We start from the raw sequence: 72,089 nt of genomic DNA, 5'->3' as shown, positions 1-72,089 counted from the left end.
CTCAAGTGGCTACTATACTTCCCAACCATATATTACACAGGAAGAGGACAAGAACAAAAGGAATATTCTACACACAACAAACAATCAATAGTGCAATAAGGCAAAGAAATCAAAGTTCTCCGGCTTTTCCAGAGACAATGTACACGTTCCCCACATTATGGTATTTTAATGAATTTTCATTAGATTTTCGATGTTATATCTGTCTCCCAGTTTCATCTATTTCCTGGATGAGTATCTGTTTTCATTGTCTACTTCCTACAAAGTGCTTACCGGTTCCTGTTGGATCACCGAAGTTAAGCGCTGTCAGGCTGGGCTAGCACTTGGATGGGTGACCATCCGGTCTGCCTAGCGCTGTTGGCAAGCGGGGTGCACTCAGCCCTTGTGAGGCAAACTGAGGAGCTACTTGATTGAGAAGAAGCGGCTCCAGTCCCGTAAACTGACATACGGCCGGGAGGACTGTTTGCTGACCGTATGCCTCCATATCCGCATACAGTGACTCTTGTGGGTTGAGGATGATACGGCGGCCGGTCGATACCGTGTGGCCTTCCAAGGTCTGAGTTTAGTTTAGTTTAGTTTTACACACTGCTTAAGTCAACGCAAAAAATCATTTGTCTGCATTGGTAGCCATTCCCATTAGTGTCAAATACTTTGTGGCAGCTTCTTCAAAAGTGGTGTCGAATTTGGTAGACTTTGTTGATAGGTCTGCATGCTTCTTTGACAAACCTGAGGATAGGAAATAACAAATTTGACAAACAAGTCTGAAGTGCTGCATGTGGCTGCAGTGACCACAGAGTTAATAACCATGGCTCATAGGGTATGTGCCACCAGCAGTTGAAATGATACCTGTGTTTGTCGACTGTTGATGTATAGAAGAACTGTGATTCTTCATATTCTCCCGGGGTATTTGTTGCTCGAACAGTCCACGAGTATACTGCCGGTTCATAGTGTCCAACGGGCACAATATTTCGGCGATCAGACATGTCGCCATCGTCAGGTGCGCTGACGAACTGAGCTACTGAGGGCGGGCGGCCGATTTAAATCCCTCCCCCCGCCGGCCGCTCTCTTCGCCGTCCGCGCCCGCGCGCCGGCGGTCGCGGAGACGTGGGCGTCGGAATCTGTCGTAGCGTCGGTGTGCTTGCTACGTCCGGCCTGGTCGCCAGTTCGTACTTCTTGCTGAGAGTCTACTTAATTACATTCAATGCCGGGTCCGAAGCCTTGCTGAGATTGTAGCCGCAATCTCGGTTGATAAGATCTTCCCTGGTGCGAATTTCGATAGCCTCCCTTCTAACGCTGTCCCAATATTTTGAGGTCTGAGCCAGGATCTTGGTACGCTCATAATCCATCTCGTGTTTCTCGGACAAACAGTGCTCTGCTACCGCCGACTTATTTGGATATTTCAGTCGAGTGTACCTTTGATGTTCTCGGCAACGATCTTCGATGGTGCGTACTGTTTGTCCGATATAAGTCTTCCCACTCTCACAGGGAATTTGGTATATGCCGGCCTTCCTCAAACCGAGGTCATCTTTCACACTTCCCAGTAATGCCCGTGTTTTATTGGGCGGGCAAAAGACGGTTTTAACTCGGTGTTTCTTTAATATACGGCTGATTTTCCCAAATAGTGCGCCATTGTACGGAATAAAGGCAGTGGCTACCTCTTCTTCCGTGACTTCATCCGTCTCCACAGTTTATGCTGTCTAATCTGCCATTCCGAGTACCCGTGTTTTCGGAACACGGTTTTGAGGTGTTCCAATTCCTGGGGCATGCTGTGTTTTTAGTACTCCATTCCTCTGAGAAGGGTGATGGCAACTGTCTGCATGCAGGCACAGGTCAGTGTGCGTTTTCTTCCTGTACACACCATGGCTCAGGGTACCATCAGCTCTTCTCTTGACCATGACGTCCAGCAATAGTAATCTTCCTTTTGCTTCGGTCTCCATAGTGAATTTGATGTTTGGATGTATGGAGTTTAGGTATGTAAGGAAATCCAGGAGCTTCTCCCTACCATGGGGCCAGATGACGAACGTGTCATCGACATAACGGAAGAAACAAGTAGGTTTCCAATTGGATGACGCCAAGGCTTCCTCCTCGAAGTACTCCATGTACAAATTCGCGAACACCGGCGAGAGTGGGCTGCCCATTGCGACTCCATCCGTTTTCTCATAGTATTCCCCATTAAACTTGAAGTCAAGACATGCCTAAAGAGTTCGGTGGTCTTCGCGTCAAATTTCTGCCCAATAAGCTCGACTGACTCTCGTAGAGGCACCCTGGTGAATAGTGAAACTATGTCGAAGCTCACTGGGACATCAGTGTCTTTCAGTCTGAAGTTGTCGAGACGTTTCACGAAATCCACGGAATTACGGATATGGTGAGGGCATTTACCTACATAGGGGCTAAGTAATTCAGCCAGATATTTTGCCAGCAAGTAAGTAGGTGCCCTAATGTTGCTGACAATCGAGCACATAGGTACCCCTTCTTTGTGGACCTTAGGGAGTCCATAACGTCTTGGTGGTACAGGTCCTTGAGGTGACAATTTCTTGGCGTCCCCCTCTGGTAGATCCACGTCCCTGAGTAGAGCTCTGGTCTTGTTCTCCACCTTCTTCGTGGGGTCAGCGTTGATCTACCTATAGGAGTCGTCATCTAGCAGGCGCTGCATCTTCTCAATGTAGTCCTTATGGGAAAGAACAACAGTGGCATTGCCTTGGTCAGCAAGTAAGATAAGAATCTCAGAGCACTCTCTTAGGTCCCGAATGTCCACTCTCTCTCTGCTGGTAATGTTAGTCTTCGTAGGTTTAGTTCTGGTCAGAGCCTGGCAGGTTTCCTGGCCCACTTCTTCTGCTGCTTCAGGTGGTAATCGCACTGCAACCTGTTCCACTGCACTAACGATGTCCACGACCGGCGTGTACCTAGGAGTGGGAGAAAAGTTGAGCCCCTTCTCCAGAACCGAAACCACCTCATGAGACAGCTCCATGTCAGTGAAATTGATGATCGTCTTGCATGGTGCCTCCAGCGATGGTTTGTCCGAGAGACGTAAGAATTTCGAAATCTGACGTCCAGTGGCCTTTTTATGTGCAGAATCGGCTGTCGTCCAGGTAACACCATCCACCCAGTCCCAGATCCACGACTTAAACTGATTGGCCAGTTTAAGATGAAGTTTAAATTCCTGGGAGTTGTATTCAAGGCTGCAGCGAGTAAAGTGCACCCTCTCACGTACCAAGGCAAGGCTGGCCCGTCTCTTAATTCTCTTGGCTGCTGCAAAATCGATGTGCTGCGTGCCCTTAGCAAAGTTCGGCACAATCTGCTCGGTACATCTCTTCAGGAATGCAAGAGCACTCAGCAAACGGCATCTTCGGTGGCGCAGCTTGTCGAGTTTCTTCATGCTGCGATACATCTCCTCCCTGTAAAGGTATATGATGTGATACTTCAGTTTCTCCCGGTGTATTTGTTGCTCGAACAATCCACGGGTATACTGCCGGTTCATAGTGTCCAACGGGCACAATATTTCGGCGATCAGACATGTCGCCATCGTCAGGTGCGCTGACGAACTGAGCTCCTGAGGGCGGCCGGCCGATTTAAATCGACGCCCACGCCTTCGCGACCGCCGGCGCGCGGGCGCGGACGGCGGAGAGAGCGGCCCGTGGGGGGAGGGGTTGGCCACTGCCTTTATTCCGTACAATGGCGCACTATCGGGGAAAATCGGCCGTATATTAAAGAAACACCGAGTTAAAACCGTCTTTTGCCCGCCCAATAAAACACGGGCATTACTGGGAAGTGTGAAAGATGACCTCGGTTTGAGGAAGGCCGGCATATACCAAATTCCCTGTGAGTGTGGGAAGACTTATATCGGTCAAACAGTACGCACCATCGAAGATCGTTGCCGAGAACATCAAAGGCACACTCGACTGAATTAACCAAATAAGTCGGCGGTAGCAGAGCACTGTGTGTCCGAGAAACACGAGATGCATTATGAGCGTACCAAGATCCTGGCTCAGACCTCTAAATATTAGGACAGCGTTATAAGGGAGGCTATCGAAATTCGCAACTGGGAAGATCTTATCAACCGAGATTGCAGCTAGTGCGAACTGGCGACCAGGGCAGACGTAGCAATCACATCGACGCTACGACAGATTCCGACGCCCACGCTTCGTGACCGCCGGCGTCGGGTGCAGACGGCGAAGAGAGCTGCCCGTGGGGGGAGGGGATTTAAATCGGCTGCCTGCCCTCAGGAGCTCAGTTCGTCAGTGCACCTGACGATGGGGACATATCTGATCGCTGAAATATTGTGCGCGGGTAAACACTATGAACCGGCAGTATACCCGTGGACTGTTCAAGCTATAGAAGAACTGTTTGACTGTGACCATAATCATAAAGCATTCGTGGGCACTGTCAAGTTCTACCATCTCAGAGACTATTTAAATTGAATATATCATACATGACCAATCATGACACAGCTGTGTAAATGCAGTCACTCTTCTCACAATGTGAGGCATAAACTTTAGTGCATTAGCATCGTGTGAGCAGCAAAATCAGAAATAGCACAGTAGTGGAACTAAGATTGCATGCAATGAGTTCTTGGGTTAGTGTCATATTACTGGAAGTATAAACAAAAATTAATGAATATGGGTAGGGACTGCACTTGTGTACAGAACCCGGTAGAATTGGCTGCTGTCCATAAAGAGCTGGATGCGCATTGACCATGGTCAACAGGCTTCAGGCCACTGTCCTAGATTGTGGTGGCACAGGAGCCCATAGACAATTGCTTTGGCGCCACAGGAGCCTGTAGTGTTTCACCGGATCCCTGATGCCCCAGTGTTTCCCAATTCACACATCCCGGCTGGTCGACACTTACCTGATGGTGACTGGCAAACAGTGGAGGGTTGCAAATCACTGGGCCAATAGCAAAAGTATGTATTACGCATAATATGACAAAGAAAACTGGAGGAACAACATAGCTTGCAACAATTTACAGATTATCAACAATAATTTCTACAATATCTTCATTTATAACAGGAAGATTGGTGATGGCTTGAATGGTGTTGTGCCAATACGTTTTCTAGCAGACTTCACTGTCCACGGACAGATGAGCCAGCCTGCTGTCTGCTAAATTTTGGTGTGTGGACTAGAAAAGTGCTGAGGGAGCATGATGCAAGCCACTAGCCTGGTGCAGTGCAGTGCTGGTTACCTAGGTCATGCTCCCTGGGGCACTCTATACGACTGGAGGCGGTACCTTGTCAAAACAGGAGTGGGGCAAGGATAGATGATGGTGATTCCAGCCTAACAGTGTCTGTCGTCGACTACAGCCCACATCACAAATGCCTTCACACCAGCTGTCGACCCGATGTGTGTCATTCAGTCTCATCTACAACTGTCCGCTGCCTCTGCTAGCCACTGGTCTATGGGCCACAATGAGAACCATTGCTGCTGTGGTCTGAACTGACACTACGCGGCTGGGTCCTCCTGCAGGCTGATACCAAGGGAGTGTCTACCAACGGTCTCTGATTAGAGGGACCCTTGGTTCACAGTCCATGCCTAGGTGCCTCCTGCACATGATGCACTGCTGCACACTGACACTGCACTCTTCACCAAGTTTCCGGGTTTGGGACACTGTGTACCACATCCTTACATTGCCAAATCATGCTATGGGCCATGCCTGCCAGCATTATAAACTGCATGACTGCTGGTTGGTGTGTGCAGTGCCAGACCGGCCATGTTGTATCAGCACCAGATGTAGCATCATTGGGACACAGTTACAGCCCAAGGCTACCTCACCATTGTGCTTTGTTGAGTGGAGCACCTACACCACTGCCACATGCTGCTGCTTGTTTCCTGGGGCAGGTATTGCCCCCCAGGTTCAACGAGAACATCCGTAGGAGATGTATGATTCCTACTTTGTAAATATGTTGTTGATAACCTGCTCTTATAATTCCATGACGGCCAAGAAACTGGTGCTTCACATCTGCCACTCTGATAACCATCATGAGATGACTTCTTGATGTTTTATGGTGTCAATAATGCTTGGACCAACCCGACTTCATAATAACTGGTCAGAAGTGACCAGTGACATCGAACAATGACGTAGATCCACATTCCACTCCATCAGTCCAGAATGGTTAGTGGAAATAAATTGTCATTTCTGGCTGTGCTTCCTTCAAGTATTGCACAATGTCAGGTCAACCAGAAGTGTGAACTGTTTTTACACTGAAATTCATAAAGGTTGATGCAGCAGCAGACTTGAGGGTGTTCAATGATAATACAGGAGGTACTTATACAAGTATGCACCGTGTCCAGCATATGCAGTGTATTTTACTAGGTCATTGTGCTGCCTGTTTTCAGTCATCACCTGTAATTTGTCTTAAGTGTAGATGGTGTGGCTGGCTGCATGTTGGCAGCAATGCCCCCCATCACTTCAATTTGTAAATAAAAAAATAATTTCATTTGAAGTATACGAATGACCAAATTATGTTTAACATGAGATGCAATGACATATGTACTGTGAGGAACGACTTGGTACAATTGTATAGAAGGCAGAATAGTTGTAGGTATTTTGGAAGCAATTAAATGGTATGTCGCAGAAACAAGGTGAATCTATCAAAAGTTTTATGGGTAGAATAAGAAAACTCAATGTTAATACCTATGAATTAAAGGCCTATGAGAACACAAATAATGTCCATCTGCAAATAGCAGAGTTGAGTGCATTAAAACTCATTTTTACAGGGATTAACACCTGGTGTATCAAGGAAAGTATGCATGGAGCTTCCAAGGGATTTAATTGGTGCCATAGGCACAGCAACACCTTTAGAGGAGAGAGAAGAGCTAAGTCGAGTCTGTAATAGGAGAAGTCTTTCTTCTACTTAGGTCCATTGTGAATGTTTGGGCCACACATGGTGAGATTGTCTTCAGCCACAATGTAGGAAATATGAGAAAGTTGGGCGTCAATAATGGGACTGTGGACATAGTTAAGGGCATAAACGTATGGGCAGTTTGGTAATAACCAGCCATCAAATGGCAACGGGAGCACGAAGGCTGCTGAACAGTGCTCCCAGTGATTCTTAATGCAACAGAAACCTATGCAGAAGTAGAGTTCTGCTTGATTGGCATAACAGATGGAAGGGAAAATTGTAATGTGTCTGTGGCAAGTTTGGGCCTCATGGGAAAGAGATGTTTAAACACTTCACAATATAAGTTACATGAAGCTGGGGTAGATGTACATCCACAAGATTCAGTGATATTAAGTTTTCAGGTGCGGCAAAAAGTTTCTCAGAATGTGTAAAAGTTTTGCCTCATACAGGTGACAGTAACAACCTGTTCTTGGGGTTAGATTTCCTTTATCAGCATAACCCCAAAATTCACCTTGGACAACATGTAGAAGAACTTGGTGGGCTTTGTTCCATATGGGATAAAACTGTTGTCAGTGAAACACTGTCGCAAGTTTTGGCTTCCTATAAGGATGAAACAATTACACTGTGTGCAAAAACACCAAGGATCAATTACTGTGGTAAATTACCACAAGGCAGAGTGAAACTTCTATGGATGAAGATTTCTACCTGTAAACATGTTGTGTGTAACTGAGCCAGTGGGAGAAAATGATGAGTTAAGATAAAGCACGGTTTTTGTGCACATGAATATTGAACGTGTATGTGAGATGGACAGTGAGTGAATGGTGCCTGTCAGTACTGATAATTTTGGGACTGAAGACATGGATTTGTATAAAGGGTTGTTGGTTGACAATTTAGATGTTCTAAACAAAGATAATTCACTTAGGACAAATTCAAACTCTAGCCATAAGCAACCCATGAGTGTAACTGAGTTAGTTAAGAATGTGAATCATTTAAAATGAATGGAGAAAGTAGCAATGAAAGAGTTGTTGCCAGAGCTTGGGGATGTGTTTCACCCTCGTAGATCTTTACGAGTGACCCTATTGACATAACACAGAATTTGGACTGGGACTGAATCACAGGAGTATCATAAACTATATTGGGTGTCCAATCTCCTACATCCGGTGAAGAAGGAAATCGTTAACCAACAATTGCATGATGGCAATTGTACCACTAGTGGGGTGTACTGATGGTGATTTGTGCCAGGAAAGAGCTTGGAGAGAATGAAGAAAAATCAGTTTTGCTTTGACTGCAAATACTTCAATAACTATGTGCTTAAGGATGTATACACAGTCCTGAACATAATGGAAACGCTGCACTATTTGGGGCAGTGCAGGTATTTTTCCAAAACGGATCTACAGAGCAGCTATCATCAGCTAGAGGTAGCGTAGGAGGACTGGCCGAAGTCAGTATTTAAGGTTTCTTGGAGTCACTACTAGTATTGGCAAATACCATTTCGATTGAAGAACCCACTGGCCACATTTCAACAGTTGTTGGACAGTGTGTTGAGAGGATTGAAACCAAAGCAGTGTATGATGCATTTGGATGATATCACTGTGCTAGCAGAAGACATGAAACAGCATGTGAGACATTTGAGGGAGGTACTGAAGAGTTTACACACAGAATATCTAACTCTTAATTTAGAAAAGTGTCACTCTGCACTGTAGTTATTAAATTATGTGGGACATGCAGTTAGTCATAATGGGGTACAGATAGGTTCTAGATTGGTGATCAGCACACAAAGCTATCCAATGTCTTGGACAGGGACTGAATTGCTGTTGTTTTTAGAGTTAGTGAATTAGAAAATCTACCCTGGGATTTGCAGAAATAGCATGACCTCTCAGACAATTATTGACAAAAGGCGTGAATTTCTATTGGAAGTGTGAAGGCGCATTTTCGCAAGCTGAAGGAATTGCAGTCAACTAGTGCAGTATTAGTATTCATGCACTGAGCTGTGTTAGGTCAAGAAGTAAGGGAGAAGGAACATCTTGTTCATCTATGCGTCACGAAAATTGAACGAAGTGTAGAGGAACTATTCTACCACAGAGGAGATTTAGGGACTCATACGTGACATGAAATACTTCCACTGCTATTTGTATTGTAAAAAGTTTAAGGCAGTAACAGATTACACAGCATTGAAATGGTTATTGGGATTAAAGAATCCATCTAATAGGCTAATGTATTGAGTGTTGAAACTGAACAAATCTTATTTCAAAATAGTCCACCTGGTAGAAATCATGGTATTGAAGATGGCCTCAGGAGGAAAATTGGTGTATTATGGACTGCAGGTTGTACCATTATGGAGTGGTAAAAAGTGTAACCTCTCATGTGACAGTATCATGGTGCCATTTTTCAACACAACGATGATTGTCCACTTGTTGCACATATCTCTATGAACTGTCTGCATGTTAGTGAGGTACTTCCACGGCTAACAAGATCCCCACATCTGCCCCATATAGAATACCTTAGAGACCATCTCTGACATCATCTCCACCCCAGAGCCAGTATCCAGGATATCAACACTAGTCACAACGGTTGCGGGCCAGCTTGCCTCAAGTGAGGAAACAATGGCTTTATGGCACTCTTCCCAACCAAATCAATGCGTGCATCCCAGTCAGAGTGGGTGTGATGTCATACTGATAAGTGGGCTCATACTGTCAAGTTATTTGCAGATGTGACTCATTTTGTAATCACTGCAATCGCTTTGTGTTTCCTTCTGACCTGTGAAAATTAATTTTGTTCTTCTTCCCCTTCTGAGTGCATCACTTTCTTTGTCAGACAGTGTCTATTATAAGCCCCACAGAATCATATGTCAATTTTAAGATTCTTAAAAATAATGTAATTATATGGCCATTGATCAAATATTTTAGTACTAAAGTACCAGTTAATCTGTAACTACACTTACAAGCAATTTTTGACTGTAATAAAACCCAATAAGTATTTGATGAGAAATTCTTGTCATTATTAAGAATTTGTTAAATGTACACTTTGGAAAATGTACAGGATGTCCATGGAGAAACGGCCAGTATTCAGAGATATGACAAGGATGCTCATTTGAAGCAAAAACCTTTTTATTACATATGCCCTATTCTGAACAGTTTCCTAGATAGAACACAACATTTAATGTACATTTGTTTTTGGATTAGTGGTGTGCAAGTATGTGTCTTACCCATCCAAACTCCTGGACATTTTGTTCTAGCCAAACCTACCTTGTTGAGGCAGCACATCTACACTAATGAAGAGTATGCAGGTATGATATATGTTTATGGTTTATGAAATGGCAGTGCTCCTGCTGCTGTTGAACAATACTATTGATGCTTTCAGACATGTCAAATTCCTGACTGTAGAGTCTTCACCGTAGTTTTCAGCACATTGCATAAAAAAAGGTATTTTCCAAGTTCTCTTTTTTCCTTCTGAATATGTAGTTCAATAACCTGTGCAGGGAGAGCAAAATGTTGTTGGATTGGTGCAGTGTAGTCCTACTACACGCATGTCGACTTTCTGTACATATTAATGTCCCACGAACAAGCATGTGCCAAACAATGAATACTTTGTAAAACATGTTTTAATTTTTACTTTGAAGTGTAGTATGTGAGTAAACCTGACAATGTATCAAGTAATAAAGAAACCATTCGGAAAAGGACATGTGCTCATATGATGTTTTTTGCTTCAAATCATCATTGCTGTCATATCCATGAATACTGATGATAATGCAAGAGTACCTTACTAGCCACTCCTATAGTTTATAAAAATATTGGGACTCAAGGATGTCAATTCAGCTGAATTCTAAATGTCCGTATTAAACAGGTTTTGACTTTGCCAGTATATAGATGGCTGATAAGTGTTTTGTATAACATTAAGTAAATTTTTTGTCTGAAATATTAGAGGAAGACAGCAGCTAGTGCATGAAGAGCTACTGTTTTCACATATAGAATCTAGAAGTCTTTCCTACAGTTTCTAATGAGACTAGGTTAGTACATCTCATGATCTGTTACATACTTTACAGTGGTTACTTTCTACAGTTAATGCATAACTTGAATCATATCACATCACTGAATGCTCTCCTTGATGATGATATTTAAAATATGACACATGAATAAAGGACGGAATGACATGACTTGCCTTTGGGAGTCCATTGTACCTAAGCATAAAACTGTGTTGATGTGTTGTTGTTGTCTTCAGTCCTGAGACTGGTTTGATGCAGCTCTCCGTGCTATTCTATCTTGCGCAAGCTTCTTGATCTCCCAGTACCTACTGCAGCCTACATCCTTCTGAATCTGCTTAGTGTATTGATCTCTTGGTCTCCCTCTATGATTTTTACCCTCCACACTGCCCTCTAGTACTAAATTGGTGAGCCCTTGATGCCTTAGAACATGTCCTACCAACCGATCCCTTCTTCTAGTCAAGTTGTACCACAAACTCCTCTTCTCCCCAATTCTATTCAATACCTCATCATTAATTATGTGATCTACCCATCTAATCTTCAGCATTCTTCTGTAGCACCAAATTTCGAGAGCTTCTATTCTCTTCTTGTCTAAACTATTTATCGTCCATGTTTCACTTCCATACATGGCTACACTCCATACAAATACTTTCAGAAACGGCTTCCTAACACTTAAATCTATACTTGATGTTAACAAATTTCTCTTCTTCAGAAATGCTTTCCTTGCCATTGCCAGTCTACATTTTATATCCTCTCTACTTCGACCATCATCAGTTATTTTGCTCCCCAAATAGCAAAACTCCTTTACTACTTTAAGTGTCTCATTTCCTAATCTAATTCCCTCAGCATCACCCGACTTAATTCGACTACATTCCATTAGCCTTGTTTTGCTTTTGTTGATGTTCATCTTATACCCTCCTTTCAAGACACTGTCCATTCCGTTCAACTCCTCTTCCAAGTCCTTTGCTCTGTCTGACAGAACTACAATGTAATCGGCGAACCTCAACGTTTTTATTTCTTCTCCATGGATTTTAATACCTACTCCGAACTTTTCTTTTGTTTTCTTTATTGCTTGCTCAATATACAGATTGAATAACATCGGGGATAGGCTACAACCCTGTCTCACTCCCTTCCTAGCCACTGCTTCCCTTTCATACCCCTCGACTCTTATAACTGCCATCTGATTTCTGTACAAATTGTAAATAGCCTTTCGGTCCCTGTATTTTGCCCCTACCACCTTCAGAATTTGAAAGAGAGTATTCCAGTCAACATTGTCAAAAGCTTTCTCTAAGTCTACAAATGCTAGAAACGTAGGTTTGCCTTTCCTTAATCTTTCTTCTAAGATAAGTCGTGGGGTCAGTATTGCCTCACGTGTTCCAACATTTCTATGGAATCCAAACTAATCTTCCCCGAGGTCGGCTTCTACCAGTTTTTCCATTCGTCTGTAAAGAATTCGCATTAGTATTTTGCTGCTGTCACTTATTAAACTGATAGTTCGGTAATTTTCACATCTGTGTTGATGTACTACATTAAATAATTCACAGGTGATTTTCATGACATCTTCAAATTTATTTTAAATGAGTCACAGTCAGATTTTCGTGTAAAAGGCAACATTTGAGATGGACTATTTATGACAGACATTGCTAACAGACCATGGGAACAGGGTGCAGGTTGCAGGGAAGGGCAGGGAGGACAAGGAGGACAAGGAGAGGGGGGGTGGGGGGGTGGGAGGCAGTTCGCCATGGTCAGTGAGTGAGATAAATGATGAAGTCAGTCTCTCTTTCTCTCTATGCAGTATGACTAGAAATCACCAATGCCAATATTATATGACATCTGACGGCTGGATGGAATAATTGCCCCAAAGTAACACCACTGTCAAAGCAGATATATAATCCAAAATGAATTTTTCACTCTGCAGCAGAGCTTGCACTGCCTGGCAAATTAAAACTGTGTGTTGAACTCAGGACCTCTGCAAGGTAACGAGTTGAATTTTCACTGTGGCAAAAAGTTTTAATCTGCCAGGAAGTTTCAGAACTACACTGATGAGCCAAACTATTACGAACATTGCCCAACATAAGATTGCAAGCTGTGGCATTTCAGTCATGCGACACAGTAAGGGAAGTGTATAAGTAGAGTAGAGATGAATGGGGATTTATTCTAGCTGAGACACGGGTCACAAAGGGAAAAATTCACTGATATAAATGACATTGACAAAGGGCACATTGTTTTCACCTGGCACTTGGGAAGTAGCATCTCAAAATCGTTGAAGCTGGGGGCTCTTTGCGTGCTACCATTGTGAGCATCTATGGAACGTGGTTGACGGTGAAACCTGGTTCAGGCAAAAGGTGTTGGCGTTGGACATCCACATCTCATCACAGAATGTGGAGATCAGAGGCCTGTCCACTCTGTATTGCAGGACAACCAGTGATCTGACGACAGGATACAATGTTAGCACAGTCACAATTGTTTTTCAGAACAGTGGTCAGAATACTGTTGGACACAAAGCTCCACAACAGATGACCTCTGCATGTTCTCATATTGACCCAACAAGGCACTAATGGTTTCATCAATATTGGAACATGAATCAGTGGAAATATGTCACTTGGAAGGATGAATCACAGTTAGTATTGCACAAGATCCTTGGTCTTGTTTGGTTATGCTCTCATCCAGGAAGATGGATGCAGTAAACATGCACTGCATCATGGAGACAGGCTGATGGGGGCAATATTATGGTGGGAGGGCATTCAGCTTGGGCTTTCATGTGACCTGTGGTAGTAATTGAAAGCATTACGGCAGCTGTGGACTATGTGGACATTATTGTTGACCAGTTGCATCCCTTCATGCTTGGTATCTTCCAGCAGGATATCTGTCCACATATCACATTGCAAGAGTACAGCTGCAGCAGTTTGACAAGCACAATAGTGAAACTCATGTTGATGTCATGGCTACCAAATTTGCTTGATCTGATCCCAATGGAACACGTGTGTGACCAATGGGGTGCCAGCTCCACATCCACAAACCACTGGCTTGTAATTTGTGGGAATTCCGACCGGTGCTTATAAATCTGGTACCACACACACCTCAGAAATCTACCAATGAATTTTAGAATCAATGCCACACAAAATAGCTGCTACACTGTGTTCCATAGATGTTAAGTAGGTAGTGATAACATTTTGGCTCATCAGTTATGTTGTTGCTGTTGTAAGCATCAGTCTGAACACAGGTTTGATGAGCTCTCCACATCAGCCTATTCTGTGCAGTTCTCTTTATCTCTGGGTAATACTGCAACCTACGTCTATGTGGACCCGCTTTCTGTCGCAAAGACGCAGCCTTCCTCTACAATATGCACCCCACCAAAAAACCTTCATCTACTGCTCCTCGATACCTCAGAACCATCCACCTATCCCTTCCTTAAGTCAAGTAGTGCAATAAAGCTCTTTTCACTCCAAATCAATTCAGTTCTTCTTCACTAATTGCTTAATCTAGTCATCTAATTTTTGGCATTCTTCTATAGTATCACATTTCAAAAGCTTATATTCTTTTCTGATCTTTACTGTGTGTTAATATTTCACTTCCCTGCATGGTTATACACCAAAAATATACTTTCAAAAAAGGCTTCTTAGCTCTTAAATTTATATCAGAATTTAGTATACTTTTCTTTTTCATCAGTTTGCAAAACCAAAAGATTACATACAAATTTCAGTATGAATTACACAAATCTGTGCACTTGGTTGAGTTCCTAGCACATCCTTTCTTTTACCTAACACTAGATCATGTTCATATTCTTTCCTGTGCTGTCATTTTTCTTAAAATCTTTACTTGGAATGTCCTCAATGTATCACTTCATATAATTTTATCCTTTTCCACACTTTTCTTAACTTTGCTATTTTATGACTACAGACTTAAACGTCAAATCAGGATGCTTGTAACAAATGGTTTATTTTGGCCTTCATTGAGTTGGACAGTGGAAAAGATGACCTAATTCACAACCAACAAGAGAAACGAAATCTCTGCTTTGTAGTTTGTGTTGATTGTTGGCAACATTAATTAGGAGTTGCAGGTGGTTTTGCGATGTTTGCTCTCTCACGTTGCTACAATGCACACAAATGGAGAAAAACAGTAATATACACAAATGGTAATACAGTGGAATTCTGAATCACATTTTTCGAATGTTTTGGCTTACTGTGGAGTTTGACAAAAGTTCTCTTACATTACTGTAAAAACAGAAAAAAACTCCAAATTCTTTAGATAATACTTTAATATTACAGGATTTTCTTCTACAATGTGAAACTGAATTACATTTAAAAATAATCAAACTGTTAAACAAAAAAGAAACACTGAAGTTAACAGAACATTTAGTTGTGCATCCAGTACTACTATCGCAGTCAGCTTATAGTAACCATTAAAGATATACAGGTATATACATTTATCACTAATATCTCATTAGTAATTACAATAAAGTCCAGTAATAACGAAGTGTACAATGACTGTGTTAAGTAACAACTGCAACACTATATACACGTAATTACAATTAACAAAAGTCTTAACTATCTGTCTGTTTTCTTTCATTACACCATATCAGTGGTGTATAGGTACATCACAGTTGTGCTATCAAAAGGACCTCAAACACATTTTCACATATCAAAAACAAAATAAATATTCCAAAATAATGACTGCAAAATAATCTACACTCTTACACTATAAATTCAATGTATAATGAGTAACAAATAAAGTAATCATCTAAACAACGTATTCTGCAGTGTAATAAAATAGAAAACAAACATTAATATCACAGAGGTGAGATTATCATTAAGGCCGGGACTAGAGTAAAGTTTAAACTTGAAGAATCACTCGCAGAAGAAACCAGCTTTCATGTACGAAAGAGCAGCAAACAAAGTTTATATTAATATTAATGATGAAATTTTGAAGAATTTCTGAAAGGAGACAAAAAGAAGAGTTGGCAAGAGCATGCAGAAGGATAGCTACAAATTAAGATCTATGTTAAGTCAGAACCTTAAGGTAAACATCAGAGGATGTAACAATCTTCAGAATTTCTGCAAAACAGGTGGCAGTAATTGCTGTTTATTAGTATTGCTCTATTGCAAAAGTAAGTAAACTCTGTAGGATTAGTTACATGTCAACTGAACACACAGATGAGTTGACAATAAATCTCAGGTTATCTTGACAAAGGTAGAATTATCTTAGAAAAATCCTGGACTGAAATACAGTACTTTTTGAAGATATAAGGGGAAATTTTCCATGGATTTGCTGTCACTTCTGATATTCCACATGAAGACTCTAATGATAACCCTCTCTAATGATAACTCTATCAATATAATGTGTTAATTCTTTGCAGGTTGCTATGACAAGCACACATCTCTACTTTCAGTTCTGCTATAGCACCCTCTTCATACCAGCCCAGTGACAAACTTCATACATAAAAATCTTATAAGCAGAATTGTTACATCTCCTGTTGACAAACCAAAACAGAGCAATACCTCTAGTTTAAAAAAAAAGCCTCAGTGTGTACTAGAGGTGATAAAACATTGGTATCCTGTCTGTAACTTCCTGTTATTTTCTCTGTGACATACGAAATAACCCCCAAAAAGTTCTTTGCTGAACTCAGTTTATATAATAGGAGCAAATACATTTGATTGCCTCTGAATTTTCTGTAAGAGCACAAAATGAGTTGACTCTATGTTATGGCTTATGGAAATGTCTGACAACTATATGCAACAAACAGTCAATAAGTAACACCGAACCCCTGATAAAGGGTAGATACAATTCAGCAGTGTGATGCATTAAATGAGGATAATTTTGACTATACAGTAGCACATTATCATTTCACAATATGGGACAGTCCTTGTACATTTTGGCACAATATAGAGCTGTATGAAACCAGTCTTCACACTGATGACATTACTTCATGCTACTGGCCAATTGTTTTGTTAGCAAACTACCATCAGAAAAATGTGGTTTGGTGAAGTGGTGAAAGTCATTCTGTAGGGCATTAGCCACATCTGAGGGTAGAAGATGAAACACTGTGTTCACAACATATGGAGAGGAATATAAGCAAGTAAAGGGAATGAAACCAAAAACTCTGTATGTGTAAAAATTGCTAACAAAAAATGAAGGAAAGTAAGAAGGAAGTAATAAGTCTTGACTGAGCAATGATGTTTAGAAATTAGGGTAAGCCATAGATAATCTATTCTGTATCTGCAACTGGCTTACAACAATTAATGTTGGCTACCTGAAAATAAGATTACCAATGGCTCCAAAATTTCTTACCATTGGCAATGAGATTGCAATGAAAATGCATATCTTCTTGTCAGTAACTTCTGCACAAACTATTAGATGAATAATGAACAAAATGTTTGCATGACACAAACAAAATTATTTTGCGATATTCTAGGAAAATCTGAATCTTATTTGTGTAGAATCACGCACTGTTTAGAATGGCGGACTCTTATGTTAAATCCACTGGCCGAAACCCATTTACAGCAGGTGAAAAAACAGACGACATGCCACACTGTATAATAATCAGAGCATAAAAACAATAAAAGAAATCTCTGGTATATATTATAGTAAAAGTGTAACTGTTAGTACAGTCAGGGTTTCACAGCACCTGTGAATTGCCTGCAAACTAAGAATTAAAAATGGTGGCTAAAAAACCGTAGTAAAATCATGTAAGGACAGTTCTACAAATCACCAAACACTGGTGCATTATTTTCATGATTCTATTTTTTTTAAATTATATAGTTACTTTTGTAATGCTTAAAAATCATTTGCAGTTTACTCATGGTTGGGTTTAGAGAAGAAATTTTGGTATCAAAAATTTGGATACAGATGACCATGCTCTCTATAGTGGAATATTCTTGCTGGAAGATTTTTTTAAGTTAGTATTGGCAGCTTTAAATAGTACATCAAGCACAAGGGGACAAACTGAAACATGTCAACAAATCATTAATTGAGTAACTAACACTAATATGGACATTGCAATTCCTCAGCAAAATTGGGTGTGTGTTACCATAATCAGAAAATCTGTTGTTGATAACTCGAAAGGCAACATTCCTTATTAAACATGATCACTACAGATTCATCCAATACAGAGCATCCAGTCCAATAAAACTCAACATTTAAGCAAATACAAAAATTAGAATTGTTTGGAATATAAAACACAGCAAGAATCATCTTCCTTTTTTTGATACCTGTAATGGCAGAAGTATAAGCTATCGTTTTTTCACCATTTCATGCGAAGCCTGTTTCAATTAAAGAGCATAAGCTGATAATGGATCAGACTCACAGGAATCGAGGGACACTCAGGACAGTGTTCATTAACATATTCAGACCTTCTAGTTACAAAAAAATGCACACAGCCAAAGAGTGTAGTCTGGTAACACGAGGGTACATGGATGACTGTTCATGAAATCAGCTACCTGAATACCACCTGCTCTTCAGAAATTCACAAACAAATATCTGGTCTCTAGAATGTGCTAGGCTCTTGGCACTCTCCTCTTGGTTACTTACAGTAATTTGTACTACTACTCAGTCCTTCTATATTTCTTCCATCTCCCTTCATTATTCATCTGTACATGCACATTCTTTCTGTTCTTTCCATTGTCTTCTTTATTATGTTCTTCTTCAAATTTCTTGTTTGTTAACTTTATTCTAAGCATTCACATAGATTAATTGTCAATCTGAAAATAATGTGCTGATCTCCATTGTTTAATTTCTGTTGTACGGTAACTTTTTGATGCTGCATTACATTCTACCAGCTGTCATTTTTTATTTCCTCTTTTTGGTTCCAAATGTTTAAGACTGTATACAATTTCCATCTCTCTCTACACTAACACACACTGTGTCACTAATTAACATTTTTCCTTTATAAATTGGCAGTTACATTAAAAACAAAAGGGTGACTGAAGTTTGAGGTTGGTGAGAGATGATGTTATTGTAAAACAAAAATCCACCACAGGTAGTTTAAAGGTTATGGACATATATTTTTGAGAGAGAGAGAGAGAGAGAGAGAGAGAGAGAGAGAGAGAGAATGAGGGGAAAGCTGATATCTGCAAACTTCTGATTAAAGGTTCTGGTGTTATTCTATTCATTTGCAAGTATACACTAGATTGATGGAAAGTTCAAATTGTATGCTTGACGGGCATTATAACCAAATATTTTACAAACTGCACTATTCCATACACATACTCTAAGCTTCAACTCAGTACCACCATCTCTCTTTCCTTTCAGACTTTCTAGACTCTCGTATGATTTTGTGTGACTAGTGCCTCAGGGAGAAAGGATACAGAGGATACAATGAGGAGTTAGGCTCCTCCACAACCCTAGGGTTTTTACTGTTCGTGAAGTATATGCTTTGTTAACCGCCATCGCATAACAGCCCTGAGACCATGGAAAAAATTTTGAATATATCTTGGTACAAGTACTGGAATGGTACATAATTTTGACTGATCACATATAATTCAACAGTTTGGTTCTTGAAATGTCAATAGACATTAAAAAGACAAACTAAAACTCTTAAATCGGTGAAAATGATGGGTTAACACTATTTCAAACATAAAAACAACAGAACAAAATTAATGTCAATGTATTCACAGCCAAGTGCATTAATTGTTGCCTATGCATTTATGTAGTCCTACCTTTGCAACTGGTATAGGAACATATTACTCAATATAAACAAATTATGAAAAATTTTTACAGTCATTATCAGAGAAAACATTAAATTGTAATTCAATATCTGGAAAGTAGACACAGACTTCATGACCACATCTGCCATAGGTAGATATGTATTCTCTTCAGACAGAACCCTATTTTGGTCATACCAAAAGAGACTGTGATTACTCGTCTCAGGCACCCTATTCTGGGTGGTATTACTTGTTTCCTGCTTATAATGCTTGTCTGGTATAACATAGCAAAATTTCAAGTAAGTGTTTTTAAGTTCATGTTCTTATTCTTGCAGGACAAACATCTATATTATCCACTGCAATGGGAAACAATCAACAGAGTGAAGATTTCAGGGACTTCGAATTTTTCACAAACATCTCTCCATTTGAATCTACACAAAACAATGTCTCAAAGAAAAAACTAAAGTGAATCAGATGGCAGCAAGAAGTATTTTATGGTAAACAAATCAGCAGTATATGATGAAGCTGAGTGGAATTTCTCTCTTGATGATAAGAACTGAGGATGAAAGATTACATAAGAGATTCTGTCAACTTCAATTTTTGATCGAAGTTTTCACATTGAACGGAGGTTTCAGCTGATTATTGCTATAAAGCAATTTTGAAGATGACTAACTAATACATATATATTGTAAGGAAAGATTGAAAGAATGTAATTAATACATAACAATAAATAATTACATGGGTAGTGCAGAATATTTCTGTTGAAGACAAGAGGCAGTACATATGTTTGGTAACATGATGGGTTCCTCTGTCAACATGCTATTCAATAAGTAGCTTGAATCCTACAATTTCAACACCATGGAGAAAACTGTATCATTATATTCATGCTTATCTTACACACTTTGCCTTTCAGTTCTGTAATTGATGTGTACAAATGTTTAATTATTCTGTGAGGTTGGTTAATGTACAGGCACAGTAGCATTTTCCTAGTTTGCTGTCTGTTTCAGCATGGAGTAAGAGAAGATTTTTAGCCTTGTCTCTGCATTTAAGCAGTTGTTCCTTCTGCAATTCACACATGATTGGAATGGGAGGGAAGCCTTTGTGTGGTAGCATGCTAAGTATCCTTTACCTTGCACTTTACAGTCTTTGCAGAATATGTATGTATTGGCGATCTCTTAGATACCATCAGTTATGATATTTAAATTCCCCAATTTTTAATGGCATTGGGCATTAGTAAGTGTTTTCTGGGATATATGTTAGAATTTGTAATTACTGATTTTGTCCCTGGTGAGGGGTTCCAGATGTATAGAAAAGCCACACAAATATAGCTTGAAACTATGCCGTATCAATCATGCAAGTTCTACCAAATGCTCATGCTGAAGAACACATTGTCAACATTTCCTCCCTGACAGCTGTAATGAGGCTTGGTGTCAAAATAAATGTTCCATACAGAGTAGAAATTATGAAAAATTCACTGACATATCTTTGAAGGTATGGTGTTGATTGTGCAATGGAAGGATAAAAGATGTGTATTTATTGTCAAAGGGCATAAGGCAACATTCAGAGGAAACGGTTAAAGCATGATGCAATTCTACTAAAGTCATTTCAAATAACGTTGTTAATTCACACAAGGAAGAGAAGGGTGAGGTAGGAGGAGGCCTGGAACACTGGATGACACTGAAAATAGATGAAATTATCAGCAAATTAAGAAAGAGGCACAGGACAAAATCAGATGAAATACAGGGAGATGACATCTGAGGTCAACACCTGAAATATAATGTGTTTCAGTATGCAGCAGGAAAGTGGGCATGGAACCTACTTATGAGCACAACAAATTCAGTTTTTGCAGAGTTTTTAACACAAAAGTAACATGCACTTAGATAAAAAAAGAACACAAGTAATTTATATGAACTGAAAAAAAATCTCATACAACAAACAAAATTTGGTCCTCAAAGGTCCATTTCAAGACAGCAATCTCTCTTTCAAAGAGAAAGGCACTGTTCATAGAGGATGCATCTCAAAAGGGAAAATTATTTTTAGGGTATACAAACAAGTTAAATCAGCACATTTGAATTTTGTAAGCAAGGCTTTGTATCACAGAATCAGGTGACTGCTGTCCATTACACAATACTTCTTCCAGCAAAAAAGCCATTGTTGGTAACTGAATTTTGGCTCACCCCCTTTATCTCTACATTTAACTTCTGGTGACTAATGCAACTTGCGAAGTCAAAGCTGAATTTTAATGTGAAATTTTATATCTATTCTTTTTCAAGTTTTAGTTACTGAGGAAGTGGATTATACAGTAAGCAGGATGTACATACAGTAAGTAAGGATGTACATACAAACATTTAGAACTGTTTGATTAAAATGCTGATATATGAGCAAAGGAGAGGAAGATGTTGAAAATGAAGTTATTTTATTCTCCTAAACTGAAATGTGCACTTTGGAGTGGGGAAAATGAAAACCATGTGCCAGACAGACATGCCCCCAGATACTTGTCTTCCACAGGTGACACAGTCATCTGAGCAAGTAATTTGTAATTACTCAAAGTTCCAAACTTTCAGTGCCTCTATCTCATTTTTACAAACCCCAAAGTGAGTGTGTTGCATACTGGTTTCCCAAGTTGAAAAACTTGTTTGAAGTGCTATTTCTTAAGCAAAATTTTCTCTCTGCAATATATGTGCAGGAACACTTAGGTGGAGTTTGCAGAAATATCGAGAATATACTGGCTGAATGAAGCTTTCACTTGTCTATGAGCCATATTTGGATAATAGATCTGTATTTTGAGTTCTGATTTGGTGCTCAATTTTAATCTGCCACAAATGATTATTTTATTCTTATTCAGCTATTTCACACAGATACGGCAAAATACTACAAACATACTGCATGGCTTAGTATATTTGCACTGAGATAACCTTTAACCCATTTTATGTAATAAAACCAATAACATATTGACTCAGTTTGACACACTGTCAAGAAATGTAACTTAATTGAAGCAAAAAAAAAAATCTATTTATCAATTTAGATAAAAAGTTAAATGACTTCTTAATATATAACTACAACGTAAAAGAAAGAGAGAAATTGTTATTAACAGATTGTCAGGTACTCAGAACATATAAATGAGACTAATTTTGACAGAAACCATTTTACTGAATTTCTAGAAATGGAAGACAAACATACATTTTTCTAAATGTACATTGACATCAGTCTATGGCTTATCTTTAAAAATGATCACTGATAAAAATGTACTGCTTGCAAGAGGATGCACTTCCAAGAGCTGCAGAATGCCATGCAGTGCAATAAGGCAGTTCTGCTCAAATTACAGTCATTTTATTAAATTGAAATGTGTATCACTAATTAGACACAATAAATATCTCACTTTGTACACAGGTCTCCTACATACATTAATTTATCAACTGGTAACCGTATGAATTTGTTTTTAATTAATAAGTGTAAAAAACATATGCAGCACTACAATAGAATAAAGAACTAAAATAATTGTTCAGTATAACTAATATAGTAGAGGCAAGTAAATAAAAGATAGACTAAAGAGAAATTGCGAGAGAATTACTTTCGATAGTTGTAACAAACTGATTAAATAAGGATTCACCAAAAATTTTCAAATAAACAGATTCAAATAAGAAATGACTATGATTTGTTATCACTATTTCACTCATAAAAAGTCAAAGAATATGCTACAACTACTAAACAATTTGCAGAAGTAACTTAATGACTGATGGCCCACTAATCAATAGTGATATATTACAAACTTTGATATATACTTATTACAAAGATACTGATATTACATTTAACAACATTTAAAAAATTAAGGCAAGGTGTGGAAAAAAATGGAAGCTGACAAGAAATGTGATTTCATGTTCTAGAATCTGTTGACACTGAGCACAGTTAAAACTTAACTAATGCCCAGGTTTTATTATACTTCACCAACAAAACCAACTTACTGGGTCAATGAAAGGGAAAGCATGCCATATGAGTAGAATACGTGAACATCACAGAGACATAAATGGAAGAAATGCTCAGCAAGGAGGAGAGGAACAATAGTACATTACACCACAAACATCTACTGGAGGAAATAGAACAACAAATGTTGAATCATTCCGGAGAAGATAAGCAGTGATTTCTTCTCTTGCCTGAAGTAAAGAACTATTTATAACCATAATGTAAAAGAAGGCTATTCTCAATGAAGCAGTTAAGAAGTATGTCCAACTTATATCCAAACACCTTATCTTGCTTTCACATTATAATTAGTGGGCATGACACAAAAAATATGCTAGGGAATAAGATTTATTACAACTGGTTGACTGAATGTTTCCAAGAACTACTCTATTTTAGCTACAACACTGACAGAAAAGTATACAAACACAAAGAAGAACAAAAATCAGAACAAAGAAATTTTTGTAAGTTCATGGCTTACAAAAATCAAAATTAAATATTTAAGTAAAACATTCACCTTTCTCAGTTCCACTACCAGTCACACTGGTATTCAGAAAATATAATATGTTACAGATGCCCTAATTTTATCTTCTGATGAATCCCCTGGAAAAAAACTATATGTGATTACTTTTAAGCGGCATTTTTATGCCATGCTATATCATGGATGAATTGAGAATGCTCAATAATTGTATCACACTGTGACAATTCCTTTATAGCAATACCTCACACCTGATATAATGTACAGATATGGTAGGGAGAAATTCAACACAACCTAAAAAATTCCTTAGATATTGGTTCTTTTACACAGACAGACATTCCTAACGTCTAAGTCATGCTTTTTGTAGAATTTATTTCATGCTGAAACAGAACCAACAGTACTCATATCCAAACTAACAAAATTAACAACTATATTCCAGAACAGCAGGAACTCTGTGGATTACACATAAAAACTGCAAACTTTTGCAGAGATCCACTTACCCTAAAAACAATCACATTGTCTCCATCACATTCCACAAAATCCTGGAAGTGACACACAAATATCCATCATGTGGAAAACCACCAATATGTGCACCATGTTTAGCAAAATGCGTAATTTTAAATTTAAAGATCTTTTCATCAAACACCATTTATGTCTGTCATTTACCTAACAATGAACACATTCGTACACAATATCCCATTAGCTGTATAGTAAACAAATTATTTGTTGTTTTCTCCATTTTCTGAGCACTTTATGTACAACTGGTGGCAGTGGAATTAGCACACATAGCCCTTGGATGTATTTACAATAAAACAATAATTTGTGCATAGCTGCTTTTTAAGACTGTATACGGATGAAACAATGTTTCTCTGAAAGCATGTCTCGAGACAAAATAAACACAATTTTCCATTACTGGACAGCAGTCAACACATTAAATACACATTTGTAATATATTTGTACAAAAGCAAAAATCCACAAATAGCAAGCACAAAAGGACAACAGTTCACTTTCAAATGAGTTGTGTAAAATATAGCTGTAAATATCCTCCTGCAGGGGAGTGCAAGCAGTTCTAGACACACAGTCTGTAATGTACTATGTACAGAAGTTACTGTTTCCCTGTTTTTGTGAACCACTGGCTGCTGTCAGCAAGTGTCATCATCTTCACATACATCAAGGAAAACATCAAATGCTTCACGGTTGCAATTGCCATCGGAATTGAAGACATATTTATGGAACGTGCCATCCAAGCACACAGCTGAAACATTTGGTAGTGAGCATCATTAACATCACAAAACAGCAAATAAACACTAAAACTTTGATTAATACTGCACACAATTGCAAAAAAAATAATTTTGTTCTGTCTGTTTAACTTTTTACATCTACTTAACAGCCTGGACTGTGTTTAAGGAATGTGTGTCAGTTATCAAATTCTTCCCCTGAGCTTCAAATATTCTAGTATGTTCAATATTTTATGACGTTCAAAAGCAATTATTACACTTCCAGTTAAAAGGGTCATTCTTAAAACACAGTCACAGGAAAAAGACTGAGCAATACAGGGAAACTACTTAATGAGAGTGTAAGCCTAAAAAGCACACCATGGGAGGAAAAGTTACTAGCATTTGCAGTAATACATTTGTAAGAAGCCAATACCAGTCTTCTCCCACGTCACTAGTTTCGGGGCCATGGTCAGAAAAGGCATTTTCAAAGTTAAAACATATCTTGTTATGTCATTGGAGTGTGCTAGTAAAAAGAAATGTTTCTGTAAGGGGGCTGGAGTGGCAGGATGGGGGAGACATGAGAGGCTGGTTGGGTGTAGGAGGGTCCAGCCATGAAAAGGGAACTGTGGGGAGGGGGGACCAGAAACAGAGCTTTAATAGTGACCATTCTCAAGTGGGATGACAAAATATATCCTCCAATAAAACTTTTTTTTCCATTCATTCATTTATATTCAATTTATTTGTTTCAACTAAGCATGCATCACACACTTGTGCTGAGTGATGTTAAGAGAGTCTTCTATTAGTAACTCCAACATACTTAGTGCTACCAATATCACAATGTTTGCAGATGACACAAGTATAGTGACAGCCAGCAATACCTCCACTGACGTACAGTTAAATACCAACCAAGCACTTGAAAATGCTCTGAACTGGTTCATGGCAAATTCTCTAGCAATAAACCTCAGCAAAACAAATTACATGCAGTTCCAATCCAGTTACATAAGCCCAGAAGAGATTAACATTGCACACGAGAACCAACAGTTACAGAGTGTTCAGTGCACAAAGTTCCTAGGCGTTCACATAGATAACCGGCTCAACTGGGAATTCCACATACAGCAAACACTAATAAAGCTTAGCTCAGCAACATTTGCCATCCGAATAATCTCCAAAATTGGAGACATCAACGTATCAAGGTCTGCATATTTTGGCGACTTTCATTCAGTGATGTGCTATGGAATAATCTTTTGGGGCAACTCACCACTTTCAAAAACAATTTTTGTAAGCCAGAAAAAAGTAGTCCAAATTATATGTAGTGTCCCTCCAAGAACCTCATGTCGAAATCTTTTTAAACAGTTAGGTATATTAACCACTAACTCACAATATCTCCTCTCACTCATGGCTTTCACTCTTCTCAATTCCTCTGAATATGAAACAAATGAGGCATACCTTCATTATAACACCAGATGGAAAGGTGATATGCACTGTGAACGGAAAAATCTCTCTCTGGTACAAAAAGGGGTTAAGTACACAAGTACAAAAACCTTTAACGCACTCCCGAGTAATATAAAGTTTCTAAAAGAAAAGAAAATGCTATTAAAAAAAAAGCTAAAGGAATTCCTACTGGAAAAATGTTTCTACTCTTTAGATGAATTCTTCAACAGAGATAAATAATTTGAGTAGTAATTCAGATTATTTCCTTTGTCATTGCTATCTGTATTGTTTTTTTATCACTATTGTATTTTTTATATTGTATTGTGTTGTTTATTATCTTGATTATATTAGTGTATTGTACCAGCTTTGAATCATTCATCCATCATGTGTAATATACCAGTATGTATGTATTGTATGATATCTATATTGTATCTGCTTTGACTCGTTCCACATCCATGCGTAATCACGCATTACTGGATCTATGGAATATGTATCTCAAATAAAATAAAATAGTATCATAGCTTTCTACAACTGTTTCATTTAGATTAATATTAGCCACACAATGTAAGAACTTAGTAGTATGTTTAGAACATTGCTCTAAAAATATGGTAACAACTCTGTTGTAAGCACACTGGACAAAAACTTAGTCACCAACAGGTGACATCACGAAAAAATCGTGTGACTCTCAACACTGCTCCTTGATAATGGCCTCAGTTCAAAGAGGATAGTATTTCTTCAGGTACGCCTTGTCGAGCCAAGCCCATTGGTGATTAAGATCTCATAGGCCTATCAAACCGTGTGGGTACTATGTGCTGCATTTGACCTGCTTTTCTAATTAATCCCGGACATTTTCTACAGGATTTAGCAGGGTGTGATAGGATGCCAGAGTGTTCGCCAAGCTAGGGACATGTGCACACAGCTCTGTGAAGATGGCTGCTGTCATCTTGCAAGATAAGATTATTCACAGCATATTCGTCACAAAGATGTAGAATATTGAAATAAATATCCTGGTTCATGTTCACAGTAATCTGAATGAATGCGCCCAGGCCATGGTATGACAGCCATCCCAAAGTTACCATCCAGTTTCCATGCCGTTTTGCCAATTAAGAATGTGCAGCTTTATGTGCTACTGCAAGTGGCTGAATCCAGTTCCCATCACAATGTTCACTCAGAAACTGGTCAAGATGGACACGCATTCACTGAGGTATTGATTCCTGTCAGGTTTGAAACCAAGGTGTGACACTCTTCTCTGGTCCCTGTCTGTTATGATCTTTTTACGACCACTGCTGAGTGAGCAGTACACCATTCCTTACAAGAATGTTGGAAAGTACACCTTGATTCACTACTATTGCTGCTTTTGCCATGTTATCACATATCAAAATCAACCCGTCTAACTGTGCTGATCGCACACAACTGACTAGCACATTCATCTCACTTCACAGCAATTACTCACGTCTGGAGTGAACAGTCACAGACTACCTAGGACCAGTTCTAAATCATCTACAGTTCCCAGAAGACACCAGGGTGCTTTTTCTAAAGTGAGGGGGAGACTAATATTTTGTTCAGTGAGCTGACTATGAAAATGTTCCGCAAAATTAAAACACTAAAGTCGATTACAATACTTGCTAGGTGAACAGTGAACACTATGCTTGTTTTATAGCAGAAATAGGAACTAAGTACGAGGTATGTTCAGAAAGTACATGTACTCATGTACTAGATCTTCTTCTTCTTCTTCTTCTTCTTCTTCTTCTTCTAAGAAAAAGTGTGTGTAACATAAAATTACAGGATGTTGATAAACTTGTCGACTATTTCTTCACAGGATCACCATCCTCTCCTGTGCATGTCTTGAGTCCTGGCACAATCATCTTTATGCCCTCCTCAAAGTACTCTCCCACCTGCTCCTATCCCACTTCAGAGCCCCTTTCTGCACCCGCTCATTGGTTGAAAATTTAGTTCCACTTGTGTGCACCTTAAGGGAGGAGAAAAGATAATGATTTGAAGGCAGCAAGTTAGAGGAATAAGGCAGGTGGTTCAAAGCTTCAGTGCCGCGTATAAAATTGTGGTGTCACCGCCAGCCACCACACTTGCTAGGTGGTAGTTTTAAATCGGCCGCGGTCCATTAGTACATGTCGGACCCGCGTGTCGCCACTGTCAGTGATCGCAGACCGAGCGCCACCACAAGGCAGGTCTCGAGATACGGACTAGCACTCGCCCCAGTTGTACGGACGACTTTGCTAGCGACTACACGGACGAAGCATCGCTCATTAGCCGAGCAGCTAGTTAGCATAGCCTTCAGCTAAGTCAATGGCTACGACCTAGCAAGGCGCCATTAGCATTACATTGCATTTATCTAGAGAGAGTCTCACTTGTACCATCAAGAACGCTGTATACAAATGATGGATTAAAGTTAAGTATTCCAGCAGCTACGTACTTTTCCTTATAGCATTCATTACGTATCCTGTTTCAGACCTCACGCCACCCTGCGTGAGTTAGCGCGTGCATCTTGGCCGCCTCTTTCTATTAGTGTACGGAGTGTTGGCAAGTCTGCTGACACTACAAAAATTATTCCACACCTGTGATGCTGGAGCGCAACTGTACGGCACACCACAGAAATCGCAAGACACTAGCACCGCAGAGGCCTCCACTCTCGGATGTGCACGCAGCCTCTCTGTAGTGCACTCTAGCCGATGGCTTACAGAGTCAGGCACAGCCAGCCTCATGCTCAGTTGTATGTTGACATTCAGCCTATGCTCCTCAGACTAGTAATGCAGCCACTCCATGGCAAGTATTTTCCTGCACCAGTATTCTTGAAGCAATAAAGAGTTGTGTTTGTTGTTATCTGTGTGTTCTTTTAGTTAAAACACACTGGCAACGAGTAGGGTTGTTTTTCTCGCGATTTGTTGTGTGGTTGCTTTTTGCATTTTGTTGGGACATTTTTCTTGTTGCGACATGGAAGCTCAGCTTAAAATGTTGGGGCAACAACAGACCAAACACTGTATGGTCACGCAACAGGCTGTGCCGCCACTGCCCTCCCCCCCTTTGTCTCCAGCTATGTTTACTCCTCTGCTTCCATCGTATGATGAGGCAATGGAAGATTGTGCATTATTTTTGTAAGGGATTTCTCCCATCTTGTATCAGGTATTGCGGCAGTTAACCCTATTGCAGGGACCTTCTTCATTTCCTTTTGACAATTTATGCTTATTTTTATGTTCCTACGATTGCCACCACATACGCATCATGGCCACTAGTGTTGAATTCTACCAATGCAAGAAACAGGCCCATCAGTCTAATTGTGCCTGGGACACAGCTCTCCACAGCTTTAGTCACAATTGCTGTATTCTCATGTCCAAATCAAAAGAGTTGTACACGGATGTCACGGTTCGTGAAGTCATCATCAGCTCCACCACATTTAAGAAAGTCTGACGATGGGCACCCTTCCCTTGACCAGGTGTTGTCACATCCATTGCCCAGTTGTATCAGGTCTTGCATTCTGCTAGTCAACAGCTGTAAGCATGGTGCGATGTCACTGTGGTGCAGGGTGGTCTGGCTGCATTCACTGTGACTGGGGAGGACAGCATAGTGGTGCTGCAAGCTGGCGGGTCCGGCGGCTTCCACGCAGCACCTAAACGAGAGTTCCAGCTGCTGCCTCCTGTTGGCCTTTTCTAGTCTCACCACTTCCCGAATGATGATGAGGACAACACAAACACCCAGTCCTCAGGCAGAGAAAATCCCAAACTCTAGCCTTCTGCTCCCAAGTCCAGGCAAAACTGGACCGACTCACTTGTCTCTCATCTATGGTTCCCAGTCCCCTCCTCTAAAATATGGCCCACACCCCTTGCTATCATTGTGAAACCCTCTGGCAAACTGTGATTTTGTGGTGATTTTTAAAGTCACTGTGAATTCATGGTCCACGATTGACACACACCCACTGTCATGTTCGGAAGAGCTGTTCACACACTTAGCAGGGGGTTAGTTCTTCTCCAAACTCGATCTTTCCAAATCGTATCACCAGCCACCCTTGGATGAGTAGTCAAACTGTATCAACGTTCTTAATACGCCTTTCAGCTTGTATCAATACCAATGGTCAATGTTTGATATGGCAAGTGCCCCCACAATTTTTCAACACTATCTGGAACAGGTCATATCCACTATTCCACCCCGTTTCAACTTCTTGGACGACACTGTCGTTACCAGGCATGATATGAGCCACCACCTGCACAATCTCTGGGCTCTTTTCGAAAATCTTTAGGCTGTGGGTCTGCATAGCAAAGTCTAAAATGATCCAACTCTCTCCTGAGTATCTGTGCCACACCATATCACAACAGGGCACCCAACCCTTGGTGAATCTGGTCAAGGCCATTATGGATCTGTCACATCCCTTGTCATTGTACAAAACTGCCAATTACCACTGGTGTCCACTGTTGCGTACCTTCTCTATCTCCTCCTCTGCAAGGGTGCTTCCTTTGTTCGGTCTCCAGCATGCAACTAGGCCTTTTCCACGCTCAAGGAGCACCTCAGGTTGGCACCACGTTTAGCTACTTTTGATCCTAACAAACCACTGGTTTTGCGTATGGAAACCTCACAGTTCTTGTCAATCGGAATGCAAACAACTCGGAGCAGCCACTGGCTTTTGCATCGAAAACTCTCAGTCCAGCACAAGTTCACTACTCTCAGGTCGAGGAGGCGGCCCTGGCAATTGGGTATGCGGTCACAAAATTTCACACGTTCTTGTATGGCACCAAATTTGAACTCATTACAGACCACAAGCCTTTAGTTTCACTATTCAGTACATCTGTCTGGATCCCCAATAAAGTGGCCCACCGGTTGCAGCAGAGGGTCTCATTCCTCTCCAAATACTGCTACAACATCCATTTGTGCCCCACAGGGTGCCATGCCAACTTAGGCATCTTATTCAGACTGCTCCCGTCGGTCCGGACCGAGAGTTTGGTTGAGAGGAGCTTGTGTATTTTCATTTGGTTGTCGCCTCTCACCAAGTCATCACTAGTACCCAGGTCACCAAGGCCACAGCGTCTGACCCTGTCCTGAAGCAGGTCATCCACCTCACCCAGAAGGTTTGGCTGTCTTGTCCTCTGGGCCAAACATCCGATCTGCTTCATTACTACTTTGTCTTGCATCAACATCTCTCGGTCTTTGAGGGGCTCCTCCTCCTCTCCATGGATGACACAGCTCCCAAGGTGATCACTCCCAGGATATTGTGGTGGGAGGTCTTACAGCTGTGCCACGAGGGTCATTGGGGTGTTTCCCGCACCAAAGCCTTGACTCACACATATGTGTACTGGCCAGGCATTGACTGGGAACTGGAGTATTTGGTTACTGTGAGTCCCCAGTGTGCTAGTCAACAGGTGGTTCAGATGGCTTCGTTTTCCCCGCAGTCTCCATCAAAAAAGCCCTGGAAATGCGCTCATGTGGATTTTGCAAGTCTATTTCTGACTGTGTTCTGGCTGATTGTCATTGACATGTTCTCCATACACGGTTCAATGTTCTTCACCAGTACTATAGTTACTATTCTGTCTCTTTCTAATTTTTTTTTCTGTTGAAAATCTCATGGCTACTACCATTTCGATAATGGACTTCAGTTCCTGTCCCGTGCATATCATGATTTCTGCATGCAATCGGGCATTCGCCATGTTCACTACCCTCCCTTCCACCTCCAATCTAACAGGCAAGGTGACTGCATGGTTCACACCTTCAAGACCAAAAGAGGAAGTATCTGCAGGACTTTACTGCTTAGGAGGCATTACTGTTTTTTCTGATGGCCTACTGGACAACCGCTATTGGTTCCCGTACCCCTGGCAAGCATCTCCACAGGTGCCAACTGTGGACGCTGCTCCATCTCCTCCATTTGGATTCTTGCTCATCATCATTGTGTTCACCTGTGCCACACTTTCCGCCAGGTATGGCAGTCTGGGCTCGTGGTTTTGGTCGGCATACCTGCTGGTTACTGGCGACCATCACGTGTCTGAATGGCCGCCTTGTCTACACTCTCGGGAGAGGAGACCAGGAGGTACAGCACCATCAAAATCACCTCTGCGTCCAGGTGGGCACCCACCCACCCATTCCTGCCACACCACTGCCTTTGCCAGTGCATTGGTTGCTGGTTGGCGTCTATTCAATAGTGTTCTAGCCTCAATTTCTACTTGTGTCAGTTCTATTCGATGAGCCTTCAACAACACAGCCACTGTCAGCAGCTCTGGTGACCCTCCAGCTGGTAGACACGCCTCCTGCTATTTCAATGTATCCTGTCGTGGAGCTGCCTCCAACTCCCCCGTCACCACCGGATGCCACTATGAATCCTGGCTTAGAATGCCTGTTACCAGTCCTGTCAGCTCATACTCCCATCCCACAGGGGGGTATGTGGGCATTCCTCAAGTCCAGTTGCACCCATATTCCAAGTTCTCTACTGACTGGGAATTGCTGTTCCATCTCACCTGTCGGGCCTCCATGGACATGGGTACCATCTCCAATCGTGACCATCCATTCCTTGCCCAGGAATAAGCAATGCCCCACCCCCAAGGGGGGAGGAATGCAGTGACCCATGTCAGATTCACACTAGTGATTTGGTCACGCAGCTGTACAGCACGCCACAAAAATTGCAAGGTGCTAGCCCTGGCAGAGGCCTCCACTCTCGGATGTGCATGCAGCCTCTCCACAGTGCACTCTACCAGCCGACTGACAGCTTACCGTATTTACTCGAATCTAAGCTGCACTCGAATCTAAGCCGCACTCGAATCTAAGCCGCACCTGAAAAATGAGACTCGAAATCAAGGAAAAAAAATTTTCCCGAAACTAAGCCTCACCTGAAATTTGAGACTCGAAATTCAAGGGGAGAGAAAAGTTTTAGGCCGCACCTCCAAATCAAAACAAAGTTGGTCTATTGTAATATGAGACACAATTTAGGTAGAATAAATGACGATACAGCTACAGTAGTTTGGTTCGGGTCGTAAGCTTAGCAATTAAGCTTTAGCAGGTAGCCATTGCTATGCGTCAGGCGTGCTTCATCTGGTTTGAATCGGTTGCTTATTTTTCTTTGATGTGATAAGTGCCGTTCTCTTTGTTATAGGTGTTTACGTCACTCTAGGCTCAAAATGCATTATTGTACTGTGTCATGCATTGTTTGTCGCATTCTGATAATAAGTGTTTACGACCTGTCGCCGCTCGCGGCATGGCTTGCTTTTGTGTATGCTACCACCGCTTACAATAAAGAAAAGAGAGGAATTGTCTCATCAGCGAAACAATTGCAAGAGACTGCTATTTGTTGTTACTTACACTGCTGCTTTCTTTGATAATGGTCAACTAGAACCAAATGATAGACTGCGTATGATAGATGTTCTGAACGAGAGTTTAGCTAAAATTTTTCTCCGTTTGAAAATCTTTGCAGACACCTCTTTTGTACACTACATTCTGCACAGAAATTAGAGTCATCTTAGATTTAAAAATGAAGTCAATTGCCGTGCTTCATTTCTGATTGTATCACTATTAGGCATAAGAATAATACGAATATAAACATGACATGATATGTATATTCTCCTGCATTTGCTGCTGCCTCACACTAGTTTCGTAGGTTATTAGGCAGACAGGATTTAAATGAGATAGCAGCAAACACGAAAGAATACATGGCAAAATGTTTATATTCGTATTATTCTTATGTTGAAGAGAATACTGCATGTGATTCGCAATTCATAAAAGATCCTATTAGCAACCATCTCTTCTCACAGGTAGGAAAAAATTCAGAGCGCAGAGTTGGCCATATTGACAAACATCCCAAATAGTCATGCCAGTCGAATTTTCGTAGTACATTGAAATGCTGCTATATTCGAAGATGAGCAACACGGCATTTGTATTTACTTCGTTGGATAATGTATGAAAATGCAGTGGTCGAAACTCGGGGCGGAGAAAAAAAGCTCGTCTTACACCCTTTTTTTTTTAAATTTATTTACTGACGCAGAGGTTTTGGCGCCAGTATTTATCTTTGTGTCTGCAAAGCATGCCTGTGTAGCGCTACATGTATTCGATGGCAGAAGATAGTTGTGGCGGCACCTACCAACATTTTTCAGAACTGCCACTTACTTTGCACTTGATTCCAAGCCGCAGGCAGTTTTTTGGATTACAAAAAGTGCGGCTTAGATTCGAGTAAATACGGTACACTGTCTGGCCCAGCCAGCTTCACTCTCAGTCGTATGCTGAAATCCAGCCTAAGTATGTCAGACCAGTAAAGCACCCACTTCATGGCACAGTAATCACAAGGTAAAGAAACACACACTGTTACCTTGCAGTGCAAGCAAAAACACAGTGCAAGAATAAAAAATGATCATGAAAAGTGATCACGAAAAATACTTTCATGGTAAGCCACAACTTGCTGCCAACATCATTAATTTTACCTACAATGAGAACAACAAAGTTCCAACAGAGAAGTTGATAGGAAATGCAAACAAATGGTGGAAATTGAAACCTGAGTAGGTCAATGTGTGCAAATTGCGGAAGGATGGACACAATGTCAACTGGGGTGGTATTGAAGTACCTAACCCAAAGCAAAAGAAATAAAATGTGCACAACAAATATTTCACTGATGATATATTAGACAATTTTTTTGGGATTATGACTAATACAAAGTAAACTGTTCCTGCAAAAACTTCACAGTTTATGTCACACAAGACAGGACTCAAGGACAGCAAAGAAACCCAGAGAAAACTGTTGCACCTATGGGATTTGATTTTAAAAGGTGTCTGAATAAACGCGTCATGATTTATTTTTCATACACACCACACTGTGAATAAATGTTGAAAAGTACAGTGTCTGACAAGTATTGTCAAAAACCAGTGTCATGCAATTTTTGACTGCTATCAATGTAGAATTTCATTCTGTGGTCATTTTTCCTTTATGAATATAACATGAAAACTTCAGTCTATCAAACAGAAATGAACAGAAAAAATTAAAAATATACAGTGACAAGGAAAGCCAAACTTCTGGCATTAATTAAGGGACACAAACCTTCTCATCTTTACTACACTGACAATATTTTGCAAGAAAATGGTTCCCTACCTACTTCTGTTGTGTCATCTAGACTTGAATCCTACAGAATTTGTCTGTAACCTTGTAAAGAATGAGAGCCACACCCTTAATACATCAAGCATATCATTCTCTAACCCAAATAAACAAAAGCTCAAGCTTTTGCTGCTAATACACGTATATTGTTTGTGCCTGGTGCAATCCTTTCAATGTAACATTAATGCAGTGAACTGCAGCATGTCAATTTTGCTGCTTTTATATTCAAGAAACTTTTCACTTTGCCTCATAAGGCTGGGAGAACTGCCTTCCAGGTATTGGTTGCCTAGATTCTAATCCATGACCTCGGCATAACCAGTAGACCACAAAACAGCCAAAACAGTGTGTGATGACTACTGGAGGAAAGATACTGGCCTGAGCTGCTGGATTTGGTGGTCGAGTACGTGTGAGTTGTGCTTGCTTGTGTGTGAGAATGGTGAGTATTTTTCTATTTTTCTTTTGTTGATGAAGGCTGTGGCCAAAAGCTTTGCATAAGTGTCTCAACTGTGCCGGTCTGCAACTTAACATATCTTCTTTATGATAAATAGCAATCTGCCTTTTCCTACATTGCTTATATGTTTTTTCCTGTTCTTTTTCAAAATGGATATTTCATTCAATGACATGTAAAAACGTGTAGCATGTGACAGCACTCCACGTGCATGAGTACTTCAGTTTATATTATTGCTACAACCCCAGTCTGCTTCTCAGGTGTAAACGCGACAGTGGTACCACCATGACCAAGTAACCAGTTTGTTTTGCTAAGTTATAATTTGCTCTGGGTTATCAATAAAGTTGTAAAGACTGGTGGGACACACAAACATTCAAGCAATACCTGGAGAAGAAGTTGTTAAGTATTCTAATAACATACCAATACCAGCACTTGTGAACATGTTTTTACAATTTACAGGACTATTATCCTACAGAGACAATACACCATTTAACAATTTTTGCACATTTCCATACAGCGCTACTTACCTACAACAGATGTACGTGATCCAAAGGCACAGATACAGGCACATTCAGGGGGTACTGTGAAATTGGCGAGTGCCCACTGTGATTCTACGTAATTACCGAGGAAGCCCATTTTGGAGAAACTGTCCATTAAAATAAACAACACTTATATTAGTATTTTTTTCAGTTGGATACAAATTGCTTCTCTTATTAAACATTGTAATTCAGAATGAATCTTACTTAACAATGTTCTACATCAACCCTTTATTACATGACAACTTTTGGTTTACTGTACCATACCCTTGGCCATCTGGCAGAAACTGGCTCAGGAAAACTAAACTTAACTACATAATTTTTCTACCAATCACACTCCTATTTTCAACAGTGAAAAATCCAAGATGGAATTTAACAATATCATGAGCAGAGTTGCTGAGTTGCAGGTAGGAACAACAAAAAGGACTGTCACAAATAAATAAAGTTTTTTGGCCAGTAAGGCCTTCATCAAAAACACACACACACACACACACACACACACACACACACACACACACACAGCTGCAGCGTGGTTTCAGTTGCCTGAGACTGCAGTTCTGCATGTGAGTTTCGTTTGCGTGTGTGTGTGTGTGTGTGTTTTTAATAAAGGCCTTACCGGCCAAAAGCTTTATTTATTTGTGACAGTATTTTTGTTGTGTTTATCTGTGACTCAGCATCTCTGCTATATGGTGAGTGGCAACTTTCCTTTTCATAATATTGTTACACTCGTATTTTAGTTATATTGTAAAGTCCTGGGTGGGCCCCTTGTCTGGTTGAGGTTTATTAGTTATATCTCTACCATATGGAACAAGAGCCAATATACCATATCCTTCATGGAAGCCTCAGTAATTTGTCTCTTGCACTGTCCGAAGTTTCTCTTGAAAGGTTCCCAGATGTAGGATTGGATCATATTGTCCACACTGATAATATTTCCATGAGGCAGCTGCTCATTAACCAAGGTGAAACTATGGCTAGCTGTCGCGGCTCACCAGTTTATACACTGGTTCAATAGAAAAAAAGATGGCACTGAGAGGTGAAGCTGTAATGTCATCGCTTGGGACATTGACACCTAGAACCCTGTCAGAGAAGTGAGCTAGCAGGCCCCGCATGCACAGTGCAGGAGAGGTAGACTCTTAATGAATGTGCACGGGCAACGTGCCCAACTCGAATGTCTTGGTTTTGATTCTCCTTCAGTGTCATTCCACAGAATTTGTCTGTCTTCGGTCGATGATTCCTTAGTGCCATAAATGCTTATGTAAATGCTTTGTTGAGTTGAAAATCTGTGTGTGCATGTTAATTAAGTTATTAGCTGTATGTATTTCAACTGCTTCAACCAGCACAACTCAAGAGAATTCAGAAGGAACGGAGAACTCAATTAGGATGTTTTTCTTGCCTTCTGTTGGCAGTGTGTCCTTAAAATCAACAGCATCTTAGTGCAAATAATGCTGGGTTCCATAATAGATGATCTAGGTCTAAGAAGACCAGAAATAAATATGATCCCATGTCAGTGTGGAAAACGATACATTGGCCAGACACATTGCTCTGTTAAAGGCAAATGCAAGCAACACAGATGTCACAGAAGACTAGGTAAACTAGAAAAATCTGCTGTATTAATACAGGACATGGCATTAATACAGAGAGAAAGAGCCTTGCCCACCTCCATGTACTGGGACCACATCATTAATGAAGCACTCAAAATATTTACAGGTAACAAGTTAATTAACAGGAACAGATTTTCAACTCAAAAAAGCATGTAAAAATATATTCAGTGAGATAACACTGATGGGAAATCGAAGCCAGGACATCTAAGTCAAGCATCAACACCTCGCCTGTGTGAATAGCTAGGGTCCATGGCTTACAGCTGAATCTTCCCGTGCCACACGAGAGATCCATGATTCGATTTTCAGACATGGGATCTGAAAGTCAATGTCCTCTACGATGACATTATAGTTTCATCTCTTGGTGCCTACACTTTTCAAGTAAAGCAGTGAATAAATTGGTGAGCAACAACTGCTAGTCACAGTTGCACTGGAAGAAAACTGGGTCCTGCCTCTTGGAAATATTATGTAGTTTCTTCTATGATATATCTGCACATGCACCTGATTCTGTCCATTCTCAGGACTTCTTGAACTATATTTTATCAAGCCCTGAAATGAAAAATATCAATCTGAAAGTAGTATTCCACCATGCATCCATTCTATGTAATATCCTGGTCCATGCTTATGTCACACCAAATCCCAACTCCTTGGCATATGGATCAAGCGTATGTGGAAGTTTCGCATATATATGGAATTCCCCTCTTCTTCTTAAAATCCGCAAATACACGTGGTTTCTTTCTTCAGCACAGGAAGGCAAACCTAAAGTTAATTTTTTGAAATGCTCAGCTTCTGAGAGTTCCTTCGAAAAAATATTTATACGTACATTCAGGTTGTGTGCCCAGCAAACATTTCCAAAAAAACAAGACCAGCCAATCGTTTTGCAACATCACTGTGACATCAAATAAAATGGCCCATAGTTAGAAAGTAGATTAGAAATAGGGTAACAGCACTTTACTGCAAGTGGACTGCTGTCGAATTGTGAGTTACTGTACATCTCTTTCACTGCCTTTACATTGACACTATGGTGAATAAATGCTGTGTATGAGGCAGTACTTGCAACCATCAGGCTGCAGAAAAGACACCATGGCCATGATAATGCGCTTTTGTGTGTGTAGGGGGGGGGGGGGGGAGGGGTCAGGGGGCAGGGGTTGAGTGTGTGAATGTGTGTACTTTATATCAGAAAAAGAACCAGAGCTCAAAAGCTAGTGAAGACTGTTTCCTGCTGCATGTGTCTCTGTGTGTCAGAACAATGTATGAACCATACTATCTGTGAATGGAACAGAAAATGGGGACAAATAATACCAACACACATTGTACTTGCAACTGCCCACCATGCTGAGGCTTGGAGAGTCCAGATGTAAATGTCAATTTAGCTACCACTTTGGCAACAAACTTCCAGCTCAAGACAGCAAGCTATTCCAACATCCCAATGCATTTGTATTGATCTCTTATGACAGGAGTTTTCATTTATTGTAATTACTCATTGTTGTCAACTACGAACCAACACTTCCTTAAGGGGGGACGTTGATAAAATTGAGCAAAAATGCCAATTTTCGATTTATTTTTTATTTGTTAGTACAACTCTTGGACAATAAGTTCCCAAAGTTTCAATGTTGAAATTGCATACGAAGTGCCTGAAAATTAATTAAAACTGTGACACGGCCTCCCTGCCACGCCCAACTTTTGAAGTAGCACTTCAATACCAGCTCAGTGAATAACAATTCTGTGTAATACTTTCAACCAAATGTGTGTGGAATACATCTAGAAGACCGTGATACATACTCTTTGGTTTTATAGATCATCTTTGGCCGATCCTGCACTTCTCAGAAAGTGTGTTCATGGTAAAACTCAAAATCCAAAAGTGTGTCTAAATTCACACACTAAAAACACATTTGCATCTGCTAGTTGTCAGAATTGTAACTTATGGTGCAGTTATTGTAGTTAATGATGAAATGTTGGGAGGATGAAGGTATTAGAAAGAGCAGGCCTCAAGATAGGAAATTTTACTCAAGACACCTGAGAAAAATAGATTTACAGCACGTCTCTGCAGCTGAAAAGTCAGTGGAAGACTTGGTAAAGGAAAGAAGACAGACGACAAGAAACCAGAAGAGAAACCTTGAAGGGAAAGATGATCCAGAGTACAAATGTGGTGCCTTCTGAGGAAGTGATATAAGGAAAAAAAGTTAGGTTGAACTTTAAATTGCATTTCCTGAAAAGTTTGTTTTTTAAAGTTTATGTACCTTTTCCTCAGATTCTATGAATGCTAGAATTATGATATTTTGTACACACATTTCTGTAAACCTAATAAGCATTGTCTATTGCAAGCTGAAATATGGGGCAAAGTGCTTGGAATTTTGCGTGAATTTAAAATTGTACTTGTGGAATTATAATTAAAAAATTATGAAAATTCTCCTATTTGACATATTCCAAAAACCTCATGAGAGAAGTTTACAACATGTAAAGAGATGTATCTGAGAATTTTTTGTAGAAATCTCTTGAATACTTTCTAAGAAAAAGGAACATACATTATTTTTTGAATATATATAAAACAAAGATGATGTGACTTACCAAACGAAAGCGCTGGCACGTCGATAGACACACAAACAAACACAAACATACACACAAAATTCAAGCTTTCGCAACAAACTCTTGCCTCATCAGGAAAGAGGGAAGGAGAGGGAAAGACGAAAGGATGTGGGTTTTAAGGGAGAGGGTAAGGAGTCATTCCAATCCCGGGAGCGGAAAGACTTACCTTAGGGGGAAAAAAGGACAGGTATACACTTGCACACACACTCATATCCATCCGCACATACACAGACACAAGCAGACATTTGTAAAGGCAAAGAGTTTGGGCAGAGATGTCAGTCGAGGTGGAAGTGCAGAGGCAAAGATGTTGTTGAATGACAGGTGAGGTATGAGTGGCGGCAACTTGAAATTAGCGGAGATTGAGGCCTGGTGGATAACGGGAAGAGAGGATATATTGAAGAGCAAGTTTCCATCTCTGGAGTTCGGATAGGTTGGCATTAGTGGGAAGTATCCAGATAACCCGGACGGTGTAACACTGTGCCAAGATGTGCCGGCCGTGCACCAAGGCATGTTTAGCCACAGGGTGATCCTCATTACCAACAAACACTGTCTGCCTGTGTCCACTCATGCGAATGGACAGTTTGTTGCTGGTCATTCTCACATAGAATGCGTCACAGTGTAGGCAGGTCAGTTGGTAAATCACGTGGGTGCTTTCACACGTGGCTCTGCCTTTGATCGTGTACACCTTCCGGGTTACAGGACTGGAGTATGTTTTTAGGTATATTTTTCCCACGTGGAATGTTTCCTCTATTAATTCATATATATATATTCAAAAAAATTTGAATATATATTCAAAAAAATTTCTCAGGCTTGTCTGACATTTGGCATAACCCCCAAAGGCCTCACACTTAAAGTTCCCATCTCTGGCTGCAACCCTTCTTTCCATCAGTCCCTATACCAGTTCCAAACTGAACAATCCATTGCCCTCACCCACCTAATCCTTCACCTACACATCAACTCAGCCAATGAACACACCCGTCAACTCCTATCCTTAATAAAAGTCCTCAATCTTTCCTCTCCCACATCCACACCGGCTATTCAGAGCATCCTCCTACAGGCCAACCGCAAATTAGAACAGCATGCCACCCTTCACCTCAAAAAACTATCCAATCTCCTGGTTTTCCACCTCCGGAAAGGCAACTCACTCACCCTTCACAACCTTTCCAGCAAACCTCAACCACCTCTCATTGTACACAAACCCAGTCTCTCCCATCTACTCAGTCTCCCACTTCCAGCTCCACTCCCTCCAAAACCTCAAAATTCCAATCAACACAATCTGGCACCACAACACCCTAATTCAGTAGTCAACCTTTCCTCCAAACCTCTCTCCCAATCCGAAACCTCTGTCCTATCCAAAGGCCTCACCTTCAGCCCCACTCCCAGATTCAACCAAACAGCCCTCGTCAAAGATTTACTGTCCTACACTCGTACTCTCTGCTGGAAGTATCACTTTGCCACGAAGAAAAATGATCCTAATCCTACCCCTAATGATCCAACTCCCAAAGACACTATCCAAACTGAACCCTGCCTGGAACAGTTCCGTCCTCCGTCACAGCGGAACCCACCTCCTCTTCCTCAAAATCACCCTCTACAAACCTTCCAGGAATTTCTGACTTCCAGCCTTGCCTCTCAATCCTTCTTAAAAAACCTTAATCCTACTCCCAACATCACCACTGCTAAAGCCCAGGCTATCCGTGATCTGAAGGCTGACCGGTCCATCGTCATTCTTCCGGCGGACAAGGGTTCCACGACCGTGGTAGTTGATCGTCGGGAGTATGTGGCTGAGAGACTGCGTCAGCTTTCAGACAACACCACACACAAAGTTTGCCAAGGTAATCCCATTCCTGATGTCCAGGCGGAGCTTCAAGGAATCCTCAGAACCTTAGGCCCCCTACAAAACCTTTCACCTGACTCCATCAACCTCCTGACCCCACCGACACCCTGCACCCCTACCGTTTACCTTCTTCCTAAAATTCACAAACCAAATCATCCCGGCCGCCCCATTGTAGCTGGTTACCAAGCCCCCACAGAACGTATCTCTGCCTACGTAGATCAACACCTTCAACCCATTACGTGCAGTCTCCCATCCTTCATCAAAGACACCAACCACTTTCTCGAACGCCTGGAATCCTTACCCAATCTGTTACCCCCAGAAACCATCCTTGTAACCATTGATGCCACTTCCTTATACACAAATATCCCGCACGTCCAGGGCCTCGCTGCGATGGAGCACTTCCTTTCACGCCGATCACCTGCCACCCTACTTAAAACCTCTTTCCTCATTACCTTAGCCAGCTTCATCCTGACCCACAACTTCTTCACTTTTGAAGGCCAGACATACCAACAATTAAAGGGAACAGCCATGGGTACCAGGATGGCCCCTTCGTACGCCAACCTATTCATGGGTCGCTTAGAGGAAGCCTTCTTGGTTACCCAGGCCTGCCAACCCAAAGTTTGGTACAGATTTATTGATGACATCTTCATGATCTGGACTCACAGTGAAGAAGAACTCCAGAATTTCCTCTCCAGCCTCATCTCCTTTGGTTCCATCAGATTCACCTGGTCCTACTCCAAATCCCATGCCACTTTCCTTGATGTTGACCTCCACCTGTCCAATGGCCAGCTTCACACATCCGTCCACATCAAACCCACCAACAAGCAACAGTACCTCCATTACGACAGCTGCCACCCATTCCACATCAAACGGTCCCTTCCCTACAGCCTAGGTCTTCGTGGCAAACGAATCTGCTCCAGTCCGGAATCCCTGAACCATTACACCAACAACCTGACAACAGCTTTCGCATCCCACAACTACCCTCCCGACCTGGTACAGAAGCAAATAACCAGAGCCACTTCCTCATCCTCTCAAACCCAGAACCTCCCACAGAAGAACCACAAAAGTGCCCCACTTGTGACAGGATACTTTCCGGGACTGGATCAGATTCTGAATGTGGCTCTCCAGCAGGGATACGACTTCCTCAAATCCTGCCCTGAAATGAGATCCATCCTTCATGAAATCCTCCCCACTCCACCAAGAGTGTCTTTCCGCCGTCCACCTAACCTTCGTAACCTCTTAGTTCATCCCTATGAAATCCCCAAACCACCTTCCCTACCCTCTGGCTCCTACCCTTGTAACCGCCCCCGGTGTAAAACCTGTCCCATGCACCCTCCCACCACCACCTACTCCAGTCCTGTAACCCGGAAAGTGTACACGATCAAAGGCAGAGCCACATGTGGAAGCACCCACGTGATCTACCAGCTGACCTGCCTACACTGTGACGCATTCTATGTGGGAATGACCAGCAACAAACTGTCCATTCGCATGAATGGACACAGGCAGACAGTGTTTGTTGGTAATGAGGATCACCCTGTGGCTAAACATGCCTTGGTGCACGGCCAGCACATCTTGGCACAGTGTTACACCGTCCGGGTTATCTGGATACTTCCCACTAACACCAACCTATCCGAACTCCGGAGATGGGAACTTGCTCTTCAATATATCCTCTCTTCCCGTTATCCACCAGGCCTCAATCTCCGCTAATTTCAAGTTGCCGCCACTCATACCTCACCTGTCATTCAACAACATCTTTGCCTCTGCACTTCCACCTCGACTGACATCTCTGCCCAAACTCTTTGCCTTTACAAATGTCTGCTTGTGTCTGTGTATGTGCGGATGGATATGAGTGTGTGTGCGAGTGTATACCTGTCCTTTTTTCCCCCTAAGGTAAGTCTTTCCGCTCCCGGGATTGGAATGACTCCTTACCCTCTCCTTTAAAACCCACATCCTTTCGTCTTTCCCTCTCCTTCCCTCTTTCCTGATGAAGCAACCTTAGGTTGCGATAGCTCGAATTTTGTGTGTGTGTTTGTGTTTGTTTGTGTGTCTATCAGCATACCAACGCTTTCGTTTGGTAAGTTACATTATCCTTGTTTTCAGATATATTTTTCCCACGTGGAATGTTTCCCTCTATTTTATATAGACACACACACATCAAAGGATTTTTATATGTACATGTGTTACTTTCATGTAAAGTGTGGTACAAAATGTCATTGCCATATCTCCAAAACTGTGGATTTGGTGCATTTTTGAAATAGTGTGTGTTTTTCATCGTCCTCCCTTAAAGACAACGTCTTAAGTGAAAGCAAATAAAATAGACAACAACAAGGTAATGCTCTACACAGTTTGTATCAACTGAACTGCGGGACTTCCTCTTGGTGTACAGTTCAAATCCACATATGTTGTAAAAATATACACACATACAAATGTATGTATGTACGAGTGTTCCACACCTCCTCCTAAACCACAGGATCAATTTCAACCATATTTGGTACACATATCGCTTACTGTCAGGCAACAATCGCTGTGAGGTAAGAAACACCTACACACCATAGTTCAGAAGATATAACATCATAAATAATGAGACATGTGAGAAACTGTCACAGCTTGCATGACATTTAAATTTATTACTCACGTGCCACTAACTCTATTTGCAATGCATTTCGTAGATAGTTTCCACATATGTCACTAAATGCATACACAAAATTATATCATGGTAGCACACACAACTCAAGAGAGAGCATGTAAGGACCACTGAGGTGTGTGAAAAACTGTTGATTGTGCAAGACATTTAAATTTATTATTTCTTTGCCACTAACTCTATTCACAAAACTTTTGCAGACATTATCCACATATGCCGTTAAATATACCTACACCATTATATCATTGTATGCCACGAAGTTCAAGACATATGACATCTTAAACACTGAGATGCATGAAAAAATGCCACATCAGGCATGAAGTTGTAATACATTAACTCTGCAGTCGACTCAACTTAAGGAAATCCCTGACGCCTGGCAGCACTACTGACAGCTTTCAACTGCTATGTGCAAATATCTGTAGGCAAAAACAATTGCCGTCTGTAGAGCCATGATGAGGTGTTGCCGTAGAAATGTTTACAAAATCGTTTTATAGAAATGCAAAGTAGCTGTGCCTAGCACACGGAAATTGTCCAGAATATTGCACTGAAAACAAAGCTCATATCTCGTTTTTGTTCTAATAGAAAATTGGCAAAATGAATACCTGGGCAATGCTAGTTTTTCAGCTAGTTTGCACATAAAAAATAAATTAATTTTAATTATGGACATTAATGAGGGAAACTCCCCACTGTAACCCTCTCAGATTCAGCGGTAAGAGGGCCCAGTGAACAGCCTGCCAAAAAACTGAATACAGATCAAGCATGAAAACAGGAAGACGGTATACTGAACTGTGAGGGGGGAAAAAAAAGCAGCAGCAAAATAGAACCAGTGATCTATCCAAGAATAAGAAGAGCAATATAGAGCATCCGGGAAGAGAAATGGCATTGTGACCTCCACCGTGCCTCTTTTTTGCTGTACACTTTATTCAAATTTGTGTCTGTCTCTCAAGGTGTAACGTCCCTTTGCAACAGTGATGTTTACGGTAGGGTCCTATAATGACAGTTGATACTACACAGCTACTCTATTAGCAACAGAAAGGAAGTAGCTTTTGAATGGGAACTGCAAATGTTTGATAAGGCGAAAAGTCAACCAAATCCTCCACTGGAAAATACTTCCGGTGTGTCATACACAGAATTAGTGACAGTGCATGCGTCATACGATAGGAATCTCTTATCAATGTACTTAATTTGTACGACTGGTGAGTGAGTGAGATATGTCTCCTTGCCCGATATAGGTGTTCGTATGAATGCAAATGAGATGACTCCCAAGGAAATGATGAATACATAATATTTTGTCACATAAGCTGCAACAAATGAATGCAACAGTTTCACAATCACACAGTTTCTCTGTGCTCTCTCAAAACATATTTTTTATGTTTTTGAAGTTGTGTTCTGTTTTTAAAGTCTTTATTGTTGGTTTCCTTTGTCGTAACATAGTTCACATCTGTTTATCTGTTGTTTTCATTACTGTGAGACATCTATGAGGTATCTTGCCTGCTGTCACTATTCATCCCATTTACCTGCGACGGTAACGTATTCTTGCCGCAACTCATATTCTATAACCAATGTATAGTATGACAATTGTCAAGACTACAGAAAGAGAACAAACATTTCAATGACCAGATGGACAGTTCATAATGTTGTGAAAAAATAAATAAATAGTATGAGGGAGTTTTGAACATGGCTCGCCTGGTTCATGGTCCAACACCATGACCACTTACCCACGACACCGTTGCTGTTTCAGGCTGCTCTTTATTGCACTTCTTGTTCTTGGACTGTTCACTGTTTTTATTTTGCCTTTTTTTCACAGTTCAGTACATCTTCATCCCGTTTTCATGCATGATCTGCATTCAGTTTTTGATGGTCTATCCACTGGACCAACTTACCACTAAATCTGAAGGGGTGCAGTGGGGAGTTTCCCTTGTAAAATGAACTTAATGTTATGTTTATGGAAATTCCAAGATGGGAATAATGAAAACAGAGGGCAGGCAAACTTGCATCTCTAGGTGAATGATCGATCGTATAGAGATACTTTCAAAAAGTCAGAAAATTACACTAGTTTTTGGTCTTCTTCTGGTTAACAAGCACATATATCCCCCCCCCCCCCTCTCTCTCTCTCTCTCTCTCTCTCTCTCTCTCTCTCTCTCCACACACACACACACACACACACGTGCTAGCACACATGCGCGAGTGTGCACACCTTGAGTGGCCAGAGATAGCAGTTGTATTCGTGTGTGGTGTGTGTGTGTGTGTGTGTGTGTGTGTGTGTGTGTGTGTGTGACAAACTTTAATTAGCCACGAATGTATATCAGTTATTTAATCGCACAATTCCCCACACTCATTTAAGGTGGATGTGACTGGATAATGTTATGAAACAGACTGAGATTCACTTATTGCAGTATATAATACAACTGATTGCTATATATCTTCATACATTGTAATTTTATTATGTGATTATATATTACTGTTAACTCTCTTCCAGCTTGTTGAATGGCAATAGGCAGCAACTTACTACGAAATAACAAAAAGTTGGACACAAGTTTGTTTTTATTTAAATAGCAAGCAGTTTCGGACTTTTGTCCATTATCAAGTCATCCCCGTAAGTACTACAATAACAGCATAATGTGTGTACACTAGCCACATTAATTGTTTGTATGGCTAAGTGCAAGGTACTATTTGTGCCCAAGATTCCAGTGTTGTATGCAGCAAAACCTGCTGCACTGGACCGTTGCGCACAGCACTGGACTATCGTCTGCAAATACTTTCTTGCACTTAGCCACTTATACAGGCAATGTGGCCAGTGTACACATATTTTGGTGTCACAGTACGGCTTTTGTTGATGACCTGATAACGGACAAAAGACCAAAAGTGGTCACCATTTAAATAAAAACAATGTGCAACTTTGATGGTTTTGTAATTTCATAGAATAAGTCTTGCCAGGGCCACGTGTGTGTGTGAGAGAGAGAGAGAGAGAGAGAGAGAGAGAGAGAGAGAGAGAGAGAGAGAGAGAGAGAAAATAAGTGTACTATTGCTGGAAAAAGAGCTACTATTTGAATGTTAGTGTGAACACTGTTATGTATCACTGTACTCCACGTATCAATCCGCTATAGGTGAATGGTTGCCTTTCCCTTTTTCATTCAAGTTTTTCTCATTATAAAAGCACCAAGCTTTGGTGAAGTTACAAAGAGGAGTGCAGTTGTGACCAAAATGACTCAGTGAATCTATCAGTTGAAAAAAAGGAAATGACTTGTGTCAAGACCTTTTACCAAGCAAAATTCTCACAACACAATAAGAACACGAAAAAAATTTAAAGCATTGCCACAGGACTTACCAAACGAAAGTGCTGGCACGTCGATAGACACACAAACAAACACAAACATACACACAAAATTCAAGCTTTCGTAACAAACTGTTGCCTCATCAGGAAAGAGGGAAGGAGAGGGATAGACGAAAGGAAGTGGGTTTTAAGCGAGAGGGTAAGGAGTCATTCCAATCCCGGGAGCGGAAAGACTTACCTTAGGGGGAAAAAAGGACGGGTATACACTCGAGCGCACACACACACACATATCCATCCACACCTATACAGACACAAGCAGACATATTTAAAGACATATTTGGTCTTTAAATATGTCTGCTTGTGTCCGTATATGTGTGGATGGATATGTGTGTGTGTGTGTGCGAGTGTATACCCGTCCTTTTTTCACCTAAGGTAAGTCTTTCCGCTCCCGGGATTGGAATGACTCCTTACCCTCTCCCTTAAAACCCACTTCCTTTCGTCTTTCCCTCTCCTTCCCTCTCTCCTGATGAGGCAACAGTTTGTTGCGAAAGCTTGAATTTTGTGTGTATGTTTGTGTTTGTTTGTGTGTCTATCGACGTGCCAGCGCTTTCATTTGGTAAGTCACATCATCTTTGTTTTTAGATATATTTTTCCCATGTGGAATGTTTCCCTCTATTAACTCATATATATAATGTTCAAATATGACTAACAATCTGCACCACTTCCAATTCAAGCATGTGAGTAACTAAGCACTTATGTAATGTTTTCCTGCTCCAAAATTTAATTTATCATTTTGCAAGGATCGTGTTATTGTGATGTGTACACTGCTAATAATTAACATTTCCTGAACTGAAATTTCATTTGTGGGTTTAAGAAAAGAAAAAACTGAAAAGTTAATGGGATTTTATGACCTGTGCCTATGGTCATCATACTTTTGTACATCAGCTATTGCCTGCCTTTTTTTTTTATAGTTTAAGCCTTTTTTTTATATACTTTAAGCACAAAACTATTTATTATTATTTACTACCTCTTTTTTCCATTAAGAATTTACACACAGTAGAAAATAACTATACATAATCTCCTATTTGATGACTCTACAGAGCAACAATTTGCAGTGAATGTCAGGTGCTTGAACATTTGCCTAGTGGCAATATAAACCATTTTGAAAACATTATTATTTTCATTATTTTCTCTCTCTATCTTAAACAAAAGACGAAAATGAAAACTATGATGGTTAGAGTCACGTGTCCTTCCCAAAGTTCCAATTATAGTATTACCAGAAATTTGTGACATGAGATTAGAAAATAAAGAATCTTCAAATGGATGATATCATTTAGTTTAATGTAAAATTATTCCTAGTACTGGTACTGTTCTCTATAAACCCATCACATCCCATCCCATGCCATCAGGTAATGACACTAATTTAGAATAAGGTATTGTAATCAATAATATTGTCCACCACTAAAACTCATGCTATAACTGACACAAGAAAAAGAACTTTGGAGGACACTGAACAGTAGGGGAAAAGAAGAGAAAATGTTCTTACGTTGAGCGCCGGTTAAGATGGGTGTCCTTCAAGGCAAATATATGGATCGTTCCTTTGTCGCTCGAACAACACAGAAACTCTGAATCCCGGCTAAAGTTGATGCTGCAACAAGTAATTCAAGTAAGTTATATGATGAAAGTTACATGGTAGAGCACATAAAACAAATGCAATACACTAAAAACATAAGTCATGTTTGTCAATCTGTCAATGGAAAAAAGTCAAATTCATTAGCAATTAGGTTTTCATTAACCAGGCCAATATTAACAAAATCATAGTGCTTATTTTTGTTTTCATAACAGATAAATACATGCAATTCATATTTTTTGTTTGTTTGTTTGTTTGTGTACTCAAACCTGATTTTCAGTGCCTTTACAAATACTGTGGTGATCAACATTATTAAATTATATAAAATGCAGACATGTCAAACGTTGGAACACACAAAATCACTCCTTAGCATACAAAATCTAAACTGTTAAAATATGTATATATTACCAGAAAAGACACAATACAGTGAGAGTGGAAATGTTGCTAGGCTGATCACTTACTTAATACTTCGATGGTCCAATCAACTTCTGCACATAGCAAAATCTCCTGCCTAACAGTTTATTCCCATGTGTCCTGGTATCCAGCACACCACCACCTCATTCCTGCGTATTTGCAATTGGAAAAGGGCATGTTGGATATTCTAGGCTGTTTTATCTGCAGGGTATAGATGCTGGATGGTCTATAAAGTGCTGAGGGAATCAGAACAGATGACAAATTTTGACCCCTGATCACGTCTCATCTGATACGCAGTATTCAGAATCGAATAAAGCTCAGTATGAAAAACATTAAACTCACTGGGGAGACAGATTCTGAGGACACACTCGGGTTAACAATGTAAATAATGGAACAACCATTAGAGTCTCCCCATTTGCATATCCCCTGTGCAAGAGTATAAGAGTTATCCGATCAGAGAGGCTGAAAAAGGATACAGCCCAGGCAGGTTTTTGGTTTTAATGCTACACCCTGTTGTTATTTACTTCCCCAACTATTCACATAAATATGTCAACAGAATATTCTTTCTTCTTTAGAGCTGTCACAGGTACATTTGTAAGATCTTGTATGCTTTCCTTTGTGGAGAATCCTTTACAGAAGGCAACAACGAGAGGCAATTGACAAATTCTGGTTAGAAAAATGAGTCAGTATTCTATCATAAGATACTTTCGCAAACACTTTTGAAAAGAATGGAAGGATGAAATGTGTCTCCAGTTTTATAAATAGGTGTTATCGCCACATATTTACAGTTCTCAGAAAAATCCCCACATTCATTAATTGATTAGAAAGATAGCTTAAGCGTACTCCTATCCATCCAGCACAAGATTTTAAAACTCTGATAGAAACACTACTTTTTAGTGACCCAATGAATTTTTCAGTTTCCTTAGGGGCTGTATTTTAGAAAATATTGTCTCTTGGTGGTGCATCAAAGTAAATCTAAGGCATTTGTATTTGTACTTGCCTGCTTTTTTGTTAGTATATTTTTGCTGCAACAGTGATGAAACAATCTTTGAATCTGGTGTCCACTGATTTCAATATGTCATTATTTCTGGGAACTCAATATTTGGAATACTATTTTAGTTTGTTTCTTGTTTCAAAATATTCCAAAATGTGATGTTTTATTTGTGCATTCCTTGTGTTTTGCTTTCTTTGATAACAGACTGGTGAAGTGGAGTTTCAGCTCTTGAATACAGATTATCCACCGAGTTAGGTAGGACTCTCTCTCTCTTCCTATCACATAATACTTAAAATCCCAGGAGTTATCCATTCATTGTCCTTGGTTCTGTTCATTCACACATTTGTTTTAGGGGAAAACAAGCTCTAAATGCTGTAGACATAAGTCTTGAGGCAACTGTCCTGCCTGAATAAAATTCAGCCTTTTTGTCTCTCAGGTTACAGGATGCAATCATAATGAGGACTTTAGTTGTCTGAAGATTATCATAGAAATAATCCACCATTTTTTGGACTATTACCTCTTGAGTGACAAGTAGATTGCCATTTTTACTGTAGTTGTGAATGGACATATTCATCTTCTCCCAAAAATTTTCTTACAGATTCCCTTATAATAGTTGGTGAAGGGGAACAATTCATTTAGCACAAAAACTTGGGACATAACCTCTTCTTGCACTCCTCAAAAATTGCTCTAGCTGTAAGAAATGTTGCTGGATTTTCAGCATATACATTGCTTCTCAATCTTTCCACTACCACCTGCTTGCAACTCAGTGCAGTTTGATATGCGCTATTCAACCATTGAACAGGTTATGTCCTAAAATGATCAGCAGATGTTGACAGGAGTACATCAGAGACTTGTGTACCACCCCCATCATGTGATCCATTCATACCTAGATACTGTCTTGGAATTACACCATAATCAGCTGGCTGAATTATATCTAGTTAGATTTTTAGAGCATCCATTTCAAGGACCATTGGTAGGGCTCTTGTCTCTCTGCTAGGGTATTAAGATAGGGAAATGTTCACTTAAATGTATGCCATTCATCACCTCCTATAACAGCATCAATGTGGGGTGCCAAAAATGTCATTTTCACTTTATATTCTCATAGCAAAAGATTCTTAGTAACTCATTGCCAGAAGTGTGTCAGAGGAGCCACATAAAATACAATCGACTATTTTGTCTCAATAGCCATCCTCTCCACAGGTGCACAGCTCATCTTTAGTTTGGGTTTTGTGGAGGAAGGTTATGCAAGTTCAGAGCATCCTTTTGATTCCCTGAAAAACACAATGTTCCACCATCACACCAAGCAATTGTTTCTAGAACACACCTACAGAACTGGCACCACTGATCACCACCAGAGTGAAAACTACAGAGTCACCAAACCTGAAGCTACACATTGTTGAACACTATTCATCAGGGGCTTACCACTTGCCACAATTAACTCTGGGTTAATTCCATAAGGTGCTTACCAATTGTCAGCATCACTGGCTAATGTGTCATAAGGAATTCAAAGAACATAACGAGCATTGCTTTATGGCATTTATAGAAATAAATATATGGATCTCTTCCCCTAAAATGTGGCATTCAAGTCTGAATAGTAATGCATACCCTACTGAAATAATGTAACTGTATTAATGACTACCACAATATTGTACCTGTAGATAAACAATAATATAATTACAGAACTAAATATCAATAATTTGTGCTTCCCTGAGTCTTGTTGGAAACTCTTCAGTAATGTGTTACTAAAAGAAAGTGCAAGCACTGCCGCCGCCGCCGCTGCTGCCACCACCACCACAAATGTCAATTATATCAAATATGAACTGGGAAAAATTATCACACACCAGAGAGTAAAAACAGAAACAATATGAGGCATGTCAAGAAAGTGTTGCTCTTCAGTTGGCAGAAACACCTTTACTGATTTGCATGCTACAGAACACTAATCCCCTACAAAGTAGTCTCCTTACTAATGCGCAAAATTCTTCTACTGCTCCCGCTTTTGTTGAATCATTTCCAGAACACATCTTCTGAAATGGTGATCACCCACACTGTTGCATTCTTCTCTTGACTCAAATCTTATTTATTACTGGGGCATTTTCAGTTTAGGAAAATAGTCAAAGGTCATATGGAATCATATCGATGCATAGTGAGCCTGTCTAACCAAAAGAATGTTGTGTCTGGTGAGGAAAGTCTGAATCAGAAATGCAGAATGGGGGGAAATACATTATCATGATGGAGCTGCTAAGTTCTTGCTGCCCACAGATACGGTTGTTTGCAGTGCACAGCACCATGAAGGCAATGAAGTACCTACTGGCAGTATTGCTTTGGGGCAGTTTGGCCTTGTGGCGTGTACTTGTGATGCATCACCCACGAGAGACGAATAAAATGGTCAACATAACCTCTACACTGCTGTGGACATGCCATGCTTTTCTTTGTCGTGGGGAATTCAAATGTTTCCACGTGAGGACTGAAACTTGGTTTCTGGGTTGTACCCATAAACATACGTCTAATTGCCATTGAACATAGAGTTCAGAAAGTTGGGGGTTATTGCTTGCATTGTCCAGCATGTTCTGTGCAATTTACAAATTGCATAGCTTCTGCTCTCTTACCAGCAGTCTCAGTATGAATTTCACATATCCTCATCTCGTGCATAATTTTTTGGTCAAAACTGAATATACTGATCCGATGCTTATTCTCATCTGATTCGCAAGTTCTCCTATTGTTATACGATTTTCTACCATGATCGAAGTCTGCACTTGCTCAATCACCTATCATTTATGCTTGTTAAGTGCATGCCTGAAGACAGTTTACTGTCTGCAAATGTGCAGCCACCATTGATGTGGTTGTACCACTTCTTTGTCAGTGGGCTGCTCAAGGCATCATCCATGAAACCTTGCAAATGTTTTCTACTTAGGCATCACCAAACATTGGGCAAAATTTGATGCAGTATCCTGCTTAATTTTTTCCATCATTTTACCGCTGCTCAATTTTTTCCATCATTTTACAAGTTACTGGAATCAGATGAGTGCTCACTACATGTTCTCATTCATAGGCTGAATGTCAGTTGGCGATGCTTTCCATCAACAGAAATAAATTCACGACTGTGCACAAATGTCTCCCACCACATCTCCACTCAAGAAAGTCTCCTCCCTTTGATTTATGAAGGAAACAACGAGCTTCAACATTTTTTTTAATACATCTGGTACAGGAGATGGAAAATGCCAACTTATGTATTCAATGATATCACTCAGACAATACATGCAGAAAAACTTAGGTAACACAAAATATTGCTTACCAATATAGGGTTGCCGGATCAGAACCACGCCGCAGTTCCACTGCGAGAGTTCGACGCACAGTGTCCCACACACGAATGAGCGTGCCCTTCTCTGATGCAGTGGCAATTAATGAACCTTGCTGATTAAGTGCCAAGCACGCTAATGCACCACGGTGTGCATTGACTGTAACAGGTGCACTTGAGCTCCCTGCTTCAGTACTTGCCAGATCCTAAAAGGAATGTCCAAAGTAACAAACAACCATGTACTACTAGATGCATCTTCATCATTATATTGGCTTCGACAACAAATTGTCACCCAAAACCACTTTACTGTATTAAGAAGACACTTAACTGATGGTAAAAATATGATAGGAAATCCCTATCAAATTTGCTAATTTGTATAAAAGAGCAGATGAATTATTGTTGCTGCAACAATGGGAATTCCATTTCATTACTATACACAAAGTAACTCAAATTAAAAACTTATATAAATGCATTATAATGGACTGATAGACTCCAGTAGAAACAAATTAGAATAAATCATTAATGAATGAAACAACACGTTTACTGTTATGAGTTACAATGTATTTATTTCCACAACAGGTTTCAGAAGTAACCTCCATCATCATATGGATTTGTGTGGATTACTATGGAATTTATATGTTGTGTTACGACTTTGAAGTAACCTGTGGCACTCTCTCCAGTCATCACACACTCCTCTCCCTGTTGTGGAACATCACATACACCATCACACTTCGTAGATAAGCCTGATGATGGAGGTTTAAATCTCTGGAACGCATTGTGGAAAGAAGTAGTGACTAGTAATGGTAGACTTGACATTTCCTTTGACAGTCAAGGTAAAGGAGAACCAAAAATGTTCGCATTTAAAATAAATCATTAATGTGTGAAATATGGGATAACTGACACTACATATTTCTCTTTTTGTTTCTGTCTTGTCCAATTGCTCTCCTAATTGAGGGGTATTATAGGTATCACATTAATAATGTTGTTGTTCTTATTAGTGGTAAAATATTAATTTACTGCTGTAAAGCACATGCAGCAATATACGAAGTATACTGAATGGGCAGCTGCAAATATCTTCAAGCTTCTTGAATCCACTAACCCCTATCCTTCACCAACTAAAATGCACAGAAATAAATACTGAGATATAGATGTTTCTAAGCCACCTATGCTTCCTCTACAAGGTAGTTTCCATAAAACAGCTTCAGATTTCTGCACCCCATCTTACAGACTGAACTCCTTCCTCTCCAATAACTGTTGTATTCTGAACACCATCTTAATAGTATTTCCAACATAATGTCTTGTAACTGCTGCCTCGGAATAATATCACCTATCAAGGCCACTGAAATATGTGGCCAAGATCCAAGATCCTCTGTCATAGCCAAAAGAGTGAGTCTCAACAATCTGTTTTACTTGGAATGTCACCAGAAACATCCTACAGAACTCAGATTGCAAATAAACCCAAAACACAGTTGTCAACCTACTTTGTAGAAACCTCTCTCTCTCTCTCTCTCTCTCTCTCCAAAGTTTCGGCACCACACACTCCAAATAAAATACTACTACATCACAGTAGACCATTCTTTTCTACTCACCACATTGATAGGTTCCTTCTAGACACTCTTTCACATAAAATGAAACACAGTGATATACAGTCTCAAAATATATCCCCTCTGCCAAAAGCCTGGCACCACCTACAAGTCATGCCCCAATGATCCGACTGCAGAAGTCCAGCATGACCTCCAATTCCTGCTCAAATCCCCAGACTAACTTTGGAACTTTTCTGCTGAATCCTTCATTTCCCCCACCCTCAATATATAAGTGCTGTACATTCAGAATAAATGAAGGAGCGAGTTTCTGACAGAGCTGAAACTGTGAAGGGAAGTCATGAATTGTATCTGTATAATAAGAGCATTGCAGACTATAGGCAAGGATCCACGTTTAAACCTGAGGCCAGCAGACTACGGCAATCTGTTGGAAAGTTTCACGAAAACACACATTTAACCATCCCAAATGGTCCACTGTAGCTTCCACTGAATGGATTTCTGCTCTAACCAATCGAATCCTCCTGCCCACTGGCACTGCATGTCTTTCTACATTAAACATACTAACCACTAAATTTCCCCTCCACTGTTACTACCCCAACACAACCAGGCTCCAACTTGTGTCAGCTGTTGATGCAACATGCTCATACATGAACATCTGCTAAGCTATTGCTTTTCCCCAAATTGCTTCATCATTTACAAATGTGACATTATATCCTTCCTCTTTGACGTGACAATATAAAACACAAACCCACAGCATGGCCATGGGCACTTGTATGGCAACCTCATATCCCAATTCAATGAGCAAGGTTTCACAGTGGGAAGACACTGGACATAAATTTGGGGAGACAGTGATTCAAATCCCTGGCCAATCATCCAAATTTATGTTGTCCATCATTTTCTTAAATTCAAGTACCAAGGACATTCCTTTGAAAAGAAAAGATCTATTTCTTTCCCCATCCTTTCCAAATCAGTGTTTCTGCTCAGTATGCAATGACCATCATATCACTGACAGGATATTAAACCTTAATCTTCCTTCATAAGCCAGTATATTTATGGACCCCATAGACGAATCCTCTTTGTTAACATGTTCTTAAACTCCCCATTTGCTTCAGATTCACAGGTACTATCCTCAAGATCAGAACCCAAGATAGGTATGTCCCATTAAATAGGGTGATTTCAGATGGATCTGAGGTAATTTTCACAGTAACTTGCATAGGTTATGTGAGATTGCATTGTTTGTTACAGAAGTGGTGTGGCATATGCATAACAAACAAAATATCCTAGAATCAGAAATTCTGTATGAACCTATATTTTCCTGAGAAAGGCAAACAAAATGACAGAAATTACCCAGTGTATTTGGATGATTTCAGGCACACGTGTTTTTAATCTCTATCCAAAGTATGTGGGAGGAATTTGGACATAAATTGACTTTTTTTTAAATTCTACATTCTTTCTATTTGATTTTTGTGATTTATAACACATTTTAAGAGTATCCCGCAATATGAATAAGTGATAAGGATTGAGATAATGAACGTTATTTTAACTGTCACTTTGTTCACTTGCACATAAGCTGTTAATATTTTCACTTAGGCAAACAGAGAGATCATCTGCTTCTTGAGGAACAAATGTGACTATTCCTCCCGTGGTAAATAGAAAATTTCTTCTCTGTTCTGTCTTTCATCAAATATCGAATACCCAATCTACTGAATGGAAATCTCCAGTGTGCAGCCTTCAAGATACCTTGCTTCAACATTCCTCCTTCTTCTCACTCATTTAGTACTGGCTGTCCTCCCAATTTTTTTGAAAGTATTTCAAATCGCACACTTTTCTACATAGTAATTTGTGACCCCGAGTACCATGAAAAGCTTTACCTAGCCCAAGTTCGGAATCACGATTACACCATACTTTAGCACCTTTCTTGCTTTTACACATTCTTATATTTTCCTAAATCAGCCCTCATGGTAGACAATTTTGTAAAAATCATCCTTATTTCATAACTTTACAGAAAAACTTGGCACACTTTTACAGCAACTGTCTCAACACCGTAGGCTACTGATTTCACTGACGACTACAATAACAACACCTTTTTGCCACTTGCAACAACAGAAAATTTCAGCTTGATGATACTGTGTGAACTTTCAACAATTAGACTGTTTATCAGATATTTATGTAGGTAAACATTTGACCAAAACAAAAGTCATGGAACATGGGAAATACAGTCTCATCCTTGAAATAATTGGCGGGTGAAAGTGAAAATTAGTGGCAACTAGTTGCTATGCAGTGAGAAAGAGCAAATAAACCATACTTTACGAAATCCCCCCCCCCCCCCCCCCGGCACCTGAAATCATCCTGTTTGTTGGTACCATTTTTATTCTTTCACAACCTCAATTTCTTTACCTATATCCATTTCAGTTTGTGATCTTTAGTTCAATAATCCATCTCCTTGTTAGTCTACTTCCACCTCTCTGATGCCTCCATAAAAACATCAGTGCATATTAAGATCACCATCAACAAATATTCCATTTTGATCCCTACCATTCTTTCCACACCAAAAGATTCTCCCATACGTTCTTTCCACCTGTTGTCGGAAAAACTGCGGTGCTGAGAAAGCTGTCTTCCATTACACTGAAGGTCTTATCCTTTGGAGTAGACTAACTAATCATGCGCCAGAGCTTCAACTGCCTTCCACCATGCCCCAAAATCTTTTCCACTTCTCCCAAAGTGCTGTTTCACCATCCACACAACCCACAAAATATCCTAGTTCAATCTGGCTCCCACAGTCACAAATTGCCTTGTGCAGCCATTCAGCATATTGTAATACAGTCCTGTCACTGATATGTCCTATTCCATCATAAAGAAAAGCCATCCATGAACACAAGCACTTTTTATAGCAACACTACAGCTGGCCTTTTTCGAGGCTTGACTCCCAATCAGCCATCCACCCTTATGAACAAACATTGCCAAACTGCGGCCTTAAGCATGTTTCACCACCTAGTAGTACAACAAGCTGATCTGGTTGCCTGCAATCCAGCAAAATCTTCCATGTCTCAATTTCCATAAGCTACAGTACCCATCATCCATTTACCTCTGCTTGTCTTCACCTGCCTTCTCCTGCCCCCCTCCCTCCACCCCCTCCCCAACAAAAAGGCATTCTCATTTGTCACTGTTCCCTTGCTCCGTCTGGTTTGGGTTTCTAGGTCTGCGAACCCTGAATCGCTTTAATTTCTCAGCAGTTTTCTCCCTCTCCATATATCCTGCCCCCCCCCCCCCCCCCGAACCCTGCCAACTCGTCCACACCTTTGTACACCTGCCTTTCCCTGAAACACACAGTGTAACACTGAAAGACCCCTGCCTTCACTTGAGTCAGCTTTCTCTAGCTCTGTATTTATGTACTCCTGCCCCCTTTGTCCACCCCCTCTCCCCTCTCTCAAGTTACAACATAAATCCTTCTAAACAGTTCAGCCTGTGTGGCAGTATATTTAACAGCAATCCAATAAAAAATGTATTAATTACAAGAGTATGTTTCTGTCCTCCGTCCTGCAATGTTTTTTTATTCTTTTGGTGAAATAGTTTCCAAATATATAATGAAGCCACTTTGCAAATTACTGCTGCATTTAACGACACTTAATCCATCATGACAGATATTAGATCTGAAATATAACAGGCCAAAATGGGAACTTAGACCTTGTTCTCCATATTAAAAATTATTAGCACACAAATTGCTTTTAAGTAAGAGGAATGAAGGGACTCCTCAATCAAGTTTGTGATTTTAAACCTATTTTTCAGATTTTCAGTTGATTCCCAATGTGATAAAAGTAATCTCCACGTTCATATATAGGAAGCTATAGTAATCTCAGACAAGGGTTATCATCACCGTTAGTGGTCTAAGATACTAACTGGTCATCTGTCTTACAGTTTCGTGATAATGCAATACAGACTGGCGACAATTTATAGAGAAATAAATTGCAGACTAAAGGGCCATTCCCAGCTTAATATTCTGTAATGCTGTTAATTCCTGACATAGTCAGGAAGGACATAAGTGATCTAATATTTTATAAAAAGTTAAAAAAAAAAACTTAATAAAATCTTAAGAATGCAAGCACTTAATGCTGAGTGACGGCAAATTTCAGTTGATTACACAGCCATCTTCAGATCTGAAATAAAAATAGAAAATTGCACTAAAGTGAGGTACAAGAAGAGAGTAGAAAATCCCTAATGATACAGACAAGAAGACAAATACATGCCAATTATAAACACATGTACTGTGTCTACTCATAAAACGAGATTAAGACGTGGTGTCTGCAGCACAGTGGACACTCCTGCATCTCAGTAAGCTAACAGCATATGCCATCACCATAAAATACTACATACACTAGATCTAGGAAATAAATGGAAGACATCAATACAAAATGAAACACACAACAGCATGTGTGGCCACATTCGGCTAGACCATCCAGCATTGCTGTACATGATGCTTTGGCTAACAAGTTACTCATGCAACAATTTTGTATACAAAAAACTGTATATGCCAACTCATAAGCTGGATTTGTACTTTACATATTTTTTGCTTGATTTATGGTGCTGTGCGCTTTATTGCGTACTGATGCCTTCTATGTATTTCTTAGGTCTTGTATATCTAATGTCATATCTCAATGATGTATACCTTTATTTTACTGAGAAACGGCTCAGACACAATATAATGTTTTTTAATTAGTATGTATTTGTCATCTTGTCTTCATTATTATGGATTTCATAACTCCTTTTGCCTTTTGTGCAATATTCTTCCATTATCCCAGATCTGAAGATGGCAGTATAATCAGCTGAAACTAGCCACCACTCCATGTTATTTACTTGTGATCTTGACTATTACAATATTTTATTAAGAAATCTTTTTAACTTTTTTATTTTCTGTAATGTGCTGCAGCAAAGGGTCATCTGAAAGTACCACACTAAAATCTGGGGATAACTGAAAAGCAAATCATTCTTTGCACAACATAAACCATTCCCAACAAGTTTTCTCTGTAGCATACATCTTCATAATGTAATAAACTACACTGAAGAAATCATTGTTTTGGCCACAGTTGCAGTGACCAAATCACTTGTTTCTCTAATATGGTTTTTTACATTATGATATGGTGTGAAACTCAGACACGTTTTATGTCAACTACCTATTTCTGCGGAACCCTGTGAACTTACATTCCTAACAAACTGAAGCTAACAAAAAATAAACATGATATAGCTACTTATGTCAGTCAACATTCTACACATGACAACAACAATTCTGCAGAGGAGGCCTATAACATATTTTATTTCTACTAACCACAAGTTGGACACTGCCAAGCTTGTGACCTGGGAAGGCAAGCAGTTGTCGTTCACTGGTAGCCATCGGACTCATCTCACATATACCACGTTCATTGTCCCTGGTCTCTAGAGTGAGCAGGCGTCGAGCAGGTTGCGGGAAGGTGAATACATGTATCTGATTACAGGTAGCAACCGCCATCCTGTAACAACACATTTTATGCACTCATGGTAACAAAGATAAACAAGGTTACTAATGTCACTTACTGTCCTGTGGTATCAGAACAATATTTTCTCCTTTTATTTCCTGAATGACAATACAAACTGTTAGGAGATATTTACAAATTAACTGGTGCTAAACTGGAGTAAGGAAAAAAGTGATAATGTATGTGCAATAAGAAGAGACCAGTAACTTCCAGAAAAACTGAAAACATACACATCTGTTTGAACATTCCTGAGAAATTAAAATGCATTAAGATGTAGGCTGTGTCTCTTTATACGAAGACCATAAGCCTATGTGCCACAGAAATGCAAGAATGATATCTTTTAAGAAGTAATTTAGATTACCTCATCTGCCCACAAGCAAAAAATGAAATGAAAGGTAAAAATATCAACAATTACTTTCCACATCTTCCAGCTAATGAGGAGTGTTGCACTAAATTACATCCTTTTTTCTCAGTGTATGTGTACAAAAGGCGAGCATTTCCGCAAAACCTTTTTACACGGAAAATACAGTTATCTACAGAGTTATGGGGTTTTTCTCAATCACATAAAGTTTAAAAAACAGTGAATATGAGGAAATTCTCACCTGTCTCTCCGCAAACGAACAGCAAGCACCCTAGCAGGAAACGTAAGTTCCATTATGAACTTCTTGGAAGCGTCGTCATAAACGAGAACGGTGTTATCGGCAAACTTAGGTCGTGGACCCCCCGCGACAATAGCTAACAGGTTTGTCCGATGAAGCATTTCGCAGGAACAAACACTCCCGACAAGATCCAGATCTACAATTCAGTTTAAACTGTTACTAAAATTTATAAAAATAATGCGCTTCTGTGGTTATAACAAAAACGTGTATACATACCTAGGTGAGCTTTTTCTACTAAGGGCTCTACATTGTAAATACGCAATCCTGTTTCCATACAACAGGTGAAACATCCTGAAAAACAAACATGTGTCATTCTAATTTTAACCAATCTCGCGCAATCCACGCGTGTTGTGTTTCTGTTACTACAAAATTAATTTGAAGATCAGAAATCATTTCTGCTCAAGGCAAAAAAAATGCACGGTAATGCAAGTCCTTGTCACATTATAAACAAACCTTGATCCTGATTGAATCGCAAACTTATGACCCCTCTTCCAGCTGCCATTACTTCAGGAGCCTTCATTTGTGTTTAGAAACGAATTTCTAATCTTTTCCACGTTCGTGCATTATCGTAGCGCTATGGCAAAAGCGCTTTGCGAAAGGACAACAAATTACTGTTATCATGTGCAGAACAATGGCAGGAACACCACGCAGTAAACAGCTGATTGCTGTCATGGAAAAACTTTGCGCTTATTCACAGTTAATAACGGTATCAATGAAATTTCAGAGCTAAGATATTTTTATTTAAATGTTCCCTGAAAGAAATAAACAAGTCGTGTATATCGACAAAATAAAGCATTTGTCCAACCCGACGAATAATATAAACGGGAAGTGATTGCTGTTTTGACTACTACTACGTTGCCATGGTGACATGTAATAAACGCCCCAGAGCGAACTAAAACATAACGAAGTATTGTGATACTGATTAGAAATGCCGTTGAGGTATAAGATCTTTTGCAAAATCGATGTCCTTAATACTGTTACACATTTTTATCGCTAGGTAACGAGAGGCCAAAATCTTACGGAGTAGCGTAGCTGCACTTTGTTTTCCAAGTACAAGGCAGTGTGAGCAATCAGACTGCATTTTGGAATTCGCTCGTGATAAATATTCTGCGTGGTACCGTCTTTTTGATTATCCTATTAAAAGGATAACTGTCTCCTGCTGTGATAATAACTTCTTATAAACAGACTTCAAACACATATTTTAGCAGAATGTGTGTGTAAATGGCCAATGCAATGGATACATTAATTTCGTGGTGACCCGAAGCTCTACCAGAAAATAACAAACAGCTGATTGTTACAGCGAGATATATTTTGTCTTTCGTTAGCTCTTAGCATTTTGTTTAAAGTGTTCACTTGTGACCTAGCAACATTGTATTGGGTAAATTTTGAGTGTATTAAAAGTGTTTATTGACAAGCTGTGTGTCCCTTCATTCTGGATCATCACAACACTCTCTAACTGTACAGTGGTGACACGATTAGAAACAGGGGAAAGTGACGGATCAACTTGGAAACGGCAACGTTAAGGAGGAGGACGCGAACGAGGTACAGCAAACACTACACCTCGCTGTAGCAGGAACTTTCACCGTCCAGCAATCGCCGAGTCATGCGTTTCCTGAACGAGGTAGGACAGTACATCAAGTTGAATTGCTGGCGTTCTGGATATCTAGGCCAGAACCCTGGTTCATGCAAGCTGTAAGAATTTTCTGCCAACATGATGTTCACGATTATACGGCTCAATTTCATTGCGTCATAGCAAATTTAAATGACTCACAGATTGTACAGGCGGAGGAGATTTTACTCACATATAGTTATGTGAAATTCGAAAACTGCCTAACCAAACAGTTCGCCCCTACGCTGGAGTATTGCTTACAGAGGTCATTAGTGGGCGAGTACTTGGGAAGCAAGTCACTCAAACCACTCTTGCTATAACTTACTTCACTGGCAGGTTCAGCTCTGTTGCCTGAGAGGCCACTCATTGATTAAAAAGTCTTAAGGGAATGATAGCAGCCACAGACAACCTGAGAGCTGTTTACACGAGTAAAAAGGTGCTGATCACCCTGTAGTTTGGTCCCTTTACTTCCAACCTATCCAACCAACCAGAATTGCCTCTAACAGTGTTGTCAGAAGCCGTTGCAGCTTGTTTAAAAATCAGCACTGTAGCTAGAACTGATATGGCTAGCAGGCCCAACTCAGACATTTCAGGGGCAGTTACACAAACTGTGCCTGGACCAGGCATTCTTTTGTAAGCACTGACGAATTCCCCAGAATAGCTGGCAGAGAGCGTTCAGGCTCTTGGCGCATAAGTCACTGTACTACAGATCGGGCAACATTTGGAGGACAAGAAAACAAATAGAGGCATCAACACCTGCCAAAGCAGTATAAAACTGGACAAATAAGGGTAAGGGCACACAAGGGCAAGGCCCCTTGCAAACACTCAAACCCTTTCGACAGCATGTAATGAGCACTATAGGCCATCATGCTGCATTTTCAAGTCGTGTCTCCCCCACTTTCCTGCCGCGACTGTCATGGTAAGTATGCTAGAGGTTCTCAGCGCTAGTGCACAGAATAATGGGACAATAGCCTTTTTTTCCACACAGCAAAATACGGGTTACAACTTCATAAATTTGAGCCTGTGCCTAGCACTGAGTTAATAAATACACAACATCATTGCATTACCTTCACATCTGCCTGCAAGAATCTCAACTTCGAGAAATTACAATTTTATTTCCGTGATATGACCAGTAGTTCTAGTGTGCATGGTAAGACTCTTCAAAGAATTGGTTTTACAGATTCATCCAGAATCTCAAAAGTCCTCTTTGATGGACACCTATAGCGAATAGAGTTTTTTGTGGACACAGGTTCAGACTTAAGTATGTTAACAATGAGGCATTACAAACCAAGCAATATGGTGGCTCCTCTGTATCTTACAGTGGTGACCAATTCAGTCATCAAGGCATATGGCAAGAGGGCCATGAAATTAGACACAAGTTAGACAAACAATTAGCCCGCGGTAGTGTTCTCGCTTCCCACGCCCGGGCTCCTGGGTTCGATTCCCGGCGGGGTCAGGGGTTTTCTCTGCCTCGTGATGGCTGGGTGTTGTGTGATGTCCTTAGGTTAGTTAGGTTTAAGTAGTTCTAAGTTCTAGGGGAGTGATGACCATAGATGTTAAGTCTCATAGTGCTCAGAGCCATTTTTGAACAAACAATTAGATGGATTTTTTTTGTAGTGAATGTTTGTGACTCCTCTTTGGGGGCAGATTTCTCACACCATTTCATATTGGCTGTGGACATCAACAGTGGAACGCTGTAGACAGTTGCAGAGATCACAACTGTAGGGTACGGAGGGAATTTGAGTTATACTTTGGAAGAGTTACCTGGCATTACATCAATGACAGGCAAAGAGCAAGGTGTGACACAACACTATGCTCTTCACCCACACCTCACCAGGTCCAAACCCCAAGAGCTCATACTAGAAAATTTAGTGGTGGCAAAGAATGACACAGACAAGCAAATTCAGGAAGGAGTGGTGAGGTCATCTAAGATTCTCTGTTGCATATGGTGCCAAAATGCAATGGCATTTGACAGCCATTAGCATTTTTTTCTCTGCTTGAAACTGATGCTCAGAAGACTTGGAGAACAGTCAACAGAGAGTTGTATACCACTGTCTGGCACTTTAGACACTCACTTGAAGCGAGACATCTCTCCATCCACAATAATGACGGTCCTCTAACAGCACTCTTTGCAAAAGGAACCTCCAAAGGGTCTCCTAGACACTGCAGACATGCAGAGTTCATGTCACAGTTTACGATAGATGTGCATCACATTAATGGGAGCAGAAATCTGGTTGCAAACTACCTCTTTGTGGTGTTAAAAATCTTGTAATATGCTTTGAGTCTTTGTCGCCAAACACATTTAGAATTTAGCCTTTGACGTGTTTCATAATTTGTCTCATCTGTGAGTGCATGCAATGGTGCAGTTACTGACAAACAAAGTGCTTTGTGCATGGGATATCTACATGTACATCTACATGGATATTCTGCAAATCACTCTTAACTACTTGACAAAGGATTCATAGAACCACTTTCATAATTATTCTATATTATTCTAATCTTGAACAGTGTGCATAAAAAAAGAACACCTATGTCTTACAGTGCAAACCCTGATTTTCCTTATTTTATTATGATGCTCTTTCTCCCTATTTACGTCGACATCAGTAAAATATTTTCGCATTCGGAAGAGAAAGTTAATGACTGAAATTTCGTGTAAAGAACTGCCAGAATGAGAAAAACTTTTTCTCTAATGATGTCTGATCAAATCATGCATCATGTCCATGAGAGTTTTCCTCTATTTCTCAATAATACGAAATGTACTGCCCTTCTCTCAACTTTCTTGATGTACTCTGTTAACCGTCTTTGGTAAGGATCCCACATTGCACTACTGTGCTCCAAAAGAGGACAGAGAAGCATAGTGTAGGTAGCATCTTCAGTAGATCTGTTGCATCCTCTGAGTGTTCTGCTAATAAAACGCAGTCTTTCGTTTGCCTACCCCACAACTTTTTTTTTTTTTTTTTTGCTCTATCCAGTGTAAGTTGTTCATAATTATGGCTCCTAGCTATATAGTTGAATTTACAGCCTTTAGGTTTGGCTGATGTATCGTGTAACTGAAGTTTATCAGATTCATTTTAACACTCATGTAAATAGTCTCACACTTTTCATTATTTAGGATCAATTGCCAATTTTCACATCACACAGATGTCTTTTCTGAGTCGTTTTGCAATTTGTTTTGATATCCTGATGATCTTACTAGGTGGAAAAAGATAGCATCATCTGCGAACAACCTAAGACTGCTGTGCAGATTGTCTCCTAAATCTTTTATAGAGATAAGGAACAGCAGGGGGCCTATAAGACCACCTGAGGGAACACCAGAAATCACTTCTGTTTCATGCAGAGAATGGGAAATCAGTACACAGCTTGATATTTTATTTTAGTATATAAGCTTATTTCGGCTTTACTGCCCTGACGTTGTAGATTGACATATGTCAACTTTGAGTAAACCATTATTGCTGTCTATAGTTGTTGGTCGTAATATTATTGTAAGTAATTTTTTGATAAATTGCTCTTTCACATATATTGTAATACATTTTTTGCTACCTGACAGTTGTAGACATTCAAGTTGTACAGCTAGTTGTTTACTCAAAGCTATATGTCAAACTTGAATCTCTACTGTCAGATAGTAAGAAAGTATTACAAATTACTTCAGTTTTTTATATATAGATTCCAACGCAGCACCAGTGATGCGTTTCTGTCCAGCAAAATCTCTTTGCCAGTTTTTGTGATGGCTGAAGTGGCCAGGAGGTTCTAGGCGTTACAGTCTGGAGCCGAGCGACCGCTACGGTCGCAGGTTCGAATCCTACCTTGGGCATGGATGTGTGTGATGTCCTTAGGTTAGTTAGGATTAATTAGTTCTAAGTTCTAGGCGACTGATGACCTCAGAAGTCGCGTAGTGCTCAGAGCCATTTGAACCATTTGAAGCAGTTTTTGTACTCGTTTTTTATTTCAATGTTTGCGAGTTTTAACTCTCTACTTTCATAATACTATGAAAGAGTGCATTTTCAAATGTTAACAGACTTTTGGGTCATCCTGAACTTAACTAAAGAAAATACCATCCGTTGTAGGCTGTAATCTAAACATTTAAGCTAATTTCGACCAGAAGTCATTTTAAATCACAAGTGGTGCCACATATTACATATTGTAAATATCAGATTCTTTTACTTACACATACAAAACCAGATGTCAAATTCCATAATTACATTAGAACTGAACCCACATCAAATACGTACATCACATGTCACATATTGATAACTGTGCTCTAAGTACTTAAAAAAGTGCTAACATGTGACATGTGACATTGTAATATTTATGATGTGGATTCAGTCCTAATGTGATTATGAAATATTACGTTTGGGTCTGTATGTGTAAAGTAAAAGACTCTGATAACTACAGTACGTAATACATGACATTACGCATGTGATTGAGAATAACTTGTGGACAAAATTAGCTAATTGCACGATTTAAATAAAGAAGAAATTGCTGTCATTCGCAGAAGAAATGCTGATTATTGGTTTAACCTGTAAAGTTAGTTTATATTTCCAAAATCAGTTTCCATTAAGAAGATGAAGGCAGCAGCCATGACTACTATTGAGTTCTACAAGGGAGCGTGTTGAGCGACCTACCATGAGAAATTTGTCTGAAATTCACAATCTACCACAAGTGCTATCTATTTCCAAAGTCACTGCTTCTTCTACAAAAAAGACTGCCATGCAACATGCTTGTCCATTTATTGTAAGTGATGCATCAGTGACAAAACAAGATGACAGGAATGGAGTATTGCTGAGGAAAACCCACAGGGAAAAAGATCTCCTCCAAGAGAGTTCTCCTGATAGAAGGCAATCTAATTCTGTACCATATGAAAGTAGGGTCAGGAGGAGAGGGTGTCTACTAATCATCAGCCGAGAAATTATGCCAAAAGGAAGAAAGGATTAAGGTTTGATGACTCTGCCTCCGACGATGATACCATTTTTGATAAATGTGGGGGAAGAAATAGGCCATGTCCGTTTGTGGGGACCTCACCACCAACAGCAAGATAAATAGATTCTTCGGTTAGTGGATGACCTCCTGTGAGAAGGTTGCCTTTGGTATTTTCATTTCGCTGTGAACAATTTTCCAGTGTACATGTATTCAGGACGTATCTCTATGTTGTAATAAATCATATTATAAGAGCCCAAACTTGCATCCAGCGTTTCACTGCAAGCATTCCCTCCAGGAAATCCCACAGTGGTGGCCCCACAATGAACAACAGCAGCTACCACAACTTAATCAGCGTATTTCTCCAGATTGTCTTTGTATGACAATGGAAATCTCTCAACTGATACCTGTACAAATAACAGGTATTAAAAGGTGACTGTCGTGATGTTTCATGTGATGTTTTTCACGGCACAAATCAACCTACGTTATATGTGAAACGTCAAAGTGAAATTCTTACATATTGTACTATAGATTACAACAATGATCCCTTTGCGAATTAACAACCTGTAACAGCTTTTAACCTCCATGGTGATTTTGGTAATGAGTTTAATCTGTCTTACCAACAACAAGACTATGTTCCACAGACTATTTCCGCACTATGCAACAATGAATCGTCCGATTTTAATGGTCCACCCATGTTGGCAAGTATTAGAGAAAAGTTCAGTTCACTAATTCTAAGTTCCCCAATAGTACTGTCATCTTAGACGGCTGCTTTAACAATTCAACAATCGATTGCGATAATAACAGTTTTGTGAATGATAGCTGTGACAAAGCATACTGTGGAACAATAATAAATGCATTTCCCGAAAGCTGTCTGGAACAGGTAGTTCAGAAGACCACTCATGGTAGAAATATGTTTGATCTAATGGCAACAAATAGACCTGACCTCATTCAGTAAGCCTACATGGAAACAGGTATCAATAATCATGAGACAGTTGTAGCAACAATGATTAAATAATTTCATAAGACAGTTCAATCAAGCAGAAAGATTTATATGTTCAGTAAACTAGACGAAGAGACAGTTTTGTCTTATATCGAGAAGGGACTTGAAAAATTTAGCTGTGGATAGAAGAAAGTAGAAATATTCATGATGTGAGAGATCCTCCATGGCATACACTTACTGCAAAGAAATTTCTAAAGGAGCACAAACTGCTGCCTAGTCGGTACATTACAAAGCACAGAGACATAGATTGAAGGAAAGGAAAAAAAGGAACATTAGGGTTTACTACTCCTTGACATCAGTGTCATTAGAGAGGGAGCACAACATCAGTTTGTTTTCTTTCAAGGATGGGGAAGGAAATTGGCAATGTTCTTTCAAAGGAGCCACCCTGGTGTTTCCCTAGAGCGATGTAGCGAAATCACGGAAAATGTAAATCGGGATGGCCGGATGTTGATTTGAACCACTGTCCGTCTAAATGAGAGTCCATTGTGCTAACTACTCCAACATCTCAATAGGTCAGCATAAAGAGAGGTGCTGAATGACACATGTTTGCATCAAATGAATACGCAGTTGCGAATAAGGACTATCATCAGCTGTAGACTAGAATGATGACAATGAAAATGTGTGCCAGACCAGGACTCGAATCTGGATTTCCAGCTTATCGCGAGTGGTCGCCTTATCATTTGGCTATCTGTACACAACTCATGACCAGATCCAAACTTCCATATGTCGTCAACCATGAGTCGACAACCTGTACTCGTACATGCATTATGTAAATTCCTGCACAGGTCAGGCGTTGCACTCGAAAGTCGCTTGCCCAGTTATTCTGTTTACAATACAAAGTTCCTTTGGACATGCATGGGTTCTAATGGTTGCAGTCTTTGAGTAGATGTAGATGATGGTATAGTACCTGGTGAAGGTATTTCCAGTTTGGCGACCTTTGGTATCGGTGGTGGATATAGTGACGCACTACTGGTGATGCCATGTACAAATTCTCTGCTGGTAGTTTGCTGGAGAGTTCCTCACGACAAATTCAGGAAGAGATGAAAGTGTTAGAGGATATCCATACCAGAGATTGGTTCACGAACATTCACGACCAAAAATTACCATGAAATTTTATTACAGAGACTGTTGTCATTAGATCTAATATATTTCTACCATAAAGTGTGCTTCTGAACAATCTTTTCCAGACAGTTATCAGGAAATGCATTTATTATTGTTCCACTGTAAGCTTTGTCACAGCCATCATTCACAAAACTGTAATTATCGCAATCGATTGTTGGATTGTTAAAGTATCCTTCTAAGATGACAGTACTATTGGGGAACTTAGAATTAGTGAACTGAAGTTTCCTCTAAAATTTTCATTTATATTTTTTGGAGAGTCAGGAATTTATAGAAGGCTCTAGTCATGTGCACTTTTAATACTGAGTCTTGTTTGGATAATCTTAGATACATTATCAATTTAGATCTCAGCAGATTTGAGTTTCTTGTCTGCTATGACAAATACACTACCTCCATTTCTCATTATCATCTCCCTTCGATATACACTTAAATATTCCCTTAAAATCTCACAGTCATTATTTCAGATTTTAGACTGTCAAAGTGAATAACTTTTTTAGAGTGCGTCAAACTGCAGTACATTATACAAATGTTAAAAAAGTTGATCAATATGATTTTCACACTTCAACCTGATGGAAACAACTGATACTTCTGGTTTTTCTACAACTATTGTTTTCTGAGCTGGTGCAAAGTTATCGAGCTAACTGACATATTTATCAAGATAATACACTCACATCGATGAGAAGAGTGGTTCAAATACATCCCCATATATGTTTTCCATCGTTTCCCATAAAAATCAGTACTCAAAGCCATAAATTTAAATGTATCTAGTAATCTTAATGTTAATCCATCTTCAACATATTACTAAAAAATATATGTTTCTTCATTATTTGGAATAGCGTCAATATCTTTATTATCTATTGCTAATTCTTTGATAAACGAATGAACATCGCTATTTG

The 72,089-nt window shown here is 40.0% G+C and overlaps 1 protein-coding gene across 2 annotated transcripts; it reads right to left on the bottom strand.

Annotated features, from left to right (window-relative positions):
• Window positions 1–22,658: 22,658 nt before the first annotated feature.
• LOC124622137 (WD repeat domain phosphoinositide-interacting protein 4-like) lies at window positions 22,659–63,191 on the bottom strand. Of its 2 annotated transcripts, XM_047147762.1 has the most exons (8): window positions 63,002–63,191; window positions 62,765–62,839; window positions 62,492–62,684; window positions 61,706–61,886; window positions 54,842–55,050; window positions 50,058–50,159; window positions 36,570–36,688; window positions 22,659–25,138 (listed from the first exon to the last, which is right to left on the bottom strand). In XM_047147762.1, the coding sequence occupies exons 1-8, from the start codon at window positions 63,066–63,068 to the stop codon at window positions 25,026–25,028; spliced, it is 1,059 nt and encodes a 352-aa protein (XP_047003718.1). In that variant the 5' UTR covers window positions 63,069–63,191; the 3' UTR covers window positions 22,659–25,025. The 2 variants fall into 2 exon arrangements, with proteins under 2 accessions (XP_047003718.1, XP_047003719.1); XM_047147763.1 differs by lacking the exons at window positions 22,659–25,138; window positions 36,570–36,688 and adding an exon at window positions 45,608–45,653.
• Window positions 63,192–72,089: the final 8,898 nt, after the last annotated feature.

Source organism: Schistocerca americana, chromosome 7 (genome assembly GCF_021461395.2).
Source record: "Schistocerca americana isolate TAMUIC-IGC-003095 chromosome 7, iqSchAmer2.1, whole genome shotgun sequence".
NCBI classification, from domain to species: domain Eukaryota; kingdom Metazoa; phylum Arthropoda; class Insecta; order Orthoptera; family Acrididae; genus Schistocerca; species Schistocerca americana.
Note: the sequence above shows the minus strand (reverse complement) of the source record. Positions and strands in the feature narration are given on the sequence as shown.

Coding starts and splice junctions, on each gene's coding strand:
- LOC124622137 (XM_047147762.1), bottom strand. CDS start 63,068: ATGAAGGCTCCTGAAGTAATGGCAGCTGGAAGAGGGGTCATAAGTTTG. Junction 62,685..62,764: donor AGTAGAAAAAGCTCACCTAG/GTATGTATACAC, acceptor ACTGAATTGTAG/ATCTGGATCTTGTCGGGAGT. Junction 61,887..62,491: donor GTTCGTTTGCGGAGAGACAG/GTGAGAATTTCC, acceptor GTGTTGTTACAG/GATGGCGGTTGCTACCTGTA.